General features: G+C 39.5%; 1 long non-coding RNA gene across 2 annotated transcripts; it reads right to left on the bottom strand.

Annotated features, from left to right (window-relative positions):
* Positions 1 to 29,596: 29,596 nt before the first annotated feature.
* On the bottom strand, positions 29,597 to 71,555 carry LOC120748620 (uncharacterized). 2 transcript variants are annotated; one of them, XR_005699400.1, is made up of 4 exons: positions 71,379 to 71,555; positions 38,374 to 38,440; positions 37,530 to 37,578; positions 29,597 to 30,325 (listed from the first exon to the last, which is right to left on the bottom strand). It is a non-coding gene; the product is annotated as an uncharacterized LOC120748620 (long non-coding RNA). The 2 variants fall into 2 exon arrangements; XR_005699401.1 differs by lacking the exon at positions 71,379 to 71,555 and adding an exon at positions 68,577 to 68,690.
* Between the last annotated feature and the right edge of the window lie 534 nt (positions 71,556 to 72,089).

Genomic DNA, 72,089 nt, shown 5'->3' with positions numbered 1-72,089 from the left:
CTTCCATCTCACAACTGCTCTGTCTCCCTGCAAGGTACCTGCACAGATCAAGAATTCTTGACTGACCAAATATAGACAGTGAAATTAAAAGTTCTGTAATGTTTTGAGTGATGACAAGTTTCCCACAGGAGAAAACGAAAACACATTGTAATTGACAAAGTTGGGAATTTTCCATAAAAGTATAATTTTAGTCATAAGTCATAAAGAAAAATCCAATGGATGATAAAAGGCCCTGAAGAGAAACCAACATTCCAAAATACTTCTGACAACCCTGACAACTCATTTTCCTTTGTTCAGCACATTATACCTGGGAGCTCATAAAACTTTGTGGATCTTAAAAAGTTTCAGTACCTTCACTGTCCAGTTTTCAGCTCTGAGTTCTGACACCAAAGTCAGAATCAAGAAATCCCAAGGTCATTGTGCAAACCAGTCAGTCCTCTTAGCCTACCTCCTGCACGGTTCAGAAATCCTGCAATGGCCACAGGCGCTTGGGTCGCTTTTCTAACAAAGAGCTGATACAGGGAGCAGCTTCTTGCCGTACATACTGGCACAACTGGCTTCTCACGCAGACCAATACCATCAGACAAGTGCTGATTTGCTGGGTTTTTTTCCAAACTAAAAGTTTTGAAACATCAATTTCTGATGTTTCAAAAAACATCAGAAAGCAATCAATTTGGATTGACTCAGAGCAAAAAGAAACCCCACAAGTTCTGAATTGTCAAAATTCCATTTCTTTAACAACACGCAGTAGCTTTGAAACTTGGCAGGAACAGGCTAGTTCATCATATCTCTACTTGATGGTGTTTGAAAAGAAACAACAAATTTACTGAGAGGGGTATTTCACTTGCATTTATGGCTGATCTCTCATTTTTGGGCATAGCTGGACATTTGCATATAAGTTTGTGACCATTTCCTTTGCACACTGTCAAGACAAGTTTATTTACACTGTACATAACATTCATTGCTTGATGATATCATCTCTAGGGAAAAATCTTTCTCCATTTCGTAATTTCACCAGCAGCTCCCATTTGGACATTCTCCATGATCAGATCAGATTCTCTTTCACAAGAAGGTGTAGTAAAAAGGCAAAATTATCAACACAAAATTCAATGAGTAATCCACTCACAGAAAACCTCAGAGGTTGTCAGGCAATCAACAAAAGCATGGTGGATGTCTTTAAGTAATGATATTTTGGTCTTGTATAATCATACAGAGCTGATAAAGTCAGTCCTGGGACTTTTTCACAACAGGGAGATTGAAAATCAAACTTTAATTTAATTTACTGCTGGAGGAGTTTTATATATCAAGGAAAATTCATCCCAGAGAGATTTTTAGGAGTTAAAAAAATAAAAATCTGTATATGTACAGACTTGAATTTTCAGGCAGGAACAACAGGACTTAGATCCGTGACTGTCAGACGCAGCAAAGCAATCCATAAAGCTCAACTGTATTGCTTCTCTCATCACAGGTAGGTGCACAGGATAGGGATTTGGTGCAAAACGTGAAGGAAAGGATTGTCTTACCCTATATGCACATCCCAAATAAGAGTCTGTTCAGAGTGGACACTAGCTTGGCTTCCTGTAAACTTGGGGAGAACTAAAGCCTTTAAATGTCTCAGTCAGTGATACAATATTGTTCTCTTTCTCCCGCCTGATTTTGGTTCTGATGTTTCCTGGCTCACAGTTAACATGTCCTCAACTAATCAAAACTTCATTAAGACGTCAAGGAGACAGGTACAGCCAGAAGTTTCAAGGGAGCACATTTTTGCCCGTAAATTATTTAAAATCCACTCATTATGAAGAAGTAAGCACTGGGCTGTCACAATGAATCCATCTCTCTTAAAACAGGACGATTATCCATTATATTTGCAAACAACTCAGTAGCACTGAAGAGAAGACCCAAGGGGGCTAAGATTGGAGCATGACCTAACGTTTTTTAATTGCTGAGGCAACAAAGGCTAAATAACTTTGCATTCCTACCAAGAAAAAAAAAAAAAAAAAACAACAAAAAACCCCCACAGTAAGCCAGCCAGAGAAGAACAAGTAAAACAAAAGATAACTGTAGAGAAATTGGAAAATCATAGGTACTTTTTTGCTACCAAAAATGGAGAAAACAAAACTCATTAAACTGAAAAATAAAATAAATATTGCGTTTTGCAAAAGTTACACATTAAAGTAATTTAAGAAATAAACTAGGACACCTGAAACTAGGATTGTCATTAATCACTAGTTCATTTTCCTGTAAATTTCCAAAGCTTAGTAACTAAGCTTTCAAAAGCAGATATCCACTTGAACAGTGTGCAAAGTGGGATTTGTGACCCTAGACTCACAAGTGCCCCGTCCTGTATGTCTGTGTGCACAAAATTCCAAGCACAAGTGGCATGTGGGTGTGCACGTGCATGTAACCACACAGTTATGTACCACACAGAACATTTGTTTATCTGCTTTGAGATGAGGGTCTGTAGACACTGGCGAAGACAGTTTTGAAGAGCAGATGTCTGCTGGAGGTGACAACAGGAAAAGCAGCAAAGTATGTTTGCCTATTTTTGGCTTTCGAAGTTGCATGCAGTCAGTGCTACTCAAAAGTGGCTAAAGTAGTTTTCTTTAAATCAAATGTTACATAAAAATAATATTTAGAAACAAACACTAGACAGTCCTCTGGTAAGTCTTAGGCCTGCACTAGTTTACCTGAGTTCCTTCAAGACAGAACCACTTTCTTAACCGTTTTTTTTTTCCTTTGGAATCACAGACTAATGAAATCAGAGTCCCTTTCAATAAGAAAACTTGTCAAATAAAAAGAAATGGCCTACAAATACATTTGATCACATTGCTGTTACAAAACACTATTTCAGAGGCAAACAAACTCAGACTAAGCTCAGCATGGCTCCTGAAGTTAACAACTTCCACATGCTGGTTTTGGCTGGGAGAGAGTTAATTTTTGTCAGAGTGGCTGGGATGGGGCTGTGTTTTGGATTTTTGCTGAACAGAGTGTTGATGACACAGAGAATATTTTGTTATTGCTGAGCACAGTTTGCTCAGAGCCAAAGCCTTTGCTGCTTTTCATACTGCCATGCCAGTGAGGGGACTGCAGGTTCTTGGAAGGTTGGGAGGAGACACAGGGCAGGTGACACCAAATGACTGAATAATCTGATATTCCAGACCATACAAAATCGTGTTCAGTATATACAGTGGGAAGAAGGGGACATTTGGAGTAATGGTGTTTGTCTTCCCAAATAACAAGCATGAGGGGGGGCCTGCTCTCCTGGAGGTGGCCTGCCTATGGGAAGCAGTGAATTAATTCCTTATTTCGCTTGGATTGTAGTGCACAGCTCTTTCTCTCTGTGTTAAACTGTCATTATCTCAACCCAGGAGTTCTTTTGCTTTTACTCTTCCAATTCTTTCCACAATCCTGCTGGTTGGGCAGTGAGTGAGCAGCTGTGTGGGGCTTGGCTGCTGCCTGGGGTGAAACCATGACAATCCCTCACATCAAAGAAGGGAAGCACTGAGGTTTGAAGCAAGGAGACACCCCACTGTGCTGCACTGGCACCAAGTTAAGGCTTGGAAGGTTCTTCCACTCTAACCCCTGATTTTTCATCACTTCTGTACTGCAGAAACAGCCTCCTGTGAAACAAAGAATTTGGAAAGAAAACTTGATGACTGAAGCTGGTTTAATCGCACTGGTATATTTTGAATAAGCATGAGCTGCTGCGGTCAGAGACACTGCTTTCCCCTTTTTTTTCTAAAACTTTATTGTATTCTCTTACTCCCTGCCATAGCTTTACTCAAGAGAATGGGATATACATGTATGCCAGCAAGTCCTAGACTTGTCCTTAAAGGACAGAATAACTAACGAGGAAAGACGAAGGAAGGGAGAAGTGAGATTTCAACTATTTTGTTGCCATAGGCAAAGAGGTCTCCATACACTTACTGAACCACTGCAGTAATGCCAATTCCTTTCTGATAAGGAATTTCAGAGCCGTGGAACAAAACACAGATGAATGAGCAAAAAGATCAGAGCCTGACCACTCCTGAAGAGCTGCAGTTGGGATTATTTTGAACCGATCAGGGAACTCATGCTCAGAAGCAGCCAGCCCAGCTGGTCTTGGGGAGCCACTGCAGCTCCCAGCTTTGAGTCTCAAGCCTATTTACAAAAACAACATTTTAGTACTCACTGCCTTCTTAAAATAGTACAAAATAGACACAACATGTCCCATGAAGTTCTCTCAAAGAAAATGTCAGCATTCACTGTAGCTTTCTGTAAAAGTCTGCCTAATCTCTACGTTAATTTAAGCATGATGTAGGTACGCTGATATCTATATAGGTACTTGTGATAAAATCTCAAGCAAACAAGTTCAAAAAAAGACCAAAATTATTTTTTATGACCTATAGGGCACCTGTAACATACCTTTTAAAAAAATACATAGCTTCTCAGTTATGATGTGCCATGGTGAATGAAGTCTGCTGTGCTAAGTCACCTCAGTTTGTATGCAAAGCGCAAGCCAAACCCCAATAAAATGCAAGAGTAAACCTCTTCAGAAGCAAGACAAACACCAGCTAAGAGTTTTTTCACACTGCTTATTTTAAAGTAACCAAAAAGCAATGGAAGAATAATCTACTTCATCTGCAACGTCAAACCCCGTAGCTGCACATAGCAAACTGACTAGGAATTCACTTCTTCACTATGCTCCCACAGACAACTGCATTTTAGAATTTAAACATTTTTGGCTGAACTTTATGAAGACTAAGTTGCCATGAAAAATATAGTCTGCTATTATCATTTTGCAGAGCTGCATTAAAAACAAAACAAACAAACCAACCAAGAAGAAACAAAACTTCATCCTTACCATCCTAATGTTTCCCAGTCTTAAGAGACTAGAAATGCTACAGAGGATTTAGAGGCAGCACAAAGGATGAAAATTATCCCCATGAGCTCCCCCAGGGCAGCCATTCTAACAACAGAAGTAAGGAAGAAGCACAAGCTGGGCTCCAGGGAGCAGACAGGAAAGCTCCCCAGGTGCAGAGTGGTGAAAGAGCTGAAGAGCATGACCTGAAGGATGAGACTAAGGGTGCTGAGAAGAGGCAGATAGCAAAACTGGAGAAGAAGAGCAATGTTTATATTCAGTGAGTGACACAGGGATGTGCCCAAGTTTCAAATATACTATTCCAAATTCCATTGCATTCCTTAATAATATATTTGTCCCAGGTGGTTCCAATTTCAGCCTTAGTCAGCAAACCCTTCATAACACAAAACACATGCTTATTTTGGATTAATACCAGAAACATACAATGGCAACATACTAATCCAACAGGTTGCTATTAAAATCAGTACTTCAAGCAGCAAAATCTATATTACTGATTTTTTCTCCTCCCTCAGGAATTAGTTTTCCATTGTTCTCTAAATCTCTGCAGCCATTTTTACAAAGTCACTTTATCTAAAAAAACTACAAATTCTAGAAAAAATGAAGGGTACTTCAATGAAGGGTCCAATTTTCTCCCTCAGTCTTCCCTCCATAGTTATGACTGCTCCTTGAATTATTGCCATCAGTTTTTAGTCTGAATCTAGCTCTAGAATGCATTCAGAGACAATATATCTCCCACTTCTTTTATTCATTCAGTAGATCCCCCTGCTAGCAATGGCACGCACTTCTGTCTGCAGTCCTGTGAATTGTGCATAAATCTCACATTAATACTTGCATATCTCACACAACTGCAAGACGAGCCTTTCCCATTCTGCTGTGTTCCTCCCCTAATGAAATGAAGCCTTCCTTGCATGGAAAACTACCTGGCTCAGAGTATTAACCTCCCTCACAACTACAATTTGGATTACATGCAGAACATAAAGAATTGACTCTAACACAGACATTGGAGGGCACATCTCTTCAGCCAGTTGCCCTTTCTGCTCTGTGAGAACTCACCCGGAGGAGGTACATGAAATATACCCCTTATTTTATCAGTAGTTTAACTTCTGCTAAAAGCGATTTGCATGTTGCAGTCATAAGCTGTGTCTGAGCTATCTGAAAGACTGCTCAAGCCTTTGAATACACTTCTTACCAAAATATCTTCTTAGTCAGTGCTACTAATTACTCTTAGCATTGTTTTGATTCATGATGCCTCTTTTTCTGCAACTTCTGCTTGAAACACAATTGGTCACACTTGTGATGTGTTTTCATTGTTTTAGCATGAAGTGCTTCTTCCATTTCTAACAGTGGTTGTTCCATTTGCATAACATTCCAAATTATGAATTCAGATCTCCTGGGGTTTTATTTCTGTAAGATTTAGTATTGAGCTAAAAGACATAATAAGCATACAGGATTTTCCTCTTTTTTTTAACTATTGACAAAAAGACTGTATATTTTTTCACAGACATAATTTTATAGCTCTAGGGAATACCTCAGGGTAACAATCACATGAAATTAAAAGTATCTATTTAAATCTGTCTCAATATCTGTCAAACATAAATGACCACTTTTTTTAAATATTAACTTTATCAGAATAGTAATAACCGGTAGTCTAACCAACTTTAATTAAGAGCTCATTATGATGGAAACATTTTCCTTATGGAGAGATACTGTGTGTATAAATATCCCTGTTTTTTTCCCATAATTAGTGTGGGTGAAAGACAGTTTGGGGAATCTATATTTGTGTGATACGTGAATTTCAATTTGATTTTATTTGCAGTCCATTTTCTTAAAACTTTCACTGTATTCTGTGTGCTACTTAACATATTTTGGAGAAAGGAAGAAGTGTATAGGAAGATCTGACTCAAAACATGCTGATTATTAAAGATTATCACTACCTGAACCAATGCTGCCTGGGGAGAACAAAGAGGAACAATATCCTTGATAAAGCTGTTTTCCCCTAACTTATCTGGCGGAAGCTAAGAGAATCATATTTTCACAGAAGCAGAACAAAGGCTCAGGTGTCAGGCTTGGGGACCACAAAACTTAAAAGAGTTGGGGTTGGAGGGAGGGGGTGTGGGGAGAGGCCAGTACTTGAACAAGCAATGGGAAGTTGAGCACAACAGTAAAAAATGGAGAGGTGACTGCACCATCAGGTGAGAAGAGAGCTGTCAGCAGACTTTCAAATGTGCTATTCACACTAGCCACACAAAAACAAATCTGAATCCTGTGAAATTTGTGCCTAATATCAATTATGCTTCCTCAGCAAAAGGGAGGCTGGGGCATTATTTTTTATTGCTTCATGCACAAGTGCACAGTTCTTGCAGTAGCTTGGGAAAGCTACATGGTTTGGAATTTACATAAAACTTCTTTTTGTCTCCTTTTCCGTGTTGTATTGAACCCTGGAGCTGTGGGATACAGTCCTGTCTGCACGGGGCTAGGGGGGCACCAAGGCAGTTGTATCTTTAATCGATGGGCACATATAGACAGTGAACAGAGAGCACTGTGCTTAAGCAGCAAGCCAGGAAACCTGGGAAAAGAGAATGGTAGGGTTTATCCAGGCCTGAAGCAGCAAACATCCTCATCTGGTGGGCTGACGCCCACTAGGGCTTGCCTGGCCCCTGCACCCCTGGGAATGTTCAGCTGGAACATTTTCCTCTGGGAAACGGCCGAACAGCAAAGCTATTCAGCAGGGACTAGGATATAACCCAAGTAAATGTATTTAATAGTAAAGAAAAAAATTCACCTCTAGTAATTCAATTTCTGAACTTGTAATTTCCTCAAAATGTCATTAAACTACTTTGTTATAAAGGCAGTATTTTAAGAGGCAAAAGTGAAGGAATAGAAAGCAGTTCAAAGATTTAATTTTCTTTTTTTACAAATATATATCAAGTAATTACCAGTGAGATCCAGGTGCTTAAACCTAGGCATGAATCTCAGAAATCAGCAGGGAACACACCTCAGCAAGAGCTGAACTTCAGCCCTATACCTGCAGCACAAATTGGTCAGGGCTATTCTTCCTGGACTCGCAGTGGTCTCACAGCACTGAAATACGAGGAGCACCAGGCTGAGCATACCCACCCGCAGGCTACGAATGACTGCCAACAGCTGTGGCACAAAGAACCTTCCTTGAGGATTTCACACAGTTCTGACAGGCAGTAGAAACACTTAATTACAGTGACTTTTCCAATAAGCATCTGGGCAATGTGGAGCATAGAGTGTATTCTCATGCTGGGAAGCAGTAAATGTTTCTCACTGTCACAAGTGAAACACTTAGAGGCAACCCATAACCTAAAACAGAGTGTAGCACAGCCACCAGGTAACGAGGATCAAGCCAATTGGTCTCTTCATTCACAACATTCAGGATGAGGTGTTCAGATCTCTGACCTTTAAGGTCCACAAATTTTAATTAAGTTTGTCCATTTCATCATATTTCCAAAACATAGGTTATCCTACATCCTGCTGTTGCCTCTTGTGAGGCTTCTAGAAAAATTGCAGGGGTCAAAAAGATATGTCCTAAAACTTCCCAAGCTGGGCAGGTGTCAGGTGGAATATCCACTGCTTAGGCACTGTCCCACAACCACTTCCTGTTGACTCCAGTGCCAGCTACGCAGGTCAGCCTGCACAAGGTTCCACAGCATAGGAACATCATCCCGTGTTCCAGCCATACAAATATTTAATTACTATTATAGAGAGGTAAGTGCAGTGACAGCAGTAAGACCAACCTCATCAAAACAACAAAACCAAAAAAAGTCCTCTACTTTTACACTGTGTCAAAACTCTGAGTCCTCCAAACTCACAAGAAAGTGCACTTAAATAAGCATTTCAAAGAAAAATTAGCAATAAGAGTTGGTGCCCAGTTAGGACAGGGATACAAAATCTCTATCTTTTCACAACCTAAGCAAAAACCACAGCATCAGTTTCACGGGTGCAAGTTGCAACCAGAAGGCTGGCTGTTTTCATATGGCTCAAGTTCTGCTAGAAAAACACAGCATCGTTCCAACAGTTCTGGTGCCATTCACAGCAAGATCAAATACAGTGGAAAGACCTATGGTGTAAACAAAACAAGTCACTTACCCCTCCCTCTCCAAAGACTTTTTATACCAAGAAACAAAGAATCTTTTGGAGGGACCTCTAACCCACTCCCGTAATAGACTGTTGGTGCAGCAATTTTGGTGGAAGAAAACTGTGTAGCTCTTCCAGAACATGAATTGTGGCAGGTGTTGCACAAGAATAGGCATCTGAAAAGCTAAGGAAAAGGGAACCAAATATCTTAAAAGTCCATCCCAAATTTCATTACAGCCAGGAAGAGGCATTCCAAAGCAGAACTAATTTTCTGGATTGTAGTGCATTTAAAGAAAATATAGCCCAGCTTCTTTAACCACAACAGATTTCTTTTCTTCACACTTTTATTCACTTGGTATTTTACTTCATTGAAGTGCTATAGGTCCTCCACATAAAAATGTGTCTCACAAATGCAATTCTCAACTGAAAAGCCTTCTGTGTGTTGCTTGCCTTTGAGTTTATCCCTGTGAGGGCACTGAAGAAGGTGCATTGAGGAGGGATTCATATTGAAAAAATTCTCTGAAGTAATTCAGTAATCACAGATCTTTTGGTATGCAGTTTCAGAGCTTCCTGCAGCTTGGCAGTCTGTCAGAATTTATTAAATACACACTAGAGTAAACATTTGTCTCCACTTTTCATAACATGTTCATCTATACCGTAACTGGCATACAACTACTTAAAAATCTCAAGTTGCAGACCACAAACAGAAATATTTGACACACAATGCTCATCTCTCTCCAGTCTGGTCTTCTGTCCCTCTGTGAGAACAGCAGGATGCCAGTCCTCAGGCTGCAACAACAAATTGGCCAAAGACCAACAGGCCTTCAGGATCTCTCTGGAAAACCCTTGCTCCTTTATAGCAGTCCCTGCCCTCATTCCTTTACTCTTTGGTGAACTTACACCAATATTTGGATTTTAAATTAAAAGTTGCTGGTGAAGTCACAGCCCTGGGATACACACAGACAGCTGCCTTGGCATTGTGTGGGCAGCAGGGATCATTCTGCGACTATTAAAAAAGCATTGTCAGAGCAGCATCTCAAATGGCACCTATTGGTACTTTGTGTGCCACAGAACAATACAAGTAAAACATGATGAATACACCATATAATTTGGGTTGCCTCCAAAGATTTTACTACAACATTTGTCAGGGAAATGCTAGTGCTGGATGAATGCTGCACTCAACAGAGAAATGCTGCAAGATGAAACCTTGTGCAAACAAGAGCAGTGCCATCAGCAGAACCGGAAATAAACTACTAATGTATCACTTAGAAGAGGACGGGCAGCAAGCCTGAGCTCCAAGTGTGTCTGCTGAAGTCACTGAAAACCATTCTGGGAAACCAATTCCCCTCTGTATCTTGCAAACCAAACATGCACTTCCCCATTTGGAATTACCATGTTCTGCTCTCCTGGTTTGCTCCAGAGTTCACCCAGGCACAGCAGAGCCACAGAGGATGAAATGAGCCAATGTTCCTCTTTTCCTTCAAATGGAGTAGGTATAACAATTTCTCTCATTGTTGTCATGTTTTACTGAAGATAAGTTAATCATACCTGACACCCCCCCCCCCCCCCCCCCCTTAGTTTCTCTAAAAGCCATTTCTTCTTTCCTAAAATTTCCTCTAAGCATTAAGAAAGCATGCCATGGAAAGGACTGGAGAGCAGCTGCTACAGAGTTGCAGCAAGGCATCCACCATAGAACTTCACCATGCAGAAACAAATCTGGGATTTTAATTTACAGGCTTCTTTAAAAATAAAATAAAAAGCTGGGTGGAATCTATTTAGCTCTCAGAACCTTAAGACACTGACATTTAAAATACTTACTCCCAAATTCCTTGGTATGCTGAACTTAAAAAGAACAATTTAAAAAAGTCTTTTAGCCAAGTTCTGTCAGCAGCATGAGGGGCCAATTTCAGACATCTAGGGGTTCCTCTTATTATTTGAGCAGTCATGGTTTGAGTCCCATGCAGACATCTGGAGAGACTTTTCTTTCATTAAGAGTCTTTACTCGCAATAGTCCTTCAATTACAAGGGAATAAAGCAAAACGTGTTTTGGGCAGAGAGGAAAGGACTCAGTGGGGAAACAAAATAAACTTGGGAAAGTAATAAATCAGCTATATCTTCTAGGTAAGGCATTCCCATCCCCAGGATTTCTTGGCAATGCATCTAAGTTCAGTCTTTTTCTCACAGCTGTGAGTGACTATTGAACCAATGTTTCAGAGCTGGCATGAGCCATATCTCTCATTCACCGCTGTCACAGAGGCAGTTTGCTGTTCAGGTTCAGCTCTGGGCATGAAGAGATGAATGGCACTGAAGGCACTACTTTAAGCTCTCTCAGCTGCAATGCACATGGTTTTATTTGCTGATAAGTAGAAAAGGAGTCCCTCACTGGAGGCCAGCTCTTAATTCAATCACAGCCTTCCAGGGCTTCAGCACAAGAAATGGATGTATTGCCTACCAACCTCCTCAAAGCCACAGAGGCTCAGTACTGAATCTCCAAGGTGTAAAAAACAGGTACATGGACACTTAAACAGCCCTTTCAAACAGTTATACAGACCCAGTGGGGGGAAAAAAAAGCAATATCTGCTATTTTTTCCTTCACTTAACCTGTCTTGCTATGGAAATGAGGCTGAGGTAATATCTGCCTATGTGTACCTTTTCTTCTAAGCTTCTTGCTGCTTTTCTTACTCTTTTCTCTACCACCACTGACTTTAGAACCTAAAACAATGATTTCAGCACTGTAGAGGTCTCTGAGGTTCCTTCATAAAAAAATCACCCTAATAGTGGAGAAATACCCTGTAAGCACCACAAGGAAACGAATCAGTGCAATGAAAACTTGTACTGTTTAAGATTGCAAAAAACCCACAGAGGAAGAAGCTCTTATCCATGCTGGCTAGAGTTTATAGTCACAAAACTGAAAACCAAAACCTCTTGGTTCTGGTGTTATGAGTGTGTTGCGTTCTGCTTTTCAGTGGCTTACTGTATGCACAAGACAGCACTGCTTCCTCAGCAAGGAGGAACACACACCTACAGCTTTGACAGCACGATCACGTTTGAACTGGGTGCACCAGTCTGACAGTTTCTGTCCCTTGCACACATTCAGAGCAGCCAGCCTGTACTAACTTTCCTCCATCTCTTTTGTCTCACTGGTGCCACAAAGTTCCTCTGAGTCCTTCCCCTCCCTGTTCAGCAACAAATGCAAGCTCACACCTGTTGAACTTCAGGCTACAAATTACATTCTGAAGAAAAATACATGAAAGAAAGTACCAAACCAACCAACCAACCAAGCTTCTACTTTTTAATTAGCTACTTCCCTGAACAAAAAAGGCCAAACGCTCCAAAGTAGAAAGGAATGTGCAAACTGAGGAAGTACACACTTAAAACACTTAAAAGAGAGTTTACAGTAAGGCAAGAATCAGACACTGACAAGGGAGCTGCTGGTTGAGCTCAGGAAACATCGGTGACTAATATTAATAAAATACGATGGTGCAGGCGATTGCCAGGGTTCTCCATTGCCCTGATGAGCTAAAATACATGACTCCTCCCCTTTTTCTGTATAAAGATGTCACAGGCAGACAGAATTAATCACTGTGAGAGTATGGACAATACAGGTTGAAGTTACTGGTCATGAACTGTAAGAGCCAGACTGTGGACAGGCATCTCAGCAGAACAGCAGAGAACTACTCATTAAGAAGAAATATGACATCTTCAGGTGATAGGTCACCACAGAATTTCTATTTTGGGCCCCACAGTCAGCTGTGTGATAGATCATGATTACCTCCTGATTTGTAACAGCATCTTGTGTGAGGGAATGTGGTTTGGCTAAATCTCAGGAAAGGGACATTGTGAGACACAGTGAACAGAGGTCTGAAACAGGTCTATGCTTCATCAAGAGCCTACAGACATAAAACAAGTCTGTTATGATTTGGGTTGGGTATATTTTTTCCCCTGGAACAGAGCCATTTGATATACTTTTGCAACACACCATAAGTCAGAGGAACTCCATCAGAATTCTTGTGGTGGAAACTTACTAAAAACATGCAAAAAAACCATTTAAAAAAAAAAAAAAAAAAAAAAAAAAAAAAAAAAAAAAAGACCCAAACTGAAGACACACAGCATTCTCAGACCTTGTTAAAAAAAAAAAAGTCTCTCTCAACATTTGCTTTGGCATTCTTACAATCTAGCATGCCAGGCCTGTACCTCCTAGCTCCTAGTAATCTGCTAATATATTTATGTGCTTGCAATATTTTAAATGAATTGGTATTCTGGATGTTTTGGGAAGGCAGAGAGACCAAGAGGAATAAAGGAACATGTTTCAGCCTGAAGCATGATGATACAATGAGGAGCTCTGGGCTAGCAGCAGACACCATGGCCTGCCAGAATCCTTGCATCAGAATAGCTAGACTTGTTCAGAGTACTTTAACTGAGATGAGCGGGAACTGTGTGTCCTAAAAGTTAACATTAAAGTGTTGTCTCCACTGTTTTGCTGTGGGTTCCACTGTGGTTTTACACCCTGCATCCTACTGCAATTTTCAATCTTTCCCCAAAAGCACCAAAGCTCAAACAATAAATCACCATTTCACAACCAGCGGTAACTCACTCTGGGATGGGTCACCACAAGTAACAGCTTCTCCAAGCAAAAGTGTTTTGCAGTCCTCATTATAAACTAAAAATAAACTTTACTGATCATCTGTGCCAGGGCAGCACAGCCTTGCCAGACTAGTAGAGATAACTTCACACCCACTGAGCTCTCCTTCAAACACTGATGCTGAAATTCTAGTAAGACGTGCCAATGTCTGTTTCCTATCTCTCCTGTGCAGGGAAAGGGGGTCTCTGGCTGGCTGACAGTTGAAAAGATCCTGATGCCTATTTTCCAGCCAGATGACAGATGTATAAGAAAGGCTGTCAACTCATTTCTCATAGAGCAAATTTTAAAAGTCTGGCATCTTTCAGCTCACGCCTAGTATGAACAACACACTGAACCCCCAAATCCTTTTTGAAAAAACTCTATAGTGATTTCACCAGTATGAAACTGCCAGGTCTAGACTAAATGTAGACTACCCAGCTATTTTGTGTGAGGTCAAATGTATGAACTGTTCTATTTAGTAAAATATCTTACCACAATATTTCACTGCATTAGTCAATTAAATCTTATGCCTCTGTATTTAGGAATGATAGCTACCTACACAAAGTAATTATCACTGCACCTTAACTACATTAAATGCTGCACAGAGGTGAGAACATTTCACTTGATTAAAAAAAAAAAAAAAAAACAACAGCAGCAAACAATAGACAAAAAAGAGGTTTAAGTTGTCCTACAAGAACAATAATACATTTGTACTTCCCTTGGTCAAAGCATAAGGTCACTATTGCACCTTGTTTGATAGCAATCTGTTAATACCTGTACAAAGGTCCTTGAGGAATCAGAGGGAAAACAACTGGAGAAAAGAGCAACATAAAGCAAACTTCAGGACATCTGATGAATACCCAAGCAGTGGAAGAAGTGAAAATGATTAATAGTATAGTATCAGCACACAACAGCACAGTGGAAGTAAGATATCTGTGGTTTGGAAAGCAGGGCCATTAACACACAAGGTGAAATGACCATGCAAACACTGGCGGCTGAAGGACAAGGTAGCAGAAAAACAAAGTTACTGTTGCCTGTAATGCCAGGTACTAAAAAGTCAGGGCAGCAGGCCAACATACTGATGAGAAAGAGCAAATCATGGTAATTATTCCTCCCCTCTCATGAAAAAGCAGCAGGCCTAATTTTATCCTGGAACAAAAACCATATGCCATTGAAGGAGCATTATAGGATCAGCTCAATATCCTAACCTAGCTAATAAGAACTTTTTTTTCCCCCTAAGCACTCGGCAGTGGAGAAAAACATCTCATGACATCTTGCGAATTGTTGCTCTTTCTCAATTTTACCAAAGGAAAAGGTTTTAAAATATGACCCTACCAAATTTTTTTTTTCCCTTTTAAAAATTCTAGAATAGATGAATTGCCAGAAACTTAGGGAAAGTCTGAACTTGGGCTCATATTCTGAGCAAAATTCTGATCACTAATACGAAATGTGAATACTGCATTTTTTGTATCATTTAAAGAGCGCATGTTGCGAGTTTTCCACAAAGTTCAAACAGCTACTCTTCTTTTGCATAGTTAGAAAACAAAATCTGATACAACTAAAATTATATAGCATCCTTCTAGCTCTCATTTAGCAGAAAAATCTTCTAGATGCAAAACAAGTGAAAGGGATGTAGCTACACGTTGCTATGCTGGCAGTCAGATCCAATATGAACCCCAATGGACTTCAACTTCTTTTAGGTAGTGGAAACAGCTAATTGAGATTCAGAGAAGCATACGGGAAATGGCACTTCTTATCAGTGCAAAGAGTAGAGAAACTGCTCTTTTACACATTAGCTTTATCTCTGTACAGGTACAATCCTCCATTTAATGTTTTATCTGATGATGCTACATTTTCCAGACTGCTTCTGAGCTCCTGTGGGATGTTACAGATACCATGGTCACTGCACTCAAGGTAAGTTTCCTACAGAATATGCAGGACTTTGAGAGGTGACGTAAAACCAGGCTAAACTACCTCCTCTGGCACTTTTTAAATCATACCTTCTTGCTAGAGGCATACAAACAGCAATCTACCATAAGGCTCATTTTCAACAAAATGTTCTGTCTCTGACTATTTTCTATACTGCCTTAAAAAAAAAAAAAAGTAATACAGATTCTTTAAAAATGTTGATTACTGACACTCAAGAGCATCTAAACAATTTTGGAACTGCCATAGTGCATTGGTATATCTAAAGGTTTTTAAATACTCTTATGGTAGAGGCATAATAGAATGAGTTGCTTTTGAAGTGGATCCCAGTAGCTTATATTTTCATTTCATGTTATTCTGTTTGGCCAGAAGGCTCAGCAGGCCTCTCTGCCATTGCTGCCAGTGCAGTGCACAGCAGCATTCCTGCTCAGTGGCTGGAACAGCCAGTGACTGATTACATTGTCTGCTCTTATGCTCTCCTACAACCTTGTTTGATCCTTTAATGGTGAAGGGTTTGACTCTCCTTATGACCTCCTCCTCCCTGACCTTCATTCCGCCATTGCCAACTGAGACCATGGTACACAAGATCCACTGTTAAAGGAAAGGGTCTTCAAAGCTTTTGTTGAGACCTACAGTGAAGTTGTTTTCCATTTAGATATCTGTCTCAAACTATTCAAAATATTTTTCCCTCTACTGCATGTTCATTTTACGTGAATTCACAAAACAAAGTAACATTGCAAATGTAAGTCCTTTACTTCTCCACTAGATCTATTTTAATACCAATGAACTACGCAAAAAAAAAAAAAAAAAGCATTATTGAAGGCTTTTAACCTTATATTAACTAGCCTCAGACAGTCTTGCCTTAAAAACATGAACTGAAGAGCTCTTCATGATTCAGATCCTGAGTTCTCAGCCTTTCACAGAGAACATGAAAGAGATGGAAGCCGAAAAGCAAGGTCCAGAGCAGTTAGTTTGGTAAGCATCTCATTTTACTTTGCTTCCTACTCCTTGTAGTCCAAATGCTAAGTATCCATCTCAAAGTAAAGATGCTCCATTTTGCAGGACCTGACAGTTGCTACTATTTTTAAAAGACAATTTTTAGCTTGGGCAAGAGATCTCAACACAGCACCTCTCCAGAGAAGAGCATGATCTGTATCTGAGCTGGTAAGGACTCCTGGGGATCGTGAGGCTGTGGAGAGATCCAGCAAGTTGTGGGTGAGAGTCAACCAGCAGAGCCCTCCAGCAGGATGCCCAAGGACAGGCACCCTGCATTTTGGCAACCTGCCCTCAGGCCTGCTGTGGAGCAAAGGTACTAAAATACCCCCAATTCCCAGGTTTTCTGGCAACTGTCTTGTTGATCCAATGATATCACTTACCATTAACAGACCGAGTCTCTCACATAGGGAATGCCTACACTAATTCAGGTCTGTTTATATAACCACTCAATCAGTAAAGTTCTTTCTTGTTTATATTTTATATGCTTTAATAATAAACAGATGTTTCTTCAAAACTGGCAGATTCTTCAGTCAGAGACTGCAGAAGTTACAGATTACTGCGACTACTCCTTGTCAAGGGGGATGTTTTTCACTTGGGTCCAATTCAACCAAAATACTACCTAAACCTTGTGTTGCTTCATAATTTTTATACCTGTAACTTATCTACATTAGATATTTTGTATCACAAAGTTATGATTATAGTAAAGTTAATTGTATTTATGTTAATGATAGAAATTATATGCAATTTCCTTGCTTGTTTATCTTCTTAAACGCTGAGCTTTGAAGGAGAGTTTTTTCAAAGGCACAACAACCAGAGAAGTCTCTCCTGCATAAGGAGTTACTTGAAATCTGGCATGACACTTTAAATTTGGCCTGTACCATAATTCTACCAGCCTTTGAAGGGACTTGGGCTTGTGATTAACAGGTTTGCTTTTAAAAAGCGTTCGGGTACCACTTTTGGAAGTTACTCATCTGAGAGCTAAGGTAAATAGTTCAATGGGCAGTGTTTGTCAATCCAACAAGTGGGAGTCAGTACTTTCTTCCTCTTCCCTATTTTCAGCCTATTCCTTTGGCCCTTCCTGTGAGGGTGACATTTTTGAAACAGTGCTGCTAGGGGTGTGAGCTGCCAGAGAGCCTTCCCAGTTACCTCAACGAGCATTCAAACATGAAAACAATCATACAAGAGCTTATGGTTGTAGTACAGCTTACATCCGCTCTGGAATGAAGAATGGATTTAAGTCTGTTGACACAAAGCTGTGTTAACACGATTCTATAAACAAACAACAAAAAAATTAAAACTAAAAAAGAAAAAAATTAAAACCCTAAAATATAAAAGAAATTTTAAAATAAAATAAATAAGTTTTTTTTAAAAGCAATAAAATTAAAAAGAAAAAATAAAACCCGTAAAAAATAAAAATTAAAAATAACCCCCGCCAAATTTTGAAAAAAAAAAATTAAGAATCAAAGTGAAAACATAGAATAAAAATATTTAAAATATAAAAATAGAAAATAAAAATAAATAAAAGAAAAAATAAAATAAAAAATCAAAATAAAATATAAAATAAATAATAAAATTTGAAAAAAGGGAAAAGAAAAAATATAAAATAAAAAATTTTAAAACCCTATAAAACAAAAAATTAAAATAATAACAATAAAAAAAATCTTGTATAGAGGAGTCCTTAGCCTGGCACTATTTCAGTTCCCATCTGCAAAATAATGCTTTCTTTGCCCAATAACAAGAATTGCAATATTGCATTACAAAGATTCTCACAAAAATCCTGTCTTCAGGTATTGTCAGAATCACTCCCTCAATCTACCTCTCTAGATAAGATAGCTATGTTTGGATGACGTTTGCGTAGTTTTGTTGTGAGCTGATGATCTGGCTTTAAAACATCTCTGTACTTTTGACAGATTACCTTTGAGGGTCACCAGTTTCCAGAGCAGGCTCACAAATACTTTGTTTAGAGTATGGCCACGTTAAGATAGAAGGGTAAGATTATTTGCTGTGAAGGAATGCAATATTTATGCCAGTCTGCCTTCCAAAAAAACATATTGTGGAAGTACAATCCCAAGAGCTCCAGAAATGAAGGCTATACCAAGAAATCTGTTGAGATACATCATATTGAGAAAATTGAACTGCTGCAATGTTATACCTTTATTCCAACTGCAAGGTAAGACATTCTAAAATTAGATACTTGAGAGAGAATATCCTCAATTTCCTCTCCCATCCTGCTTTTCTACCCAGTGTTACCCATTACACCATTCCAAATTCACCTCTTGGCAGATGTTATGGACAGCCTGCAATTGCCCTGTCCTTTTATGCAAAACTAGTTACAGGTTTTGCAAAAGTTTTCAATTACAAGCCTTCCAGCCATCTCACTTGCCTCATGGAGGTGATCTACTGTCCTGCAACAGTCCTCTGCTCAATGGGCACATTGCATCAGCAGTAGCACAAAACCCACACTCAGTTCTGGGACTTCCTGATATGGCCACATTCTGTTGTTTTGGTTTAAACCTCCCCTTCCCAAGCAAACTCAGTCTGGTTATCTTTAAGTATTAGAGTCTCAAAAGAGATGTGGAGAGGCTGAAGAGAGTCCCAAAAAGAGCCACAGAGCTGATCAGAGGGGTGGGAAGACTATCATATGAGGAAAGTCTTAGGGAATTGGGCTTGTTCAAACTTGAGAAAAGATTTATGGGACACTTCCTCAAAGAATGTCAGCAAAGAAGATGGAGGCTCCCTTTTTACAAGGCATTATATGGGAAAAACGAGGGGTAATGGATACAAGTTATTCATGAGATTCCACTTGGATGCAAGAGGAAAATTTATCATAACAAGAACAATTTCTGTTGGAATAATCTCCCCAGAGAAGTGGTGAATTCCCCAGCATTTGACACTTAAGATTAAGATGGACATGGTAAGGGGACACCTTTTCTAGACTATGCTTTTGCCAGAAAGCGTCTCAAAAGCTGCTTGAGTTCCCTACCAGCATGATATGCTACAATTCTATGATTATGATGATTTTTTTTTTAATGATGCTAAACCTCACGTTCAGAAAAGTATTTTATATAGCTCTTTGGTAGCTCCCAACAGGAGCTATTCCAGAACAACAGCAGAATTGCAAAACCCAGACCTGTTACTCAGATATTAGGAGCCCTTAGAGTTGAAACCGGGGCAATCTCGACAATCGTCTTAGACTTAGACTCGTCATTGTTTACAGTATGTACAATTTTCTTCATTTGTATGAAAACCCTTCATGCAGGAAAGCATTTTGTCGCTTCCCTTTTAACTGTTGCACACTCCCATTGCCAAGATAATTTGAGGTTTAGACATGTATCAAAACACTCGGTCTCTTCTGCATGAACCCATTTGCCCACATAAAGACTTTTTTATTTTAATGGAGAGAGACAGCCCTGCATGAGGGAAGGAAATGTTTTTTATGAATAAAAGAACATAAAATCCTCATTCTCCACTTTGCATCATGCAAGAGAACTATAACAAAGAATCTGTTCTGGCACCCATTTTCACCTGTGCTCTTTCCAAAGTCTAGGAAAGAAAACCTACAGTGTGGTAACCTCTGCCTCACCCTTACAGAACATTTAAAACCACATACATTCTTTATTTTCACAAGCCTGTCATAATGAAAAAATATTTTGCTTGTTTTCTGAGAGACAATATTATTTGCTGAACACAGCAGAAGGTAAAGAGGTAAAGTTCCCACTTGTGAATAGAGTTTGCCAAATAGAATAATCAAACTAAAATTTTAGATGTGAAGCAATTAGAAGTCAAGAGAGTCATACCAAAAGAAATGCCAAACAAGGAAAACAAAAATACACTGATTCTCCAAGTGCTTTCACAGCTGCACGCAAGATTGTTCAGACAACACTGCTCTTCATTAAAAGCATCAAATCACTGAAAAATCAATTAAGGGTGAAATCAGTTAATTCATTAGTGTAAATATCTCTAATGAGAAAGCAAGCTGAAACTGCAACATGAACCCCTACAGAAGAATCCTTCCCACTGGATATCAGAATGAAAGAGAAAATATTAAAAGTCACCACTTCAGACTTACATCAGATCACCTTAACCCTAAGGAACCATTTGTATACTTCAATAGATTCAGAGCATTGCTGTTTACACTCCGCTTAAATCTCTTCACAAATAGGGACACTATACTTCCCTGCTTAATTCTTCAGAGAATGGTCCTCTTTTATACAAAATTTGAGTTGTCTTATCACCAGTCTAATTCTGTATCTGTGAAAAGACATTCCACAATTCCTCCCACATTATTCTCTGGTAGCTGTCTTTGCACTGACTCATCTTCATTAGCAGATATTCCAAAAGACATCTTACCTCAAGAAGTCCCCTTCCTAATGTTAGTCTTGCTACCTGCCAGCTTTGCCTCTAGTGTAAAGCTTTTCCTAAAAACAGCCGCTCCAATCCTTTGCCTTCCTGTTTTGATGCTTCCCTACTGCAGTCATTTTTGCCATGCCAAAGGAGAGTTTCAAATTCACTCTGGTAGTTAGACACTATGTTGAATGGAGTGTCAGACACAGAGATTAGAAATAAAAACCTGATCCCAGCTTTCCTTAAAAGTTCAGTTTTCAAATGACTTGCAAGTGTCCAGGTTTTTGTACTGTTCATTTTAAACCCAGTCATATTTTCAAAACTATTTATAAAAATAATATTCCTGAGCAGATTTTCCCTATGATAGATGACAGTGATTCTGCTTGCTTTGCAAGAGATGGCTTATGAGTGAAGGCCTGTCTGTGAAAAAAACCATTATGATGATCCATAGATACAAAAAGTACATGCCCAGAAAATCTGATTTCCACTGCCAGCAATACTATGCTGCCTCAGAAACTGACATCTACGTCACTGTGTCTAGGAACGTGTACCACCTTAGATGTAGGAAGGATGAACTAAAACTGCAGAAAGCAGGTTTGCATAAACAACCCATAAAACATTTCAGGAGGGGTTTTACTGTGCTAGAAAATTCGGAAGACACATGCCTCTCACAGCTTCCAACATGAAGTCGCTGCAATTTCACTGCAGTTAAGACATGTCCTTTCCATGTGCTGGTGTCAGAGTAAGCCTGTTTCTGACCTAGGCTCACCACTGCAGGGGATAAAAGTCTATTACACTGCCTAAATAAGAAGAGACTGTAGCAGGAATTGTCCCTTCTTTCTTGGGTAAGAAAATAACTCCAGTGCTTCCCAACCACTGTGCAGACACTGACAAGAGGGAAAATATAACTACTAAATGAAGCCATTTTTGCAAATACAGAACTAAACCAAATGATAGTAATGCAAAATCCATATATGAATAAACTGTGCTCAAAAAATCTCAGCTGCTAAACAAGAGCACAATCTGATTTGCCTTGCAATAGGAGACAGAAGTGTGACATGTCTCCCTCAAGTGACAGGAAAGCACCTCACAGTAGAAAATACACACCCATAAAACCTCAAATCAAATAAACTACTGCTCACAGAATAACTATATTTAAATTCATAGCCTTGAGACTGGTAATGTTATATACATAGCGAAAAAGAATCTGGAGCAATTTAGGCAAAGCTCTTTGTCACTGGTGGGAATCTTCAAAATCATCTAGAAAATTTGTTGATAAAGAGCATCAGAGAAAGGAAAAAAAGTACCAGTAGGTACACATCCCAAACAATGTTATGTAATATGACATTACTTATTAAATATGCAGTCACAGCTAAGCAAAAATCTGTCTCCATCAAGAAAAAAACCTGTGTAGACCTGGGAGAACAGAATGAAATCGTGTCAGGAGAGATTTAGGCGGGATACTAGAAAAACATTGTTCAGCCAGAGAGAGTGCTTGGGCACTGGCACAGGCTCCTCAGGGAAGTGGTCACAGCACCAAGCCTGACAGAGCTCAAGATGTGTTCGAACAATGCTCTTGGGCACATGGTGTGACTCTCGGGGATGGTGCTCTGCAAAACTGAGTTGGGCTCAAGGACCCTGTAGGTCCCTTCCAGCTCAAAGTCGGTGATTCTGTGATATGGAAACAGGCATGTTCAGACCCGAGAGTTAGAGTGATAGGAGCTTATTGGGAGAATCTTGCTATTAACTCAAATATTTTACACAGTTTCTAATTTATATGAATTCAAGAGGCTCACTTGAATTTGATTGTGTTCACCAATGTTTTCTCAGGAATGCTCACAATTCTCCAGGCCCAAGATACACAGAAGGACTTTGATAAAAGTTCTTTACAATGAAACTTCAAGTCTCCTTTAGAGTTCCTAAAATTTTCCAGGCTTCTTTGCACTAACAATGGTTTTTTGTTTGTCCTTCCTTCCTTAAAAACAATTTTTATGCTAGTGATACATAATCCACCATTACCTGTTATTTCACAGGCACAGACAGAATCCCTGGCATTAAAAAAGAACAAAACAGTATCCTTCTAAGAACCTTTTCTTTCTGCCTACCTCACTACTTCATGTATCTACACAGACATTGTTTAATGACTATATTTTAAATGTAATGTCTCATTAGTTCTGCTCAAAAACTGCACCAGCTATAGTCATACTTAAAATTTAACATTTGCTCAAACTGTATTTCTCCGCTCATTGATTTATTTTTAAAATTATAATATTGATGATGCCCTTGGTATTCTAGCTGCTGCAACAGAGTCAGCTGTCGATATATGTGGCCCCACAACTTGTCCTTCACTTTCTCAGCATGTTCTCTAGGCTCACATTCCTGTACACATAATTTCAGGTCATATTAGTGAAATATTTATTTGCATATTTCATTGATTTTTCATACCTGAGGAACAAGTGCCATGGTCACTCATTGATTTTCCCTTTGGCTGTAGTTATAAGAAAACTGATCTTATTATCATCTCTGAATACCTAGACAACTTCAATTATTCAGCAAAAATTTGTCAGTACTTATGTATCTCCAGACTAAAATGGAGCCGTAAGTAACAGTTACAGTGAAACCAAATACCATTGCTAAAAAGAAAAACAACTTTTTAATTACTATTTTAAAAGAAAGTCAAATACACTACTCAAAAAGAAAGTTGATATTATAGAAAGCCTCTGCAAATACACAAATTCTGGAAAATACAGGAATGCTCTTTTAGGATTTGGCACAGCTTTTTATTTTTACAATTTATCTTAACCTGTCTTCCAGCAAAGACTGCAAAGAGGCATGATCAGTAAATGATATGCATTTTCATGACAAAATGCATTTTCTGGGTGTTTCAATTGACAAGCATGGTCTCAAGCTTCCTCTGGTCTAGAAAAGTCACAAACCTAGACATGCAGACAGGGTAGGACTTACAGGCAAAGAATCTGACAGATGAATGTAAACAAAGCAGAACTTCAAAGGGAAGCCTATAAGGAAGAAAAGAGGAAATGGGACAACACAATATTTCAACTGAAGCAGGCAAGCCAACATACCTAAATTCTTTGTCTGCAGCCACAAATTCAGTACACTTCTCAGAGCTGTTGAGGCAAACAGCAAGTCTCCCCTGTGCTTCAGTATTGCTCAGATTGCAAGAAACCCAATTATTTTAGAAAGATCTGTGCTCTTGCCCCTGAAGAATACACTATTTCTTGCAAATTTATAGTCTGGGGGCATTATCTCACCTCTGAGGCAGGATGTGGATGTGCACACTCACTATCTCCAACCCCTGCTTCTTCCAGGGAAGTAAAATTTCAAGTTTCAAGAGCCCCTTGTATATTAGTTTGATCCCACTTATCACTCGGATGCTGCCCAATCTCTCTCGCAGCCTCTCAAGTGTTGCATCTCCCCAAAACAGTCAGTGGCACCAGGGACTTCACTGTAACCTCCTACAGAGTGCAGGAACCACTTCTAATTTCTTTCCTTCCGGCTAGGCCAGAGCTCCTTAACACAGCCAGAGTAAGCTCTGTTCCAGAGCTTACTCTGATAAACTCAGTATGTGATAAACTCGACACATTTCTCTCCATTCCTCATTACCAAATACTAATTGAGCTATGATTCTTTTCTGGGAAAGTTCAAGGAATGAGATCACACATGACAGCAAAGAGAGTAAAGAGAAACACTTCTATTAGAATTTAATGGCAAATGAGGATGACAGAGGACAAACACTAGAAAAGTCACTAGCCATTGCAAGCATTATGACTATAACAACCCTCTTACTGTTTATGATGAACACCCTCCCCCCTTGTGACTGAAGCTTCCTCATGAAGCACCTTAGGATTCCAACATCTATCCAATCAAAGATACAATTAAGCCCAGGTATCAGAAAATTTCAAATATTCAGGCCTTTTGGTATTGACAAGCTTTTTATCTGAAAGATACAACAGCTTCTCATATTTTCAACAAACCTACTACTATTTTTGCACATTCTAATCAAACCAAAAAAAAAAAAAAAATAAAACCACCCCATCAGATTACTTTGTTCACTCCCCCTTTCTACATTCACTAAGATTTGTGACATCTGAACTCTAACCACAATGTGGGCATTTTTATGGTCAACATCATATCTTTCACACTGCCATTCGTTTCACAAAATCACTTCCATTGCCATGGACTTGAGATTTATAGCTGAAGCTGACAGAACCATTTCTGAGCACAATATATCAAGGGGAGAAAAGGAAAAATACTTCATAAAGAGAAGCTGACTACTGCTTTAATTATTGAGAGGCTGCTACATCACAAAAACAATGAGGAGATTTCAGAAATTGACAAAGTCACAGAACTTGTAATTTCAGAAGCACCATCCATTTTAAAACTTACCAAAAGTTGCATTTGGCAGTGGGAATTGGAGGTCTTTATAAGCACTAACACTTTTACTCTGCATTTCTCAGTCAGGCTGATCATTCCAGCATTTTCCTTTATTGCTCACCTCCAGCTGATGTCAGGCCACCAGCCAGTTGTCTTCAGTTCTTTAGCTTTTGACACTTAGGATGCCAATGTTTATGCCTCCTCTGCCTTTTCTGGTGGATGAAGAAGGACATGTATTTGAGTTTTTTACCTTGCTGTGTTACCTAGTTCATTATCCAATCAGGTAACAAATCAAAGTACACTTCAAAATCATGACTAAGTAGTCCACATATTCAATACTCTACTGCCATCAGGCATGAATTTCACACACTTATCACTTAATTTATTCATTGGTGTCAACAGTCTGTGCTATCAGTCAGCCTGGTTATATGGTGAGAAAAACATTCAAAGATTTTTATTTTCTGCTTCACACAACGCATTGACATAACCCCACCCATATCACACACCCCAGCTAAAGAAAGGTTTGAAAGCATACACACAAATGCAATGCTTATTGATATGCGCAATATAAAAATGGTTTCTGTATCTTGTTGGTCTCACAAAATAGTTCTCTAAATAGCTTTGATATATTTAATGGCAGGGCTCTTTATTGCAATAAATTGCAAAGCATAGAATTTAAAAATATAAAACAAATAAATCAAACTCTAGGTGTGAATGCGTTGTTGCAAAACAGCTTCAACACAGCAATATGCTCAATGCTGCACACACACAGACAGAACCAAGTCTAAATTTGTGATTACTGAGCCTCAGCATCAACAAACCTGCCATCATTCCTCTATGCAAAGTGGGGATGAACACAGGATTTGCAAGCACTGTAAATATTCTTGCTAGGCTTATACTTGGCTCTAACAGGAGCACGTGGTGTTGTGTTTGGTAGGACAAATGAAGCCAGTTGAACATGAAAGACAGCACCTAAGTAATTACAGTTCTCCTTTTCAACACAGGGCAATGAGGAGATCAGAATCTGACTGGTGGGGTCAGCTTTCTAGGCTGGTCACCTGTCACAGGGCAGGTGACAATAAACCTCCGTTTATACAGCTATTACAGTACCTTTGATGAGATGCTGGCAAGAACAGGCTAAGCTCTGGTCCTGCATGGAAAGCTCTGTACTATTTCTTGAGAAATCAGATTCAGGCACAGAGCCAGCCATACATACACCTTTTCTAGGTGGGCTTTACCTCCTATCTTTGTAAAGGACAGCCTCTACATTGTACCTCTGCTATTAAATTGAGCAAACATTGCAAGAGTCATATTTTCATAACAACATATTAGTCACAAAATTAAAAGTATTATTAGATGGAGCAAATGTACTTTATTTGGCAGACAGAGCAGCTCTCCTTTGAATGTTATGCTGTATTATATGACAGTATATTCTCTCCCCCTGACCTATTTGTTTCAGTTTCAAAATGAGGAACACATTTATAACAGGTAAATGCAAATAAGGTGAAGAAAGGATTGTTCCAGGAAATTCACTTTCACTCATGAGGATGAGTTCATCCTCATCCGCTGCTAACTCTACACTTGTAACATGTAAAGATTCCCAACAAAATACAGTCAGCCCCATCTTGGTTTTGTTTTTTTTTTTTTTTTTTTTTAAATAATATTGAAGTCAGGTGCAGCAAAATAAAAATATACTAAGTTTTAGTAATGTCTTGAATAGGACCAGAAGCTAGCTAAAAGTTAGAAAATTATTGCAAAATGGTAATTTGCAAAGATAAAAAAATAATATGGACTCTCAAGAAAAAGCAAAGAATTTCAAGGACTGCACTATTCCCAAGGGGCCCATATTTTTACAATAAATTGAAAAAACTTGTAGATTCAATAAGATTATTTGGACACTGGCATCTAAGTTCAGCCACTGCGAATGACTTTTTGTGTTCTGGCGGTGAGTGCTATAACAGCAGACTACTTCAAAAAGGTAAGAAAAGGAACAAGGAGATCAAGAGAACTAATTGGAGCTATGCCAAGGATCCTTACAGAGAGTTCAAAAGGATGGATAGATCCCTGGAAAAAAACAAACCCAAAAAACCTAACTCGGGTTTTTCATATCCTGGCAAGTGCTGCAATAGTTAGTCAGCAAGACATTGCTACCCCTTTCGAACACGTATTACTGTCAACACAAACTCCCTTAGGCTAGTCAAGGTCAACAAAGGATGTAAATGGAATTCACCATAATTAGAGCCTCTCAAAATGTTTAGGTACACAGGATGCACTCTGTGGAAATTTAGCGTACATAGAATGGTGCAGAGCCCCTAGTTTCCTTCTGTGGTGTTTTTTACACATAGACAAACGATTTGCTGTTCTGCAAACTGAGCAGTGTACTGCTGCAGTTACTCTGCCAGTAGCAGCAGCTGTAAGAGCCATTTCAAAGCCAACTTTCTGTTTTGGTGGGCATGAAGCAGTTTTGAAAATACTACTGCCTGCTAAATACCAATGGAAAGAGCAGGATCTTCTTCCGTGGCATATAGGGATGCTCAGTATCCCTCAGGAAGCTTGAAGCATTTTTGACCTTCCAATAAAATGTTGTCTGCTTAATCTGAAAGCTTCATGGCCCTGCTACATTTTTCTTTCATAAACATAACTTTTAGGTAAGTTTGTTCACAGGACACAAGTACCGATGCTTTGTAATTCTGATGGTAGTGACTGCCCTGTTGCAGGACAAAGCTTTCTGTTCTAAGACGGGGCAAAGCTAAGTCCAGGTATGAACAGTGCAGGAAAAAAACAAAACAAAACAAACAAACGTTGGCAGGAATTTTAAGGGTTTGCATCATCTTACCAGAAAAATAGATCTCCAGACAAAACCCTTTATGTGCCACTATTCTTTACACAAATGTATGGGCAATTGAGAGCACTGAGCTCTAAAGCAACCACTTTAAGCAAGCAAAAATGTTATTATGCAATTACTGTAAATAAAGCTGACTTAAAACTTTGGGAAAGCCCGCATTCTGCCAGCTGCCTGCCAAGCTGGAAACCAGATTCCTGCAGTGCCCATAACCTTGAACACCCTGATGGCCTAGGGAATGGCCTTAAACAAGAGAATCATTCTTTCTTTCTGTTGACTGGTTCACTGGGTTTCTCCTCACAAATATTTAAACTACATTAAAAATACTATTTTTTTAAAGTATTTGGTACCAAAATAATTCCTTGTTCCAAACTCTCCCAACCCCACAAGCAAGGAAGACTATTTTCCTCCCTATGAAAATTGCATAGGAGAGAAATTCCTTTTTCTAGCCAACACCATCTGGATATAAAGATTAAAATGTCAAGAGGGCATGAAGAGAGCTGTAGCAGGCCAGCTTCCTGCACAGGGAAGGCTAATATTAATTTACATACCCATTAAAATTCAGCATGCTTCAAAAAGAAGAAAATTGAAGGGGATAATATATAAATGCAGTAAAAAGTAACAAAAAGCAGAGGTAGCCTAAAAGAAGGAGGGAGAAAAATTCTGCAGACATTGAACAATCTAAGGCAGACATTGAACAATCTAAGAAAGGAAACTGAGAACCTAATACTAAACTTTAGAGGGACAAAAAAAATCACTTTATAGGAAAAACCAGTAAATATACCTAGACCAGCAGATCTCAAGCTTGTTTGAGCTCAAGTTTCATCTAACAGCAGGACTTAGTTCCAGAACCCAACCCCATGTCAATTACTTAGAAGAAGAAACATGCTGAATGTGCAAGATTCTCGGTGGACCATCACTGCTCCCAGTGCTCTGGAAGATCTATCCCAGTTTGATTTTATCTATTGAGACAACAAAGCATGGCAAGTGCAGAAGAAGCATTTTTAGAAGAAAGGTGCCCTGAAGCTACTCTAACTGGTCCAAGCAAGATTTCATCAGTTCAGAGGACAGCATGTGGCAGTCACATCCATTTTCATTATTACCACAGAGAGATACAAGGCCCAGGGTGTCCTAGACCCCACACAAACCTACAGGCAGCCTTATAACATGACAGTCCCAGGTTCACAAAGGTAATTTATGTAGGTTTCTCAACATCTTTCTGCAGTGTTTACACTGACTTCCTTCATGAGGCTCCAGAAACACGGGAAACAGTTCTGTGGTTGTTCTCCAAACCACTGCATTGCTCTGAGTTACAGAAAGAAAAGGAGTTACTGACATGCATCATGGGATGTCAGAACCATAATAAAGCCTCTAGAGCTCATTAGCATAATTTTTATTCTTCTGTCATCACTGGCATCAATACAGAACATGAAATTTACATCGTACAAAAATGGTACAATATCCAACAAGAAAGGGTAAATTAATTAAATCTTTAAAAATTTACATAAACTTTGCAGATCTAGATAAGTAATTACCAGAACTCTGAAAAAGAATACATAACATAGTTGTAAGCATTCTAGGTATATATGCATTCCACCATCAGCGTCCAAAATCCAAGGACACCCTAGTATAAAAGCCACCTTTTACAAATGTAGAAATCCTAATTGCAGGGGGACAAAGAGAAAAAAAAAAATAGCAGAATGTGATAATACTGATATTTCATGCACCAAACCACAGGATACAGCAGCAATACTCCACCTGCTCTTCTGACCAATATCAATAACAAATTCATTCTAAATAAGGTTTTGCTGCATCTTGAAGATATTAAGATGCAGCATAGTATAATTGAGTGTGGTTTTTTACCAGCTTCACAATAGGTAGCTTGCTCAATGCCACCTTGCAACCCAAGATTCTTTTATTGGACATCTATTGTAAATTCAATAATTTTTTTCTACTCTGAAAGTATCATACATGGCAAAGCCTCCAGAAATATGCTCTGATAAAGTGAAATTAAAAGAAACTGCTGAGCATATGGTAGGAATATCCTCTGGTAGTCATATTGGAAAAGCAGCTGGCAAAAGAAGGCGGCTGATTGGATGTTTAGCAATCATTTGTTCATCAAGATACACACCATCAGCATCTTCCCTATAAACTTTGACGTCATAGCATTCCCAAAAGCAGCCATAATGATATAGCTTCTCAGATGCTTCTTCTCATGAAAGGGTCATGCTCAACAAGCCTGAAAACATGAGTATGAAGAAATGTGGTATGTTTGAGAACAGTTAAAGCTTTAGCATTTCATTACCCTGACCTTCTCTTTGCCATTTTCTTTCTCAAATCTTCCTTCTTCACCCTTGTTCCCCTTCTTAGCTTGCCTGATTTCCCTTTGCTAGATGCAAAGTTAATATTTCACACTTCTGTTATTAGCCTTAAATTAATATTTTATTCTTATAATCAATATTAATGCTATCCAGCATAAGAGAGTTACCATTGATCTGTGTACCACACAGCTTGTGAAAATAGCAGGCCCAGAATCACTGAGGTTTTGTTCTGTGCTGTGACCTTTGCTATGAAAATTTTTAAAAAAATAAAATAAACTGATTCCATGAAATTTCTTCTCCTAGCAAAGATTTGTCACACAGTGGTTTTCATTCAGTGCTCTGACCAAGCATCTTACAAAAAAATGGGAGCAACAGGCTCCAAGCAGATAGAAAAAGCACAAATACATAGTCACTGACAATACAGGGCCGGATCAGCCCAAGGAAGTGCCTGCATTTCACAGCAAGATGCCCAGTGCCAGCTGGGAACACGGGGCCAGCAAAAGTGAGAGCTGTTGCAGAGATTACAGATGTCATCCCTTTTCAACTCTACACATTAGAGAATTTTTCAGGTAAAATTAATTCCAAATTCAACCCAGCAAAATAAATCCTTTAAAGCAAAGATTCATCCTGACGATTATCAGGGAAATTTAAGAACAGCAGATTCATTTGCTCATTACAGCTTTCAGAGTAACTCTTTTTCAGAGTAAAGTACCATCTTTATTTAACAAAGAGCTTAAGCAGAAAGGGGTACAACTTAAAGCACCAGCATTTAAGGGTGAAGCCACAGTGAGAACTTAGAACACGTCAGCTCTCAACTCTCTATTTAGACACCAAATCAGCAAGATTCAGACCAAGTCTTTACAAGCTACTTCTTAATTTGGCACCTTGTATGACTTCAGTCTCATGCTCCTAAGAAAGTAATATCCTCTTGTCCTCATTCTGTCACTCTAGATTTCAATGGTACACAGTTTTGTCAGCTGGATTCCTGACACACACTCAAAACAGGCAAATGGGTTAAAAAAGGCAAAAAATATACATCTGTCTCTTCTTCTCCCCCCTCTATTATTAAACAAGAGCCCAACAAGCAAACTCCTAGGGATTTTATTTTTTCATCTTCCTAGGAGTCATGATCTCTTCAGAATCAATTACAACAGCAGAAAGAAGATGCTCTGTTTCACAGAAACACGCACTTAAAGACCGTGAAGCCGCATTGATTCAGTTCTTATCTGGGAAGATGTTGCTGCAATTAAGATCAGCAATAAAAACAGCTCTCAGAGTCCTTCACTCCCAAACATTACAGTCAGTAGTTTTAATGTGTGGGGTGACCTGTAATCCAGCAAAGTCTGATACATGACAAAGTCTGTAGTGTCTTAGGGGTAGAGACAACATTGTCCTCGTAGCACCCTAAACCAGCTGTAAGAACTGACTCACTCAACTTCCAGAGCATAAATCAGTAGTCTCAAAAGCATGTAGCAATTTACAAAAACAGACAGGCAACCAACCTTACCGCACTTTTTTGTATATACAAATTGAACCTGGAGATGTTAAAAAAAAAAAAAAAATAAGTTTCCATTTATTTTTCTATGTCAATAGAAAGATTTTAGCCAACTAGTTGTGTTATTATAATCTTCCACAAAGAACACTTCCTAAAACAACATTCAATAATTTTCCAAAAGTGTGTTTTAAAAGATTTAGTCCTTGAATTAAGGAAAACTAGTGAATTCCAGGGTATTCAACACTAGCTCTACAAAACAAATAGACTTCTTTCTCCAGTAGTTGAAATGCAAGAGTGTGGTGCACAGAAATCAGTTTCAGGAGGACCTAAAATAAGTATTTTTCGCTTTCAACTGACCTAAAATATTGAAAATATTTTAGTTTGGGTTGAAATATGATATTTTATTTCCTTTCAGTTTTTTTTTTTCCTGTTATTTAAATTATGTTTACTAGAGTGTCCTTTAAAAATATCCCTTAGAAAAAAACACACAATCACAGAGTGGTTTGTGTTGGGAGGCCATCGTTTAGGAAGTGTTGGGACAACACTCTCAGGCACATGGTATAATTCTTGGGGATAGTGCTGTGCAAGGGCACTGGCTGAGCTCAATGATCCTTATGAGTCCTTTCCAATTCAGGATATTTTGTGGTTCTGTGAACCTCTAGAGATCATCTTGGCCAACCCCCCCCGAATATCTCAGGAGACAGAGGCTTCATTTCTTGTACACTGTTCTTGTAATTTTTACTGAAAGTGAGATTGTTTCCAAGTCCCACCAAAATCTTCAGGTGGTTTTGCTGACTTACAACTGCATCTTTTGGCAACAAAGCTGCACACTAATTTTTTTGTTTGACTTTGCTGGTCAGCTCGTGCTAAGAAGTCGTAAATGCCCAGTGACAACCTGCCAACCAAACTCAGTGCAAGCAACATACACACAGGTAACATCAGCAGCATGCTAGTTTATATCAGCTATGGACCTGATCTGATGAGATATAAACCAGTACAAGGAAGGCAGCTGGATTTTCTTCTCTTTCCCACAGACTGAATTCAAATTGCTCAGTGCAACAAGAATGAAAGTGAACAGCAGTAATGGGAGTGCCCCAATATTATTTTAGCCAGAGACGATGTAAATCTGAATTTGATACTTTATTTTGTCAAGGAGATAAGGATAAGAAGGAGAATGCATAAGGCACATAGTCTCAAGACTGACTGTGCAGTTCAGGAATAGCTAGAGCATGTTATTCACTGCCTTGCACTTCCTCTGAAAAGACTTCTTTCCCCTTCTCATTAAACACGTAGTAAGTGAAAAGAAATACAAACACCAACAATCTTCTGCCCCAGCAGAAAACAGATAATGGCAGAACTAAGATCTCACACTACAGAGAGCAAGATTTCTTTCCCTGTCTTGTCATGGTTTTGTAGTCCACGTGGGAATGGTTGGATAAGTAATTTAAAAGAGGTGAGAAGCCCTGATACACAAAGGGAAAAAGAAAATCTGGAAACATTAGGACAGATGATGGCAATTTACCTGCAGTGTAAAACACTGGTGAGACAAATAAGTAACCGTGAGAAGCCGCAGGAGGTAGAAAATAGACAACAGAAGACCTCTGCAAGGAGGAGAAAGAACACAAAGAAATAAATTGCAAAGAAGGAGAAACTGCATGGATAAAGACCCTGAATGCTAGAAGAGCCTGCTGAACATAAGATAGTTCAGTGGGACAGGATTGCACTGTAGAGTGTGAAGCTCTTGATCTAACTAAGATCAGAGTCAGTGCCCTTCAGGACCCAAAAGCAACCGAGTCACTAACAACAGGAATGTCCACACCTTTCAAAATGCTGCACAGTCCCTTCTGAATTTTTACCAAAATATCACAAGCTAGGGAGGGTCTGTCTCAGATGCCTTTGAAAAAACAAGGTGACCCAGCTGGTGAACTGATGATCCCATACAGGCTATTACATTGTCTATCAGTCACTACCAAACTTCCTTCAGGTCTGGATGCTGAGGGAGCCATCACTCACAATGAAGAACAAATGATACATGTCTTATCTGAGTTTAAGAAGTCCACGTTTTACAGTACCAGTCCTTTCATATTGTTTCAAATTTCCTTGGCAAATTTTCACTTTTGATCCAAGTTCTCACCGCTCTTTCAACCACCTGCTTTTGAATCCTTGTAACAGTTGATACAAATATAACTAGCGACAGGGTTTCCATGATTTCTTCTAGAATTTACTGTGGCTCACAGCTCTTTCTCAATCCTCAGAGAGCTCTGTACAATTATATGGGGTGTATGTGGATAAAGATGAAATCTGTTTGTCACATCTCTTTCTCTGGAATATTCATTGCTTCCAGGAATTAACTCATACACCCCATTTACAAGATGAAACACCTCTCATTTTTTTCAACAAATATAATGAAAATATATTAGATTGCTGGGATTTATACAGAGATATTTGGCAGAATTTTCAGGTCTATCAAAGGTAAATTGAATATGTGATTCTTCTACACAGAGAGAATTATCTGATTAAATAATGTATTAGGAGAATTTCTCTTCCTACCTATGTGCGATTCATTCTCAGATGAGCATGTATATATTTGCACTGGCATCAGTCAGGTTGCAGAATATATAAACAGAAGCAAATATATTCCTAGTCTGTTTCTTTGATATTCAGGGTAGAAAACTGACCAGTAACACTGATATAGTAAAACAAACAAAAAACTCACCTCTTCAGATATAGGAAAGGGAGTCATTTATTTTCTTTGTTTCAGTTTTCATTATGTTTGGTTTAGTTTTACCTTGTAAAGTTTTAACACAGGAAACACATAAAGCCTTTATCAGTTGCATCTCACACAGCACTGCAAAGCACTTTCCAATAGATCGTAACTATGGAAAGCCAGCACTAGAAGCATCAGCTTCAGAAGAGCCATTGCCTTACCAGTAGTTTTGGAAATACACCTGTCCACCAGGCCACTTGTCTGCACACATGGACACTGTCCCAACACTCACAAACCTGTTTAGACAGACAGCTGATGGGTGCATAGAATCAGGCTCGACATACACTTGTGTCCATAAGATGAAACAGAGGTGGTCATCTGTGTAACTCTGAAGGAGAACTTCATGATACTCTATCAATTTTCCCATTTGCTGGCACAAGGAAATACAGCCTTTTGCTACCGGTATTGCAGGGAGGTGTTCAGCCTCACAAGGAAGACATATTGTCTATTACACTGGATCTACTGTAAAGTCAATGACGACTGCTCATAATTTGAGAGGAAAAAAAAAAGTTGCTGTTGAAAAGACTGCTCCAGAAGAGCAGGGAGCAAAAGTAACTTAATTGTAGTGCAGATTAAAATGGTGGGAGACGCCTTGCTTCTTCAAAAACCATCTCAAACCTTTGAAAGGTATACATGGTTTCCCATATACATTCAGTGACATAAGCATGCAACACTCAACTTACAGTGAAGTGTTCTTGTCTTCTTCATCTGAAAGATATGTCGTGCTATTAATGTAGTAACTCACTTTTTTCCAGTGAAAGACATCTCTCTTGAGCCTTTATTTTATTTTTTCAATTGCAAGAGACATAAGATATTTATGAATTGGATCTCTAAGAAAGACAAGTGTGGAAGTGAGAATGGTTGTAAAGACAATCACCTACTACTCAGGAGCAAAAGGCAATTTTTTTGCTGGATGACCTAGTAATACTTTTTATGTTCATCAGTGATTGCTTCAAAGAGCAAAGGAATCCTCTGCTCCCCATATCCACTTGGTTAGATTATGAATAACTGGATTAAATTGCAAATTTAGATTTGACGACGTAATGAGTAAAGATAGCAAAGTATTAGATCTTTAGACTGTGAGACTACCTTCAGATTTCCTTAACAGAAATGTGTATGTTTTCACAGAACATGCTGAGTTGGAAGTGACCCACAAAGATTGATGAGTCCAATTCCTGGCCCTTCAAGGGACTGACCCCAAGAATCACACCATGTGCCTGAGAGTATTGTCCAAGAACTTCTTGAACTCTGTCAGGCTGGTGCTTTGTCCACTTCCCTGGGAAGCCTATTCCAGTGCCCAGCCAGCCTCTGGGTGAAGAACATTTTTCTGATATCCAGCCTGACACAACTTCAGGCCATTCCCTCGGGTCCAGCCACTGGTCACCACAGCAAAAGAGGAGGCAACAACAGCTTGCAATCATGCAGGTGCTGTGGCCAGGTTTCATCTGCATCAGTGAAATATCCACAGTCCACAACACCTGAGCAAAACATGTTAGTAGAGAAATTGAGAGGTAGCTGGAAAAACCTGGACAGAGACTAGCACACATCTCAGTATTTCAGAAGCCAAGAGAGCTTTCAGCAAGTAACTCACCAGCCAAGACTCATCTGTCTCATCCTTACAGGTGACTGAGAAAAACAGATCTGAACAGGAAATTAGATCTCCAACTCTAGATCTGCTCATCAAGCACTAAGACAAAGCCCAAATGTTTGCCTGTACCTTCCATACAACAATCACAAATGCTTACAACTGAGGAAAAAAAAAAAAAAAAAAAAGCTGGAGCTCCAAAATTTATTTGAATTTTGGTTGCTTTTTACAGCTTTTTACAGAAAACTTATCCAGGTATTCACTGATTGACTTTCTATTCCTTTTGCAATTATATGAAGTGTATTCCATCTGCTTGCTGCAGCACTGGCTCACAATACCAGTGGCAGTCAAACGCAGGTCACTGCATGTTGTAGTGCATTATTTGGGTTTATATTGTATTTCATTTTTATATTGGGTTTTGTAATGGTTTCTTCTGTACTACCTGTTCCCAAGGAAAATGTATTATCACAAGATCTGTCCCTGTTCCTTTTCCCCGCCCATTCTCCCACATTGGAATGTAATCCAACCCTGTTCCACTCCCACCTTATCTCTGATTGGGAAGTGGCTTGTCCCTGCCTCTAGCCCCTTCCCCCTGGATAAAACCAATGGGACCACGTGGGAATCATTCTCCAGCTCTTGGGACCAGGGCAGGGATGGGGACTGGAGTGAGCTCTGTACCCTGCAGTGGCAGGACCCCAGAATAAAGCCGTGATTTCCCCTGGACCAAGGGCAGACTCCTCCCTTTTGCCATCGACAAGGACCTGCTCTCTCTAAAGGAAAAGGTTTGCAGCCTCTGGGATCTTTTGGGACCCTGAAGGGAAAAAATCCTTCTGGCTGTGGTTTCTCTCTCAAGCTAGCTAAGGCAAAGACTGAGACGAGGCTCCGAGAGAGAGAGAGATTGATCAACTACAGGTGACAGAACCCTAGATGGAATGAACTTCGGTCCTTATTGCACATGCCAAAGATAAAACAGATTTGTTACAGGTACCTTATACTGAACATGCGGAGAAATCATTCAGATGTCAAATAGCTGATTTTCTCATATTCTGTAACTTCTTGTACTGTAAAAGGTTTTGTTGTATCTCAAAAAAGTAGGACTGTTCTCAATTAAAGCAGAGATAAACAGCAGCATCTTGCAGAGGCTGTTCAGCAAGAAACAGCCTAAATACACCCCAAAAATGGAAAACAGACAACTAGAAGCAAAGCAAACAACACAACAACCCCTCCACACTCCAAAATACCCAACAAAAACCCCAAGAGACATGGGTTCTCTACCTGAAAGTCTTTGAGCAAATCTTTGATGTTCAGCTTTCTCTTCCCACATCTGTGAAATAACATGAATTATCTGACTATATCAAAGGAATGACCATGAGATTTAGCCATAGACTGAAAAACACACTACATGTGTTGTAGGTCACATTTAGAAAACTAGAATTATTAAATTGACAAAACAACAAAGCATTTAACATCACAATAATTTGGCTTCAGAGTAAAAAAATAATAATAATAAAAAAATCACACTGCAGAATATTCTCTTTCAAAACAATTCCCATCACAAGTTCCCTTGGAAATTTCAAAGCAAGACCTCTACCTTTCCTACGTTCAGTACAGACTCAGAGAAAGATGTACAGAAGAGAAAGAATCAGTATTTCCTTTTCTCCTGTGGGAGCTCAAGTTGCAGGATTTTAAAATACAGCTGGAGGAGCCACCAGATGATTTCTGGTGCAAGTTTCCCAGAATAGTACTTTAAACGAGACCGTGGGCAACACCTCTTCTTTCAAGGGAAACAATAGAATTTCTCAGATGCCTACACAAGTGCTCCATTACCTCAAGGAAAACTGTACTTTTGTTCAGAAATGTCTTTTAGTTTTTATATTTAGGAAAAAAGTAAAACAACAGTACCAACGGGAGAATACAAGAAAGTGCTGCCATCTTCAGTAAAATGTCCCAGCAGCAGCAGCTTCAGGCACAGAAGTTTTGAAGCTCAGCCAACAGGGTGGACTTGTAGACTGAGAAACCCATCCACTCCACCTACCCACTTTTAGTCATCACAAACCTGCAGCTAAATAACTGCCAGCATAAGAGTGGACCAGATAGAGATTTTGAGCCGGAAACTCACATGATGCAATGGTTTGCCAATGAGAAAACCTGGAGAACTCCCATATTCTGGCATTACTGCTGCATTCCTATCAGAAGAGGGAGAAAAATTACCATTATAATAAAGGGGTCACCAATAGGAACCTAGGGATAAATTTCAATGGGCCAGCACTGATTGGGATTTTTCTCTCACATACAGTTATAAGATTTTAGTATAAACTACCATGAGAAAATTATGAGAACTTGCAGATTTGTTAAGAAATTTCAGTCTTGCTTAGAGCTTTGTTTTGTCCATACAGAACAATAATCATTATCTCTATTTACTGATCATGAGGAAATGCAGTGCCTGAAGAGCAGCTGTCTCTCAATTTGCAGTTCTCATGCTCTTTCTGTGAAGGATCCTATTGTTCAAACACATTTACATGTGAAAACACACAACATATGGTGAGGATGACATTTAACAGAACTCTTGCTTTCCTTGTGACCACATAAGCCAGGCTGGCTGTCATCATTCCTGCACCACCAACCTACCTTCAGCCCAATAAACCATGAAACCACAGGCCAGTTTTCAAGACAGCATGAAAGGAAGTTGAACCTGTGGCAGTGAGAGAAGACCTAGGGCAGTAAGTGTTGGGAAGGATGAAACTAAAAAGCCTTATAAATATGACTGCTTAGATTTTAAGAATATGAAACCTATAATTGAAATAGAATTGAAAGCAAGTTTCGATGTCTGAGATGTCCTAGTTGCTGAATGTCTAGAAAACAATGGTATGGCCAGCTGAAGGTAATCCTCCCTTGATTTAACAATGCCCTTCTCTTTACTGAAAGTCCAAGGGTCAGAACAGACCCTGCTAGCTTGGCAAGAAGGGTGCAAAGAGCAACTCTTAAAGTGTAACACATAGGGTAATGTAATGACTCTTATAGGCTGTATGTAAATGCTATAGGATTCGTATCTTGTACTAGATTGGTTAGTATTAATTAGAATATTCAGTATGGAAAAGGATTTAATGTATTGTAACGGGAACTTCGCTCTCTTCACTTGGCTCCTCCCTTCTTCGCTCTGCCTCTTCACTCATCTCTTCCTCTCTGCTCTCTACTACGCTATTAGCTCTTCTTCTTCACTCTCTGACTTCACCCCCTTTGTTCTCTCCTAGCTCTCTTTCCCTCTCTCATGGGCCTGCTCTGAGCTGTGGCTGGCAGCTCTCAGCAGGGCCCCTTCACTCACTACCTATGTAATAAACCACATGCTCTAAGACCAGCCTTGACTCTAGAGATCTCTCATCACCACCTGTCCCATCCAGCCACACACCTCATGAGACTCCTACAGTAAGGCTATAAGCCTGTCCTTTGCTGACAGAGCGAGTCTTTCAGAGTGGCAGAGTGTGAGCAATAGAGATGGAAACAGCAAATGTCTGGACGCCACAGGAGCCTGAGTTGGGATTGGGTGTTCACTGCCTAACCCCAGAAGGGAGGGGACCTGCAGTCATTGCAGGAGGGGCCCAAAAGAGACCTCCAGGAACACCTTAAGTGGCATCAGGTGAGGCCCCCAATCCAGTCAGGACTGAGAACCTCATATCTGGACCCCCCATGCTGGCATACTGGAGTAATTTCTGGGACTGGTTCTCCCTCCCACAGGACACACAACTCATGCCCATCACGTCTCTCACTAAAATCACTTACAGAATAACTGGTTCCAAGAAAACGGAATGAGTCTGCCTGTGATATAAATGACACTCCCACTATAGCTGAATCTGTCAACAGCAGGTCTTAGCTCTCCAGACTGATGTAGACTGAACAGCTTTTTCAAACTCTGAACAGCTATCTAAACTGAATTTCCATGTTGCTTTTTTTCTTCCAAGACAAAACAGGAAAATATGATTCTCGCAAAAGTAAATTAGACCAGCCACTGGGGAAGCAAAACTTGTACACTGAGTGATTGCTTTGGCTCCAAGCAAATTTAATCTTTTCCCATCTCTTCCTTTTTTTTTTTTTCCTGGCATTAAGCAAAAGCTTCATATCTGACCACGCTATTTTGATGGGCTTTGATCTAAGTTATGTTTTGACAATATCGGATTAAAATACCTGTTATGTAAAGGAGCATAGTCCATGCATATTCATGCCTGCAAACTATCTAGAGAAATAATTCAATTAAATTCCCACCAGTTTTGACATAAGAATGAGTACTACCATTAAATATCTATCAAGAAAGGATAAATCAATACAAAACTCTGCAAAAGAATCTAAGTGACCAAGATTTACTCTCTTCCAGTAATGTAATGCTTTGTTTTCCCTCTTTAAGTGACAGATGCCAGACAATTTAGGTTTTTCATTGAGACTAAGGGCCCTAATTTTATTTTATGTTTAAATGGTCATTAATTCCAGATTTTTCCATTCACATGAGAGAAGTTATCACAGTAAAAGAGACCCCAAAAAAACTGAACAGAAAACATAGATATACAGACACATATTTAAAGATGACTAGTGCTGCTTTTTTCCCCACTGGTTTTCTTCTGAAGGTCTTTCTTTGCTCTGTTTGCCTTCCTACATAAGTCATTGATTTTTATCTGGTTTTATATTACCACATCCTAAAATATACTGTGAAATCTCTGAATGCCTGGTTCTTCCTAAAGCCATTCAGGTTTTCAAGCAACACAGAGAGGATACTCAAAGAAGGATATATTACCAGCAATTCATGTTACTTAAATACTGTTGGCAAGTTGGTGATATCTTCTTACTCACTAACACTTAACAGGCAAAGTGAGAAGACATACATTAAACCTTCAAGCTTGTTGATTTTTAATTATTCAGCCATGTGCCTCTACTCCACTGCAGCTGGTACATACTGCAACTCCTAAATAAAAACGCTGTGAACTTCTATCTCCTTCTGGAAACACTCTCCAGAGCTTACTCTTCTCCTGCTGTGAGAATGATAAACTCTTCCAAGGGCCCAAGGTTTCCTGTTTGGCAGATCACATTGTTCTGTTCCCATCACAAAAACCACAATAAACACACTATTTGTCTATACCTTTGCAGTGGGACAGACTTTTTTCCTGAAGTGCCTTTTAGGAGCTGCAAATTATACTTTTGGTAAAACTGTACCTTTGAAAACACTGGGAGCCAGGAATAAACCATGAAGACAGTCCTGACAGAGGATGAATAGCCCAAGAGCAATTGGCTGACCCTAACTACTGCAAGGCCATTCTTTGCCAAGTGACATCCATGTCATTTTGCAGGTGTGTAACTACTGGCTAGTGCTTTCTTCTTGCACTCCACTATCATTATAATAATTTTAAAATACTGTTGCTTCTATACTTTAAGACTGAGGAAATTAGTATTGCTAAGAGGCTTGGGCATGATTCTCTCTACTGCTTGGAAGGAAAATGTGCCTCAGAGACAGAAAGACAACCTGATAGTTGTCTATAATTAAACTTTTCTAACCCTAAGTTGTGACAGGCAACAGATACACATACAATACTTATGCTTGGCTCATTTCCTTGAGACTGACTTTCACCAAATGTGAGAAACCTGACAGCAGGATTTGCAATAATCATGATTGTATTTGTCCCTGGTGAGGAAAGGGGGCAAGGTGTGAGAAAAATAGCACCCATTTTTCAAAGCTCTTTCTAGGGGCTTTCAACCCCAATGCACTATTCAACAAGTACAAGAGAATTTTCTCTTCATTCCAGGAGGTGCAGGTAGGGGAATCTTGGGGGATTACTGCAGATAGGGGAATCTGTCAGGGGAAAAAGCAAGTATTAAAAAAATAGTGTTTGAGTAACAAACATAGAAGTAGTTTCTGAGGTAGTCTGTCTATGGATATGTCTATTTAAAAAAAAAAAAAAAATCAAGATTATATTCTCATTCCGTACATTCCCCACCTGCTGTAAATACAGGATAATGGGATTTGGGAAGCAATTTTATTCCATTGTTTCAGAATAAGACATTTTAAGGCCAGTACCCACTCCTTTATCTGCCTCCATACACATCCTGCAATCTGATTCTATCTGTGCTCTTTCAATTGAGTCATAAGTAGTATTTCCACATCCTCAACAATGCTTTTGTTTCTAAAGCAGTTCCAAGCATTTGATAAAAAAAGAAATCAAACCCTTGCTATTTTTCCATTCATGCACACCAATGTCTATAAAATGCATTCTGCAAGCTACCACACCGACACCCAGACTATCCTGGAACCTTAAGTCGTTGACCGCATTGCTGGAGGGCCAACAGCTACCTGCACATCTGCTTGCAGGGCAAAAAAGCACAGTGTAACTGGACATTTCCAGGTGAAAGGTCTGCCCCCTCCCCTCTAACCACCCTCCACACCAACTGTGCAGGTTAGTGAAGCAGAGGATCTGCAAGGAAAAGACTCATCTTGTGGGGCAACACATTTACAGAGAAGGGCTCCACTTTTTTGTGAAGCAGCTTTGTCACTGTTTCCAAGCTCTTCTTCAGGAGCAACACAATGCTTAACAGTTACGTATCAACAGCCCTGAGGATTTGTCCCATCCACTATTTCCGGAGAAACATGCCTTCCTCATGCTGTAGGGAACAAACATAAGGACCTAAAATGTTTCGTACTAAACAGACATTCCATCTTATGGCAGAGCAGACACATTCAAACGAGCAAAGAGAGTTCCAAGCATTGGCTTACCATAATTTTTCCTTCATTTGGCTAGAACACAGTAGTTCTGCTAATTGATACTCCTACCGTAGTGTCAAACAAACAAATTGGATGAAACACAGTTTGCCAGTATTTTGTCACATTCTGGGTTTCCTGGCAATAGTTACAGTCTCTATATCCTGGGGCACCAACAGATGTAAGGTCTGATAAAAGCTGCTTCCCCAGTTTCACATCCAACAAAAATGCAGGCTTTATTCTGAAATGTATGCACACACAGTAGATTAAAAAAAGACCACAATTAACACTCTGCCTCTGGCCTGCGCTGAATTTCAAGTTCTGAATAGGTTTTTAAGTTTCTTCAGCCCACCACCTCTCTCCCACAAGATACATGATCCCAGAAGATGGGCTGAAAGTATAATTCTTTTTCTGGAAAAGAGGCCAGAAGAATCTCATTAGCTCCTCAAGAAAATAACATGGAAAGAAATTTAGGTGGACTCAGATGGCTGATGCTTAATCAATCAGTACTCAAAGTTGCTGTCACTGAGCACTGCTCCAAAGTAAGCCACACTCAGCACACACAGAGACACTTCAAACACTGACTAATATCTGAATGGGCTACAACAAACAGCACCAGACAAGGTTTCTTTAAAAACTGTTTGTTGAAACTGATGAGGTTTATAAAATCCTACCAAATAGCAACAGTGGCCCACAAAACTTGGACAAGTTTTCTGGTCACCACACAAAGTCAGGACCAATCCCAGATCCAAACTACTCTTTAGTTTGTTGCTTGATTTCCTCAAGAACACCTAGAGATAGTGAGCATTCAAGATAAGCATCCAACAGAGTTTATTTCTCCTACCAAGGTCACGTCCTGATATATCTTGTGAAGGAAGGAGTCAGGCTACTTGCACCAGTTTAATTTTTTCTCCAGAAAGACTGATCTGTTCTGCCTCTGGAGTGTCAATGTTTATTTTTTAGTCTCAACACTTCTGTTTAAAATAGCATTCTCTTATTTATATGCACTGAGTGGTAGACATGTAAGTTTTTAAGTAACACAACACAGAGGAAAAACTAAATTGGAAGGTAAAACAACTGAAGGCTAAATTGATGCCTCTACTTGGTCAACAGCTATTCTGGTTAAAAACCAGCTTTGATTCCGTCACAGCTCTCCTCTCACACAGATCTTGATCCAAGTAATTTACATTTCTTTTTACCATAGAATATCAGGGGTGTCAACTTAGCTTCATACATTCTCAGTTGCGACACTGAGGAAGTCAGGGTTCAGAACTGCAGATAAAATCTAGAAGGCTCCATGAAAAAGTCAGGATTTGGACACTTAATGATTCTTCATACGTGCTGACCCTAAGTTTTATTGCAGGGCCATTACTGTTGACCTATCGAAGTGCAAAAGACTCCAGTTTTACCAGGTGGTGTTTTTAGGCCACTTGGGCCCATGAAACTAAAGATGGTGAGAGACAGGTGTGAGGTATCAACTTGATGTCCAGGACTTACACATAATTAATCTGAAATGCTTTTCAACCCTCTGTTCTCAGATTTTCTCTGCTTCTCAGCTCCCAGGGATTCATCTCTTATTGTATGCTGTGAACATAACTGCAGTGAGCCATTTCATTATAACAAGCTCATTTTGTAACCAGCCACAACAGTAACAGCTGTTCATCCCAGAGCCAGCACAGACATGCTGCACCCAAGCGGCACATTGAGCACTGGCACTTCAGCTATGCAAATCAAAGGCAATAATAACAAAAGTATGTTTTGGGGAGATGCCAAAAAGGGTCTCACCTGATTCTGAGTGGTCCAGGATTGCAACAAACCTTACTGTCCACAACTGTAACATTAAACAAGAGATTTTTGTAGGGCAAAATTTCAAATCAAGGTACAATGTAAAAAAATACAAAGTCTGTCCAAACTAGAACAGAAGAATCCATTAAATACCACAGAAAACAGAGGGACTGAAAAATAATTTGGACTGCCTTCCATATATGTTACCCTGGTTTTTCTGAGTTTTTTATTAGCCTTTTGATTTTCATAAATGGAGTCAGATCTTTTAGTTACTGTAGAATATTAGAGCAGTTTTTCTACCTTTCCCACAGAAGTAATATAAACAAACCCTTTGTTTTTCATTCTTTGTCCTTTGTTTGCATATTTCTAACCTGAAAACAATTGTAACTGACAATTCATCTGGCCACTGAGGCTGAGGGGTGGAAACCCCAAAAAGCCAATCTTCTGCTAGACCCACAAATGTATAAAAGTAAAAGAATAAACAAAGGGAGCTCTTCTCTCCGCTCTTTCACCTGGGAGCTGGATCAGAGGAACCTCTGCAAAAATCTCTTGTCTGCGTGTGATTGCTTTGTGTTTCACAGTGACACATATACTCAATACTAGCCACTACAATATATCTCAGCTACCCTAGAAGTCCAGCAAGGAAGCTGAAAGAACTTCTGGATGACTGTGTTACAAAACAGGCCCTCAGGAAGGATGAGACCACAGCCAAGAGGCTCAGGGCGCTATTTTGGTCAGTTGCTGCTACAGAAGGTATTGAAGAGATCCCACACCCCATGAATTTATCACAGCAGATAGCTTGCAGAAACTGTATCAATTTAAAGCAAGGACACAGGCAGTATTAGACCAAACAGACAAATTGGAGGTCATTGAATCACCAGGAGTGGATAGCATTCACCTGAGACCTCGGAGGAAATTCAAGTGTGAAACTGCAGAACTTCTGGCTAAGGTTTGTAGATGATAAACACAAAAAGCTTTTTTGCTACAGGACTGTCAAAGTAGTCCAAAAAGGGCTCTAAAGAGCATCATGGGAACAACTGAAGAGTAATTTCCAGAAAGAGTATGACTGGATAATAAAGCCCTTTCATAATTGATTCCATGAGCTTTTGAGTGTGGCGGTGCAGAATTTGTTTTGTTAAAGTTCAATGTAATTTTGCATTGAGCTTTGTAATGGTTTGTCCTATGTACCTCCCGTTTCCCCCAATGGTTCATCCCTCTCATGTCTGTTATATAATTTTTGGTTAGTTGTCAGTCACCCTTACCCCTCACCTGTTATTGTCAATCCTCTCTCGCCCCTCAGGCGCCCTATCTGTCACTTTGGGGCCCTTCCCTGGATTCTGGAAAGCTCCAGGGAGGGCATCAAGTGATAGGCTGGTGCCCAGGAAATCTCCTTTTTCCAATTTGTGGTTGGTTCTCCTGTTAAGAGTTAACTCTCCCAGTTATGCCCTACGAGATCCTGATTGGTTAATCTGTTTTTACCACCCCTTTGTCCTCCCCGGTTCAAAAGCTGCTGCACAACCATTGTTTGGGGCTCTCTTGAGCAGCTGCGGACTGGTGTAGAGCTTCCATCTGGTTCCCACTTAATAAACTTTCTGTTACCTGGCTCGAAGAGTCACTCTTCTGTTGCCGCCATAGTAGTGTTTATCATCTGGTCCATTGCCAGCGTGGGGAACCAAGGCCCCACAGGGAGGATGTCGCCTGTTTGACACGTGACCCCGACCCCAAGTGCATGAGTCGCGGTGAGGAAAATCTGAGCTAGCCAATGGCCAGCGCCTCTCAGGCATTCTGAGACACCGCAACATTTGAGCCTAACAATCACATTTCAGGATGAAGGGTAAAAAGTGGAGTCTTTGGGGAATCATAGCTGAGACCTTTTCTACTCCATATCCTCCCCAGTGACCTGGAGAGGGGAATGAACAAGTAAGCCTCAGTTTGGGAATGCCACTAAACACTTGCAAACAGTTGAATGCTATGCTAAAGGAAAGGAACTCCAAAAGGAGTTCAGGGAACCAACTGAGCAGACAAAAAAATCTGACAGGAGAGAAAACTGCAGTGAAAAGAAGGCATAAGAAGTTATTCTTCCACAGCGTAACATTCCTCACTTCTTGTGTACTGCATGCAGTTCTTATTTCAGGGGTGCAGTTGAGTCAGAAACAGAATCACAGATGGAACACTGGAAGGAACCTCTATGTCATAGAGCACTACTCTGCTGATCAAGCAGACTCAGCTAGAGAAGGCTGTTCAGGACCATGTCTGGCTGGGTTTTAATGTCTCCACAAATGGAGACACCACAGATTCTCTGGGCAACCTGCTCCAATTTCTACCGCCCTCACAGCAAAAAATTGTTTTCTTGCATGAGATGGAATCTCGTCTGTATTAATTTATGCCTGTTGCCTCAGTCACTACAGGCTGAGAGAGTAGAAAGTGAATGGGAAGTAGCTTCCCTGAGGTTTAGTGTCATGAACATGATGAGTGGTCTTAATGAAAAACTGCTGTTATCATTTCTGACTAGACCAAAGACCAAACCACCATCTAAGGATATGCTTCTATAGCGCTAGTGTCAATTCACATATTACCTATGAACCATCGAATAATGACAACTCAAGGTGACAGCAAATTTTGTTTCCCACTTGTCAAAGAAAACATCACTCCAACTGCCTGCTCTCTCCACTGCTTCCATACTGAATAAATAAGTATGGAATACTTATTTACATAAATGTTTTGTGTCTTTGACTGTAACCCACTGGAGTAACTCCTGGCATGTGTTTCAGGTGACTGACACCACAAACCATCCTACTCACACACAAAGTTTCTCCTATAGAAGCAGGGACAGGCTACCTAAACTAGTTCTGGTCTGAACTATCATTCTCTTCAAAAAACAATGAAGAGCTAAGTTAACAGAAACTTTTTTTTAAAAAAAAAAATCTTCCACCAGCAGGGGAAAGAAAAAAAATCACTATTACATTATATATCAATGATTTTTATTTAAAGAAAAACTTGTTAGCACTAGCATTGTGAATCTTGTAAATTTTTCACTCCTTCATTTTCAGTGCTGAAGAAAGATGCTGAACTATGTTTGTTAAATTCTCTGGATTAACATTAACTTTTCAACTTACTTAATCAGGTGCATAACCAAAGGTGTAAATACCTCTAGAACTGGGACACTTCAGTCATTCCTGTAAATCTTACTACTGCTTATTAAGGCCAGCCTGATACTGATATTGATAACACTGCAGTATTAAAGCTATACAAGTCTACAAAGTAATACACTCCAGCTGGGTCACTCCCAAAGTCAGTGCTACCAGCCTTTGCATGCTGTAACAAAACTCAGGATGTGCTTCCTCCTTACATTCAGCCACACCAGTATCGTACCATTTTGGCAGCAATGGGCTAGCAGATGGTAATTCAGCAAAGCTTTTCCATGGAGGTCATTAATAACATCAAGTTCATTTGATACTTCAGTCACATCTAGCCCTTTGGAAGGGCTGCAGCAGTCTATGTTTTTCCCACATACAAGAAAAATTGAGGGACTACAAGCCAGTTCTGTGCTCTTCTAAACCTTGGGTCTTTTGAAACTGAGAATTTTCCTGATAAGTGAATTCTTGGACTTGCCTCCACATATTATTACTTAATAAAAGAACCCAAGAACTGTCATCAGAGCAAGAAGAAAATGGCAGAATACTTAGTTTGGACCCATATAGTCTTTCTAATTGCACATTTTTTTTCTAATAAAATGTAAGAGTGCTAGAGATTAAAATGAAACATATTAGAGCTTCTACAACACAAATTTTGTAGGAGTTTGTTCTTAGTCACCAACTTCATCCTCTCTTTTCTGCTCCTGGAATTTCTTACCAATTGCTAACTCTAGCTACAAATAAGCATTAGTTCGCCTTTCATATTAGGAAAACAAGCATAGATTAGTCCTGTGTATTTCCTTTAAGTGTTCATGAATTTGTCTCCTAAGTACTTCACATATGACACCCAGGGTCAATCACCCAGTTTTAAAGGACTGAAGAGTATAGGTCTATTGCTCTTCAAAAATTTAGCAAAAATAAAACTGCTCATATTTTACAGACAGTTCTGAGCAAGAAGGCACTTGTGATCTGTCCAAGGCCCACAAAGAAAGTCAGTTGCAGAATTGGAAATACAACCCATCTTTCAGATTCCTGTTTATATATTATAACTGAAGATTTTTTCTTTCTGAAAAAATCTTTCCTCTTTCACAGAAATCTTTTTCTTGACAAGATATTACCCTTATGAATGAAGAAAATTTCCTGACAAAGCTCCTTTGCAAAAACCTCTTAACTGCTGACAGTAATCTTAAATGCTCTTGCATTTTCCAAACCAATCTGCTTCCAGCATAAAACAGCTCCACTGTCAAATATGCTCTGCTGCCAATTTATGACAATACTTATCAAATAACCATTTATCTGAAAAAATTCAAGAGCTTCAGCTCAGTTAAGTAAAGAGATATCTTGAACACAGAAAAAGCAAAATTACTTGAATGAGCTTGAAAACGTACAGTTGGCTTGGAGAACTTGTATTTTACTCCCTTCCTTTTGACAGGCACATAGTTTTTCATGAAGGCTTTCTCCCAAAAGCCTTGACCCTGCAAGACAAGTGCTGCCCCCTCCAATCTTGCAGTTGTTATGCTCTGACTATTATCTAGGTACAGTGCACAGCAATTCAAGCCTGGAGTTATGTTTTAAGTATTTACTCAAGCTAACTACTCATTAATTCCATAACTAAGGCTGCTGTTTAGTTAACATGAGAAATAGAGCTCAAGAAGAAAGAAAATCCACTCCTTTTGTGTTCTCTTCTCTCATTTTTTGGGCCACTTGGAACTAAACTTCATCTTGTGTCAACTCCTTTCTGATGGTAGCCCAGGATTCTCTGAGCAGATTACATTTTTTTTCTCCAGAAGGCTTCCCACCTCGCTCATGTTCAGACCCACCAGGTCAGAGGGTAGAGTGAAGCAGCCATGCTGCTCTGTCAACTTGCTTGTCTCTTCCTGTTGGCCTGCCCTGTACTTTCCAGGCAAGGTCAACCTTTTTATTCTCTCTCAGTTATTTTTGTACGCTTATCACCTCTATCCTTTTGTTCTCCTTGAGAAATGTGCATTTCCTCCTACATTCCTCTCACTGAAAAACAGAGGGCAAAACAGAATTGCCCCAGTTCTATTCACCTTTTTTTTTTTCTCAAAGATAGTTGCAAAAGTTCACTGCTCCCCACTATCTCCGGTCTGTCATCTCTGCGTGAATCAATTCATCAGCCAAGCAGCATAACAGAGGTATTTCAGATTACCAGCTTCACACCCATCTACCCCATTTTATGTTGTGCACATCCAGAGTCCCCAGGGTGTCACAATATTTTCTGACAATATTCCTTGACTTTCACCCACACTCAAGCATAACTCTGACTTTGCACGAGAGCTCAGTCAAGCAAGTGCCTAGGAGAGCCAACATACAGTAATGGGTGACAGTACAAAACTTCTCTTTCATCATGATCCAAAAACAGCTACACAATTACAATCTCCATACTCAGATCTAAAGTATTTCAGCACCCTTAAAAAACTATTTCACAGCATGAAGCTAGATCCATTAAAATCCAATCCTGAGCTCAAAATTCAAGATAAGCAGTAACAATAGCCTAGGCCCCTCACTGGCTGCTATGTAAATGTCTGTATGAGAACACTATGTTGGAAACAATGTCACCTTTAAGCCAATACAGCAGAAATATTGTGTTAACAGTCTTCAAGATCAGTGTTATTACAACAAGTAAGTAACAGTAATTTTCATTTGGTTCTTTGTTTACAGAGACTAAGAACCAAATATGAAGAGAAAAAAAGGCTATTTTTCTTCTTTGAGAAGACCTCTGTAGACCAGGATTGCACAGAAGTGCAGCAGTGAGGGTGGGAGAGAGATAAAGATCAGCCTGTAAATACATGAAGGTACTAAAAATACTATAATGAGAAGAATGAAGAGGAAGAGGGTAAGTCTTCCTATTACCCCTAGTGCAGAGCAGCTAAGCAGCAGCACAGTGAATGCTGGCAGTCATTGGGCTTCCCAGACAAGAGAACAAACTGTCCAAGCACTACCCAGTCCTAATGGCAAAAGTGTGTCACTCCCCCATCCTCTTTGAAGGTTAAAAAAAAGCAACAGCAGCTTAAGAGATACCGAGGTCATGAAAGATCCTGAGACATGACTTTACAGCAGCCGGAACATTCCATCTGAGCCAGACACAGTGATTGTTGCAGCTGCTTCCTGCAACACAGCACTTCCTCTTCCCTCTGGTCCCATAGTGTTTTGGGTTTGGGATTTTTTTCTAGCCAATTCACCCAAAGGCAAAGAATACACTGGCATGTTTGTAAGAGTTTAAGATCTGCCTCTTCTGACAGGTCTTTCTGGAGACAGAAACAAGGGAAAAACAGATGAGTTTCAGCTTAGTCTCATCAACTGTTAATCAGTGCTTACATTAATGTTAAAGGGAAAATATTTTAGGAACTAGTTTCTCAACACAGTTTCAAACATCTTCAAAATATATTTCTCTTACTGGTAGCTACTACAATAAACATTTCATTTTATTCTCAGTTAAGCAGATCTTAAGGGCATGAATACACCTAGTTCGGCTTTCTGGTATTCATAGAGTTTGCTTTGCCAACGCAAAGACAAACATTATCTAGAAAAAATTCAAAATATTCCTCCTCCAGACTGCCTCATAACACAGGACTATGAGGTACTCTTCCCTGCAACTGGGGATATCATCAGGACAAATAAGGACAAATACAATACTTTGCAGAGCTCTGTAGCTCTCCCCACAGAAGCTGTCAGGAATCAGACTATCATTCCTGCTTGACTGCTATAGAGAAGCAAGGAAAACAGAATGCAATTTACAACCTATTCAAATTGCATCCATTTATTTCAAAAGGTAATTCAACCCCAGGGAACCAAGGAAAGCCAGAAGTGCCTCAGAAAGAAGGATAATGGGTCAACCTAAAAGGCAGAGTTTGCCCCAGCTCCTGCACATATACATGAGGTATGACTGATTCCAAGCTCTCCTTTCTCAGAAATACACATGATATAAAGAGAACACAAGGGAAAATATCAAACACCTAAGTATCCTTCTGAAATGTTAGAACATTCCAGCAGTTTGGGGTTTTGTTTGTTTGTTGGCGGGGGGGATGTTGTGGGTTCCCCCCCTTTTTTTTTTTTTTTGTTTGTTTTTGTTTCTGGTTTTTTTGTGGGGTTTTATGTTTGGTTTTGGTTCTTTTTCATGCATCCAATTCAAATCCATTCAAAGAACTCTTGGCTAAAAAGGTCATTTAATTCTAAAACCTACAGCTCTCCCAGCTTAGTCTGTTTCTTCCTTCCTTCCCTGCATATCAGAGACACCACTCTTGTCATCATGACCGAGCTGCATATTGTTTAAATGCATATTTAAAGCAAGAAACAGCTTCTCTCTTGGCTGGCACAGTGAACTATGAAACAATTACTGGGAAGTGGTGAAGTGTTATTTATATAATAATCTATTGGTGCTACAGTTATATATGAAAAGGTTTGGTGGCTGGAAAAGACAATCTCCCAACTGCACATAAAGTCAAATAGCCACAGGGAAAATGAAAGGACTCTTGGGATTTGTATCCCATAATGCCTTATCAAATGTGGTCTGTGACACAAGCACCAGGAACTGAGGTCACAATATCAACTGCACTTTTTGGGGCTACAGGCGACCCAATCCAAAGGCCACCTCCTCAGTAACAGTACAGGACTCTCAGTGGCTGAAAAGTAAGGTCTTCTAAAACTGTGGTGCTGCTCATAGACTTGACCTCCAGTGTCCTCAGCTTTACAATCAAACATCCTTTATTATATTCCAAAGCATACCCAGAGTCTAATAACCTTAGATGTTCTGGAGGGTGCTGACAATTTAAAAAAGTTACAGAGCTGGTAAAATATCCAGAATGGAGTCAACATAATGTTTCAGTCTCTCAGTGATCTTACAATCACAGAAGTGCTCCAAAACATCTGGCACAGCTGTGGCCTGAGGCATAACATCAGAACAAGCCTGAGAAAGAGCTCCATAGGCAGTGAAGGTGACTAATTATACTTTCTGGCTTTAGGTTAGCTTTTCTATGCCAGGTTAGCTATACCTAGCAATATATCCATGTTAATCTATGTTAGGTCAGCAATTACCAACCACACAGGGAGCACAAGGGATGCCAACAGAACTGGAAGTATTTTAGGTCCTTTTTCCAAAAGCTGTTACAAATGCTTTCTACATTCTCTGAAACACACTTCTCACAGCAATAAGAAAACTATCATAAAACCATAGGATAAAATACCTTAGCCTTGTGGGCTGAATTACATTTTGAACAGGTTGGGATTTTGGTTCTATTTTCAGAAAGAAACAGAGCATTGAGTCAAACTAAAGTTATACTGCAGTGTCTATAATGAGATTTCCTTTGCTATCAGAAGCAAAGGTCATCATGTTGATATTCCACAAAAGTCTGTAGCTTTCAAGGCATTTTGAATAATGTAAGAATATGTCTGCATTTGCAGAAATCTCCTCAAAATACCTAATGACATTGCCAGCACGAGGAGGTTAGTCAACATTTCTAACATCTACGCAAAGGTCAAAGCAAATAAAATAGCTTGGAGTGCTGAGCCCAAGGGCACTCTCTAAAATATGGTTTGAACACAATCCATCAATATGTACTTTTTCTTTTCTATTACCCACATAATCATCGGCCCTGTTTCACCATAAATCCGTTGTTCAGAAGTGTTCAAAAATGTCACAGTATTGGTCATCTATGTCAATTGCCCAAGAGTGATTTATTAAAATGTTTGGCTAAACAGGTCACCGTCCCAATGGCACACAATAAATCAGGAAGCACTTGACAATATTGCTGTTACAATAGGTGTGACTGACAGTGCTGCCAACTATTAAAATTACCAGGTATTTTCATGAGAATTCCCTGTTTTCAGTTACTTGCAGCTTTGACACAATGTTCAAGCTGAAGTTTTCCATGCAAGAGTTCAGCATTTTTATTTTGTTTAATGGAAACTTTAGCCAAAACAGCTCACTTCTTGTGAATGCAGTCCAGGGCACAGTATGTTTTATTTCTGTTAAGAAATAAGAATATAGTTTGCTAGAAGATCCAGCACTCTGATGGTTTCAAGAAGCCATCTTGACATTCAACAAGGATGGTCTGCATTTATGGCTGTGATTCCAGATACCAAAACATCACCTTAGATAAGGTCACATTGACAGGTGGAGAAAAAATGTTTCCACTACAGATTGTTAGGAGGTGCAAACACCATAAACCATCTGCGTCCCATGTGTGCCTGCTGATGGAGAAGTTCTGTTGCCTTACAGGTGTAGTTCCCATCTGCTTTGGGCCAGCCTGAGCCAGGGGACTGATTAAAGACTGAGCCCAGAAGGGGGAAGCTTCTTCTGTCAGATTTTAAAGAAACAGAGCTACTAAAAGGGAGAAAGCAAGAAGGTAGGTCTGAAATGTTGCCAGCAAAAACGCCCATCAGAGGGATCTGTGGGCTAGAAAGGCACTGACCCAGGACTATTGCAGGTGACCTTGCAAGGAGGTTCAGAAGCCATTGAGGACTTTAAGGAACCATTTTTTGCTGGCACTTCTGAAGTAAACTCATCAGGACTGCAGATGCATGATTTAGAGATTAAGTTTTTGTTATAAATTCAACCAGAAATTTGATTCACTGGTCCCTCAGCACAGGGATCAACATCATCTGCTCCCTGTACCTCACATCCAGAACGGCAAATTATTCACAAGCAGCACCTTTATTGAATATGTAGTTATTGATTAAAATAAAATCATATGGAATCCTTCAGAAAGCTGACATATCAAATCAGAAACTGAGGATGCAAATTTCCACTTAATAATCAAAAATTGAAACAAATAATAAAATAATTAAAACAAAAAGTGCATTTAGACTGACCACATTAGCAATCCTAGACATATCAATCCCAAAGCACTGGGACAAACTAACAATCAGCTACAGTCCAAGAAGGGCAACATACTAATTCACTAGTTCAGCCCTCAGAAAACAACCTCTGAAAAATAAAATCTATACTCAACCAGATCTACTATTGCAGAGGACAAAACATCTCCCAAAACTTGTTCATAAAGTGACCCAGTCTCTGCTTGTGGAAGCAGTAAAAGCCCATTAGTGACAAGGCTCAAATACGCATAGGCAGCCCCAAACTGCACTGACATGACAGCTGCCTTCCCACAACCAACCACCCAGCTACGAGGGGTGATGAAGCCCCCAGCCATTTTTTAAAAATCCTTAGAGGAACAACTGCATTCTCCAAAAAAACCTATTACCTCTAGGTTTAAAAATATTAATTATAACTGTCCTAACCCACATGCTGAACAGCCTTAAAGAACTTGCATATGGACTCCTCTCAAGGATCCAGTGGATCTTTGGCAGATCTGAATGGCTCACGCCTGAGGATGGACCTCTCCAATGCTACAGTGCAACTGTAGTTCTCTCATGCTTCTAGAGCTGGTTGCAAAAGCCTTCATTGCCCACAAGCAAAACATTTCACAACTGTGGAAACACATACTTCAAATAGGTAGGAAGAAAATTTTCTATTACACTTAATGGACATATAGAACTAACTTACAACAAACCAGTTTAAACAACCTGTCAAATATTATGAGGCTTAGGAGCAGATAAAATTTAGAAAGTAATTTTGAAAGTACATTTAATACCAACAGAAATGCACAGATCCCAAAAGTCAAAGTAAAGAAAAATGTCTTCAGAGTGTCTCTGATGATACCAGCTCTCAAACTTGTCTTTAAATTAGAATTTTGAACAAAACCCCCTCCCCATTACAGGAAGGAGTGAACCCATGTTTTGCGCATTCTAGGCACTGATATGCAATTTCATGGAATGAGAATTTCATCTGCACTGAAAATGAAAAGAGTAACTTATGTTGTACCTGCACTGGTGTATTTCTAAGTGTCAAACAACAAGCTATTGATAGTCAAGGATCACAAAGAGATGCACAGTTAAGCAAACAAACATCTCAAGTCTCAGGTACTTAGAAAACCACATTTCAACACCCTAAGAACCTGTGGATTTACCTTTTTTTTTCCTCTCCCTAGCGTAACCACTTTAATCACAAAATCAAGCCAGCACTTCAGTTGCCAATTTCTTGGCAATCAATCCAATCCTGATACCACACCCTTCTGTGGAATCCAGTTAATTTATTCAGCACAGGATACGTTATTGGGTTTCTCTGAATCAAAACACCAAGGCACTTCAGTTCTCTTATTGACTAGGGTTTACTTACCTTAAACTACAAACTATCAAAATTCATTTTATGCTTGCTACACTCTATTCAAAACAGCCTCTCTTTGCATATGTGTCCAGGAATCTGTCATTAAAACACCCTGGTTGTTACAAGTCAGACACAACATGTTAATGAAAAACTGTGTGAAAAGATAACACTGTGAACAAGCCCCACTTCACTCGACACTAGAAGGAGCACATTAATCAAGTTGCAGATGAGATTCAAATGAAAAAGTAATTGCAGGCAGTTATCAGCATTGCTCCCACCCTTCCTCTTTCTCCTCTCCTCTTCTGTTGGATTAGAAGTTGCAGAGAACACATCATGGCAGAACATAGAAAACAGGACAAGAACTTCAGCCTAATTGCACCCTTTTGGCCACCACCACTGGCCCAAACAGAGCACATTCAGAGCTGGCCATGCACCTCTTGTTCACTGAAACAGGAAGGTAATGAGCTTCCATTCTTAGCCTTTCCTAACCTACACTGGCCTTTAGAAGGAACATTGCTAGCTGCCAGAGTCTTCCTTTCCGGCATGAGTTGCCTGCACAAGTAAAAAATTCACATGGATCAAAAGGGATCTGTTTAGAGGACAATAAGACCTCCTTTTAGGGACCTTCTCTAACATCCTCAAGTGAATAACTCTCTTCTGAAAAATAAGTGATACACTGAAGCTGACATTAAATTACATTTTCTGATATCACACATTTGCATGCACAAAGCACTAACAATATTAAAGGCAAGAGCATGAAACACTTTTACAGTCTCTCATTTAAGCAGAGTGACCCTGCTGCAATGACATATACACAAGAACTTATTCATTTTCCCTTTCTTTTCCTCAGGCTCTGAGGCTGCCATCTTGACAGGGTCCTATCAATGTACAAGCTCAGCTGCTAAAATGCTACACCTCTTTTCCAAAGGGTATAAACCACCCCTTGTTCTTGTTCTTGGATAAATGTGGGCTCTTTCCTTCTCTGAAGACTCATTCTGTATCCTTTACACATGTTGCAAAGCCATTCTATGTTGTTTCACACAGATAACCAACACCCACCTTTCTGAAGGCATCAGCGGCCATTCATGGTACACAAGTTTTTCCTAGGTAGCCACAGAAGTAGGCTTATTTCTTACTGAATGGAAAAATAGTTCAGTTTCAGAAGAAAGGCTAGTTCTTGCTAAAGATCCTCTTTGTATTTCCTTCCTTGTGTCTGTCAGGAGCTGACTACCAGTATACTGCACAGACTTGCAAAAATATTTTATTTTACTTTTCTTAAAATTCATGTCAAGTCATGCACTAGTATACAAATGAAAAATACCCTTATTTGTGCTACTGATGCAAAGGATTTCTCAGGGATTTGGAGAGAGGAAAACTGCATTAGTACCTAACATATTTTCTTTAGAGCCACATAAATTTTATAATCATCATCAGTAAGTTAAAATAGTAATTAGAAATGATTGGTGCTTTTGTTTTCTGATGGACACATCAAAACAGATGAGTTTGTTAAACGTTATTTAGGATTAATAATGCTATCAGAACTGCTTAATATTCAAAGCATATATTCAAAAATATTCACACTTGATTTCAAACATTCTTGTCGATGTTCAAATGAAAAACTGTTTAGAAAATGATGCATCACTTGCAATAAAAAAAGCCAAATCTTTAAGGTTGCATTTCATATTTGAACAGCTACCTGGAGGCATCAACTTATTTGCCAGAGGCTGTTGGGTTACTCACACAGAACCCAGAAACTGAGTTAGTGTTCTGCGAATCACCCTTTACAGTTTAATGTGTATATGAAATATGCAATAGTAAAGGATTATCTAATTTTGCCGCTTTTTTTTTGGTGGCATCAAGCCTCCACCTTTATTTGAATTTCAGAGATTAAGAAAGAACCCACCATGCTACATGCTGCTATGTGTTGTGTAGCAGCCCCATTCTCACACAGACACACAGAGCGAAGACCACCTTACAGCAGAATCCAGAATTCATGTCAGTAAGTTACCAGCATCATCTCAATTATAACACAAACATCAAAAATTACATTTTTTGACATGGATTACCTCTTATTACTGAGTGTGTAGGAAAAGATGGCTTTGCTGTACCAAGCTGCCCATGAAATTTCACTGCAGACCCCACTCTCTCTACATACAAGGCTTGGAAGATCCATCCAGTTCTCATCACAAGCTGCCTTGCACAAGCAAGCACTAGATCCTATTAGCTTTTAATTCTGAGAATATTTATTCTTAGATGGCATGGATGATCATGGGACACACAATAACTACTTGGTTTATTTTTCTTCCTCCTTCCCATCCACTGTCTCCAGTGCTGTTTCAATTAGTTTCACTGAGGAATCCATGGGGAGTGATAATCCTCTGCCCTAACACATCTCTTCAGCCTCCAAATAAACTGTACTTTTACTTCTTCTGATTGCCAAAAGAATTGCTCTTGTTCTTCCCTGTTGCACACTCCGAGGAAGTTGTGATGCTACAAGATTCACACAAAATAATTGCTCCACTGATCTGCTACTTCAGTGACTTGGATTCCACGATTCCCGTTTTTACCCCTCAGTTTTAGGAAAGCAACAGAGAACAGCTATCTGAAAAGTACCATCCCTGTTTCACAGTTTTTCAGTTATTTAATGCCAGGCTCCCTCTGCACTCTGCCAGAAACATGTTGCTAGGTTAGCTCCAGAACACATAGGGAATTATTTCCAACTGGAGAGATAAACAAAGAGTGATACTATTCAGCAGGACCTTTCTCCCATGTGCAGTTACAGTGTTTGGAGACTATTCAAATGTCTAGGAGGATACTGGACTGTTCCAGATAGTGATAGACACTTATCTATAGTTCCAGCCAAGCTCTACTTGGGGACCTTTTTTAATTTGTTTTTAAGAACTGAAGACATGAATATTAATTAGCCCTAAGAAACCACCAGCCTCATGTATCAGGGGAAAACAGCATAATATGGTTTTCTCAAGTATCTGGAGGGATCAAATTATTTTCCTTATTTACTGTGTTTCTTATGGCAAAGATTTTTTGAGCTGCTATAAAAGATGCAAAGTTTTTACAGAATGCTCCATGCAGCAGGGATATAAATCAACTCTTTTTATATGTCTCTATCATGAAACAATAAAGAATGTGAGGCTTCCAAAAAAAACCCAACCAAACAAAAAAAACCAAGACAGCATCTCCCCTTAATTAACATCTCTTGCTCGGGGCTATCTTTTACCATAACTATTTTTTCCGAATTCATCCAGAAAAAGGAAAGCTCTGTCCTGCTAGGATGACAAGAGTATCACAAAAAACATCTTTATTAAACTCCAGGGCAGAGGTAGAGTACCTCCCTGTAAAAATGAAACACTGATTAAGCAAACTGTCAACAACCTGATTACATAACAGAACAGATTACCCACACAAGAGCAGAAAATCTTGCATTCCTGTTCTTTTTCTCTAGCTTTCCCACACAGCTGTCTGCAGAACACATTTATTACAAACCCACTGAAAAATAGCAAAATTATATTAACTGAACATGAAGCCAGAACTGCAAAATTCAGAAGGTGCAAAATCAAGGCTGAAAACTTAACCCTGCTTCTTTGGATGTGCACATCACAAGGCAGAATGACCATGAGAGTGCATTAAAACATGGTCAGAGCAGCAAGCCAGTTCACACATCTCCTTTCTTGGTTCTATAGAATTACTGAACAGCTCCCACTCAGATCTATGGTCCAATTCATCCTACGTGCATCCAGCAGTAAGGAACCACAGATGTCCAGAAAATCCTGTCATTCTGCCATGCCTCAGTAACAATGGACAAAGGAGCTCATCTCTTCTAGCTTTCTGGCTTCTCACACAGGTGTACAGACAATGGCAGTCATTTTCTTTTAGATTCTAGTCTGACACACTCATTTTACCTTTGTGCTCTGACATTTTAACTCCAGGATCTCCATCTGTTCCTCCTCTTCCTTAGGAGGCTAAAAAGCATCTCTGCTTTATTAATGTATCTGTCTGACCTAAATTCTACCCAACACCTGTCTGCCTTTCTCAGCTCCAAATTTAAAGTACTCCCAATCAGTGTTTTCTCTGCCAAAAGTTGCACTCTGGCTAAATGAGAAGTCACCCAAATTTGACAGGCAACAGAAAGAAGCAAAATCTTACAGATCTGTCATTTAAAACAAATGCAATTCTACTTCTTCAAAATTAGAAGTATGTTTAATGAACACATTTTTATCTCTTCCAGTGTTCACCTCCTCAACCCCAAACAGCATTTTAAAATATCTGCTTAAGGAAAAACTGTACAAGTCAGCAGAAAATAAGCAGGGTGACTTTACAGACAAGTTCGTAACACAAATAATTGCCATTTAAAACTAAATAGTTTGGAAAAACATCAGTCCAACAGTAAATACTTTGACATCAATTTAAGTAAAAGGTAATGTCTATGTTGGCATTAGGTAATCTCTTCCTTGATCAGCTTTCTACTATTGGAAGAGTCATGTGAGCAACCCCACCCCTCCAGTTCCTTCATCTGCAGATGCTGTATTCTTTTTCTTCCCTCCCTATTCGGTAGCAGCACAGACTAGAACTTCAAGCTGTCAAAGGCTCTGGTTACAGACAGTTACCCTAAGTAACACAGCCATCACTGGCTTGTTTTCTGAAACATAAAAAAAAGTAGTCTCAAATTTTCTTTGATGGAGAATCTGCTAAAACAAAGAACAGAAATTCCAGCCAGACATACTGCATATAATCACAGCACAAAGAGCCAGATTCTGTAAGCACAAAACACTTCCCAACACACCACTAAATATAACATCAAAGCAATAAAAAATTGCATTGAAGTGCTAAGCACCGAGGCAGCAAATACCTCCCTCATAATCAATACTCTAGCTCTGTATCATTTGACAAAGTCTCAAAACTCAGCACATGTTAGTGGGTCATAAATACCCAGCTGCTCAGGGACAGCTACTTTGCCTTGTGTGCAAGCTGTTTCTACAAATGTCCACAAAAAATGTATGAAGGTCCACTGAAATGTCTGGGAAATAGCAGTGCACAAAGCCTCTTGCCATCTACTCGGAGGATAGAAGGAGGTCAAATTTGAGCCATCACCAGAGAAGCAGCGGAGAAGTGCCTGACAGTATTTTGAGGGAGAAGGGAAAAGCTCAGCCTACTCCTGCAAAGATAAACAAGCAGCATGGAAAAATGCAGAGGTGAGGTTAAAGATCCTGCTGATCTGCTAAGTGACTAGCAGCAAGGCGGGGAGGAAAGAAAATGAAAACTTATCTGGGACTTTTCTGGTTCTTGCCACAATTAGAATCACAGCTCTGCACACAGAGCTCCAGAGGTTATTGGTTACTCTCTCTCCTCACAATGCTAGCTTCAGTAGTATTCTGGGGTCTTAAATGCTTTTCTTTGAAAGATATCACCCAAAGATACGCAAAGAAATGACAATTTTGATATTCTTAAAGCATTCAGAACACAAAAATAGGACATAACTGGGACTGAAATTTAATTTTTAAGCATACTCTCTGTATGCAGTCCTCCAGTTTGGTTTAAGAATATTTGAGTCAGTGTTAGAGGTGCTCATAGGTTTTTTGTCACATAATTGATAGTGACTTGTTTTAAATAAATGTAAAAATGAACTGCAAAGAGACTTCCTACTCTTCTTGCTTTTATAAAACAATCATTACCACAAACAGAGGCTGCTATAAGTCATACCTTTAATAGGAAAGACATAAATACTAATACATACAGCTTTTTAAAAAGCCACTGTTTCCTCAAGTGTTAGAGAAGAAAAAAAAAAAACAAGCAAACACCAAACAAAACAACAACAACAAAAAAATCCATGAAGATTCATGAACATTTCATTCTTGTGAAACTACAAATGTCAGAGTAAGGAAATTAATTTTACCCTACTATCTACGTAACAATCATTTGAATGTCACAGCAAATAGTGAATATAACTCTTCCACTGTTAATATCTTTCTGCATCCTCTATAATGGATCATGGGGACATATCAGCTTCAAGGGGGGGAGAAAAAAAAAAAAAAAAAAAAAATCAAGAAACATCCTTTTTTTCCTCCTGCAAGCCTGTTTACTAAAACCTTGTACTTAAACTCCATATAGAACTAGCCAGGAGATCAGAAAATGAGTTGACAAATGTCTTAAGTTTAAGCAACAAATACTTGTAATTAAAAGTAGAAAAGTAAGCCATATAAATAATTCCTGAAAATTGGGGTATTTTCCTTAAAAAAAAAAAACCACACACACACAAAAACACAAAACCACAAAAATAAAATCCAACACAACATCTGAGTTTTTTTGCTTAAGCATCTTCCTCTCAGAGTGACTTTCCTAGAATTTAAAAATCTCATTCCAAAACATCAATTATGTCTCTCATACCCATGCCTTCTGCAACTTTAGCACTACCATACCTCAGGTTACAGTAAAATGGGATGCAACCAAGACCAACCTTTAACAAAGACAATTGTGTTTGATCAGTCTAAAATAACTCTAAGTTCATCAATAAAATAGTGAATAATGGAGAACTAGATAACATTTGGTGATGCAAAATGAATTGAGTTTATCCTTGGCCATTGCAGTTGGCAAAACAAAATAAAAAATACAAACAGTAGGCTATTTGGGTGTAGGAGATGGCATGACATGAATATGGTTATCACTACCACAGTTTGATTGTTGGTATGAGGTATGATAGTCAATTTAGATAGCTGGACAGCTTAAAATGTTACCCATTGACAAAGTCTGGGAGTTTACTCTTTGCTGAATCAAAGAATTGTGAAATTTACTTGACAACTTATTTGTGTGACTGATGAATGAGTTGAAAAAGGGGGCTCTATTCCCTCATCCCATAGAAAACACAGGGACAAATAAAAATCAAAAGATTCCTTAGTCATTCTCAACATGAAGTAGCCACAGAAATGACAAACACTGAAGGCAGCAAGTCAGACATTTCATACAGATGACAATGACTACAATCACATCCTCAGAGAGAAAGGCAAGACATATAAGGAACTGACAGGAGAGCACCCCACACAACCTGCAGTAGGTACAGGAGCCTCAGAGCTCTTCTAAGTGTAACTATGAACTAGGCACCACTAAAGATCTTTAGGTGTCAGAGCAGATACGACAGTGCAAGATGAGACAGCAACAAATACTCCTAGTGCATCCATCTAAAAAGACCCGGCAAAACAAAACATTGTCATTTTCCTGTTGTTGCATGACAACAAGTAGCACATGACCATTGCTTGTAAAAGTGCAAACCGTTTTTATGGTGAACCCTACCACTAAAGGTAGATTACCTACAATTACTAAACAAATCAGTGACTCCATAATAATTCTGTCCTCCAAAGGGCTCCCCCACATTTAAACAGATCTACAGATAGAGATAAATATCCTTTCGCCTGTAAAGCACCTCTGTATATTCAGGAGGTTCAGTCTGACATTTCGCATCCTGCATTTTGGAGCAAGAAAACAGGGCTTATTCAAGAATGCTGGTAGGTGTGAAAAAAATACACTTCCTTGACATGCAAGCCAAAGCTTTTCATTCCGGCACTCAAGTGACTTTATTCAGCTGAGAATCTGGGAATGTTAAATAGTGTGGCCCTCATAGATGTTATTCCTGTATTAACTGTGCTACACTAGAAGTACAGATACTGGAATTAACAGGGACTAGGCTTGCTCAGGCACCAGAGACCATGAAATCTTATCAGTTTGCTGCTTTATCTGAGTCAATTAGCTTTGTTGAGAAGCAGAGTTTATTAGCTCAAAGTAATGCTGTGCTTACAATGCCAAATTGCTTCTAAGACTTCACATGTTACATCTGCAGAGAACTGATGAGCTGCATGAATATAAAATCTACTCGGGAAGCACAATGCTATGAGATTTAGGCTGACCTCAGAGGATACTCACAATCATAACTATCTTCAAAGTAACCACACACCAAGAATGCAAAGAGGCTGACAACAAGACAAAGCAGAGTTGGCTTTAGACTAACAAAATGGCAAGGAGCTACCCACAGACAGTCTCCACAGAAAAAAAATCCCTCTTTGCTTCCAGTTCTATTTCTCTGGCAGCAAAAGTCATTATGTGCATATACTCACATACAACCCAACAGGTACAGATTAAAACAGCTAAAAATTCAAACCTGATATATAGCTAATGCTTGCACCTTCTTAAAGAGTCTGCAGGCTTTTCTATCCTCTGAAAGTTAAGAAAAATGCATGAGATTTTCCTTTTCTACTCCATGATTTCTACCAAGCCCTGGCATTTAAAGGTGACCTAAAGAGACTTGATGTATTTCTTGTAACAGTGAATGCTAGACTGTATTAATGACAAAGCCTTTCATTGATTTACTGTAGCTCACTAAATAACACAGAATGAATGTATTGCATATGAGGCTTTGCTCACAACAGCAGCAAACAGGATTCAAAATGTCTGCAAGAGCAGATTTTAAGGGAAAGAAAAAAATGAAAAGGAGTCAAGAGTCCTCATTCCCTTCTCTTGTCAGTTAGTTGCCAATCCTTACTTAAAATAAATATATTTTCCTTACAAAGGAACAACACGTAACAGATTATATATTTTTGGGGTTTTTTTTACTATTATTAAATAAGAATTGTAACTAAAGAACATTTCCTTCATGCTTCATACTGAATTCTACAGAAAGAAGTGTGAGACACCACTACCTATGAGGTCAGCAGAGAAGAGTTACAAGCATTTCTTGAGCTTTAGTAAGCCTTACACGATTTAATGCCATATGTTTCTCACAAAACAGTTTTTGAATTACTGCAATGAGTACCTTTTTATAGCCCAGATTTAGATGAGAAAAGTGTTAGGTGGCTCAGAGTGTTAAATAAATAAATCCTGTTTACTGTTTCTATACGTATGTGACCACCTTGTCACACAACTCTTGCTTCTTTTCCTTGACTTTCAGCTGCTCTGTGACATTCTCCTGAGCTTCAAGCATCCTCCTACTTCTGAAGGCGGAACATGTAACCTTGGAAATAAAACATAACAACAAAGAAGCCCTACGTCCTAGTGAATTTCTCCAGCTTTCTTTAAAATATATGTAAAGCAGGAAGGAAAACCAGCCACTTCTATGTTTTGAAAAGCATCACACCTGACCCAAAGCATCAAGCAGGAATCATTTTCCCTCTGATATAAGTCAAGGCTCTTTAAAGTCAAGAAAATAAAAATGGAACAATTCTTCCATGCAAGAGCCCTGAAAGCATTTTTTGTTACCACTCCAATTTTTGCCCAGTTTTAAAAAATGCTGCTATTGGCCACTCCATATTGAAATTGTAGTTCATAGGCTCATGCCTCCTAAAATATTTGTTACACATGTGTACTAGTTCAAAAATATCAGATCTGGAAACAAGGTATGCAATATGTGATTTGTGCTACATCAGACATAGGACAGCTGCCACAATTCCAGTCTGTTGTAGAGGGTTTTGCCTGCATTTATATTGCATTATTATCTTCTGTCATGAGAATCTGGTTGAATATCTTATCCGGGCTCTAACACATCTTCAGTTGCTCCCCAAAGAACAGCATTAACAACCCATTCTACAACATCTGTCAGTCTCATAGACTGGAATGACCACGTTTTCAACACTTTTCAACAGTCTTGCAATCACATCTGCTGGAAACAGCTGTCTGAACTGAGAGCCACTGCTTGTTTTCTGAAGAGCACATTAAGACTTTTCAAATCTTCTCAAGAGAGCAGGAGACTACTGATGATGAACATCCATCCTCCTGCCTATTACAAAGTTTTCCTCCCATTGCCAGTATCCTAGTGGACAAACTAATGTGAGATTTCTTAAACAGGCTGTCAGCATAATCTCTGCAGATTAAACATACACATGTATGTATGGAGCATGTAACAAACAAGAGTTTATATACACAGAAATCTTGAATGCAAAATCACATTCCTGTAATACCAGACCAAAAAACCTATCTCTCTCCTACCTAGGGAACACCTAAGTACACTAGTCTCCTGTACTAGTTTTTTTTGCTGCTCTTTGAATGCAAGTTGTACTACATAAAGACTTCAGGAGTAGACACAGAGCATGTTCCCACATCCACCCATGCTGCGAGTTAAGCTAATAAGGGAAAAAATAAAAGCAAGCTACAGGACTGTGGTACACCATGGGATACATAGCCCCACCAGGAAGCCCAGTCAATGACTAATACAAGCATAAGCAAAGCTGGCTAATAAGAAAACATCACAATAGCGGTTCCAGCAGAAAAAAAAAAATCTTTTGGCTTAGCTGCTTTCATTTTCACGCCATTCTCTTCAAAATACGTGACTGGTTTAGATATTTTTCCTGAGTCAAAGCCAGTTCAAAGTTTACTGAAAATCTCCAGGAAAAATTTCAAGAGTGTTGTTATTTTTCACTGAGCCTCACTGTTATAGCAATAGATATATGAATTACCAATTTACCGAACCTCACATTCTGGATAGGATGCTCCAAATTCCAAAATAGTATAAAAGTAAAGTAACCTTAACAATTGATTCTAAAAAAACCCCAATGTTGTACATGTTCCAAAGGCTCATATGTCAAGGGATAAGGTGGAAGGAAATAAAACCTGCAATTCACTCTATAAAGCAAACTTTCTTAAATTTAATAGAGCAGGAAAAGGGATTTTTCTAAACAGTCAATAGAACTAAAAACTGGGTGAATATTCCTGACGATATTCAGAGAATACCCAAATCCTAAAAGTGAGGCACTTGCTTTCAGCAGTGAACTATAAATATATTGACAAATTTCATCTCCTTTTGTGGGGGGTGAAGGAGAAATATACTTTTTTTTTTTTAAGAACCATTTGTTTTAATCCTTTTGAGAGCTGATCACACAATGAAGGGGTCACATTATCTGAGAGCTAAGCCAACACATTCTTTGACTTCCAACAGAACATAAGATCTGCTAAGACTAACAGACCAGCCTCCTGATGCTAATAGTACAAGACTTGAACCATTCTCTTGGAAAATCAATGAAGATACAAAATATAACAGCTATTCCTGGAAATGGCATGACAGCTATGGATGGTCTACCCTCCCTCCAGGCTTTGAGAAACATTTACCAACCTGGCAAGCAGTCAGGGGTACGGCAAGATACTTTGCTACTAAAATGAGGTTATAGATACTGAGCCAACCAGCACGATGAGGATATAACTGCTGAGTCCACTGGCATGAAGAACTCCAAACCCAGTCTCACCCACTGGGAGCTGCATTTCTCTTGCTATAGGATGAACTTCACAGTACGTCTATTTCTGCTCAGCTCCAAGAACCAAGGGGTAAGGCAAATCCCTCATTATCAGTTAAAATACTATAGAGTTGGCACTACCCACATTCCTAGGAGAGCAACTTCCCAACTTTTTGAGCCTCACACTCATTCCACACAAGCTTAGGAAAGCTTGAAAGAATTTATAATGCTGCCTTAGACACTTGAGAGAGCAGACAACTAAACGAGGAGGACAGAAACATGCATGCTCTCACCTACTAAAGTTTTAGGCCATTCTTTAATAAACAAACATGTAATAGCATTTCTTGATCTTAATTAGGTCTAGACAGCACACAAGAAGGGGAAAAGCCAGATCCATATTGCTCTTGGGAATTTGCAGGAACTGGCATTATCTGCACATGCAACAGCATTCAGCCTGCTCCTCTCAAGCACCTTGCAAGGCATGTGTGACACCAACCAGCAACTTCTCAGTGACACTAGGTTTAATTTGCTCAAAGTTACAACCTCAAGATTCACACATTAACAAGAAGTTCTTATTTCTTTTTGTTTCAAATAATTATATAAACAGCACCAAACTTTATACTGATAAATAAGTGTTCAAAGCCACAACAGATACGTTTAATAATTCAAAAGAGGCAACAAAAGGGCAAATAAGAAAAACATGATGCTATTAAAATCTTGTATTTGCAGCCCAGTCTACTCAAGGTTTTCAAATACTTACAGCCACCAACACTATGTTGACAGAAGTTGTCTCTGTAATTGTCATTAAGTTCTTATTATTTTCAAAGACAAAACCTTACAATAAACTTTGAACATGAAAAGACTCCCAGAACTGGCTAAAACTCATCTTCCCATAGTAACCACCAGAGTACTAAAACCCATGTCTACCTAAAAAAAACCTGATAAAAAAAACCCTGACAACTTGTGTTGCAGCAGCCCTCTCATTAAGAGAGTAGAAATGAGCCAAGACACAGACTTGTTTATCACAGCATGAAAAGGGCCCTGGTTTATTCTTCCTTACAGCTTAGCCATCCTGACTCCAACTATTCACTGACTCTGGCTGCAGCAAGCTCCTACTGTAGGTTTCCCTTGCAGCCTCTGACTGCTGGTTATTTCCTGCTTAACGCTGACTGCACGTATCAGTTTGCAGACTCTGACTGCAGGCTTTTACCTAGCTAGACTATGACTGAAGGTTCTAACAACAGCCTCTAACTGCAGACCCAGACTGACCTCACAGCAGCAATTCTCTCTGGTGTTTTCATTCTTCTTTGTGTTTCTCTGGCTCATTCCTTCAGTATCACCTTCCTTGGGATCATTCCTCTTCCTCCAGGTCTTCCCTCAAGCTCCTCCCAGTATCTCCTTCCTCCAGGTCCTCCCCCTGACCAGCTAACCCACCCCTTTTATCAATCTTGTCTTTCTTAGTCACAGCTGTGACCCATTAAGGGCAAGGCTGTTCCTCTTCTTTGACAATTAGTACAACTGTGACTTATTGGGGCAAAGTTGCCTGTAATACTTTTGCTACACCTACAACCTTGCTTCACGGATGCACTTGTTTTAAGATACACTGACCATCGTACCAGGCCAGTAGTACTGCATCGGACAAAGCTTGAGATGAGCCATTAGCCTAAACCTCAAAACAATCCTCCAAGACCATCTCAGAAGGGAAGGAGGGAGGGACTAGGGAGGCACACCTATGCTGCAGTTTATGCACAACTGATTCAGCTATTAAAGTACTCGAGTTAGCTACATCAGGGGCATCCATCTTCCACTGCCTTCCCATAATTAGGCACATTCCAGGAATGACCAGGACCTTAGTCATGTTAGGGCACCAAGGACTGCTTACATTAGGCAAAAAACCTGATGAATTATGTCTTCACACATCCATCTATATTGTGTTACTCTGCTCTCGTGTACAATCTCTTTGTACCAAAGCCTCACTTCACAGAATTGGGAACATTTTCTCCCTTACCACAGACTTGTCAAAGAGCATTTGGAGGAGGTCTCCTAGTGCACTTGGAGTTTCTTAAACACAGCTTAATCCACCCTCACACACAACAAGACACCTTCACCCATTAAACTTTGCCATGCATTTCTGCACATGAACAAGCTTTAAATAAGCAGCTTCTCAGGTTGATCATTACCTTCCCTACCAGTTCTCCTCTTCCTCATCAAGTAATAAGAAATTCTGAGAGATTATTTTTCTTTCAGATAGGTTCAATATCAAGCAGAATAGAGCAGTGAAAAAAGCATGCATATTATGAAACTTTACAAAGTCTGAAATATTTCAGTTTGTGGAGGAATTTAACAGAATGTCATCTGAGTAACATAAATTACAGAGGCTTTCACTAGCAAAATCTCTGGAATTAGTTGGTGGTTTATTTGGTTGGGGATTTTTTAATCTTTCAATATATTCCTGAGAGGGAACTATACCAACTGGGGACATGAGATACAGAGTTAGTAAATATTGTAACAATTAACTTTGCATTTATTTGATTACTTGTGGTGTCTTTTTTCCTGTGGGGAAAAAAAAAACAGAGGATAAAGGATGGCTCATTTGCTTTTTCTCATTGCCCTTCATATCCTCCTCTCTCTCTGTTGAAGGCTGCTGAGCCACTGCCAGAGATGCAACAGCAGTGTGGTTCAATAGATCGCATAAACATGAAGGGTGTGCACTCAGTGTTCTGCAGCAGCAACATCAGAGCTCCCTGCTTCCATCTCTCCCCACACGCTAGGAATACATCAATCCTCTAACCTACATTGCACTCACCGGTCTGGGAGCTTGTCCACTGCCTTGCTTCCTGTTGGCATTGGAACAACACAGGAATTCTTGAGTATTCAGAGAACCACAAAAAAAAAAAAAAAGGTTGTGGGAGCTTACACAAGCCTTACCCCCTGCCTCAGGGAAGACCACTAGACATAAATCATTCAGGACAGTTTTGCCTCACCTCTTCTTATCATCTTCCAATGGGGCAGTCACACCTTTCCTAGGCAACCTGAGCTCTCTTTGTGGTTACTTTTCTCACCTGAGCCTAGAAAAATCTCTTGTAATAATGCGGTCCCATTATTTCTTGCAGTGTCCAGCACAGATATAGAGAACAAACAGTTCTTTCCTCTTATTATCATTTTCATATTTCATTTTTCTCCTGATTAAGTGTGGTCTTGAAAGCAAAATCCTGCAGGTTTCCCTTGCTGATTATGCTCTGGATTCTCCATGTTTTTCTTTGGGCTCAGAGTCCCAAACAGGACATCATACTAAACAGAAAATGTAACAAATCTAACTGTTATGGTTATATATGCCTCACATATATCTCTCCTGTCTCTGATTCTTCTTGCCAGTGAGAACATCATGGTTTGGCAGCAGTCATGAATACATACTCTTTTTTTAAAAAAGCCTGTTCTTGCCCATGGGAAATCGGAGGGAAGAAAAGGCATGCTAGAGGATAAGTTCTGTGTTACACCACCAAAGTTCAGAGACTGCAGAAGCAGAGCTTAAACTTACCGAAAGTTATTACCACTATCCTCTTGTTCTTCGACAGCTGCAAACAGACTCAGCAGACTGGATGCCTTAACTTTACATTTCAGCCTCTTCCCTTGCTATACCAATGAAGAACATTGCTTTTGCTTCTCTTGCTACTTCTGAAAACAAAGCAGCCTAGCTGTGAAAGCCCAGCGCCAAGTCCCACAGCATGACCATCCTTCTCAAGCATGGTCAAAATCAGTGAAGCGCTTTGATATAAACTGCTCCCAGTTTCTTAGCTTCTCCCACCTTGCTGACAATTGTTGGCAGCAGTGAAGTAACAAGTGGAATAAGCATCTTAAGTTACAACAGAGGGAAACCAGTTTATCACTTCTGGAAGACAGATCATCAAGATTATGTGCTAGGGCAAACAGAGAGTCTACTGAATGTTTTGCCTGTTCTGTACCTCCTGGTCCACAGCACTGTACACCAGTAGTGCCCAAAGCTGTGTCATCTAAAACTAATGCCTCACAGATAATGAGAAATAATATCTTATGGATAATAAGGAATAATACCTGAATGGTTTTACAGAGCTGTAACACCTCCACTTGCAGTGCCTTCCCTCAGCCAGGCAGAAGGGCCTCCACCACACCTTTCCTTTCAGTTATGCTTTCAACCTTCATAAAGTAGAATTATAAAATATCCTGGGTTGGAAGGGACCCATCAGGATCACCATTCCAAGCAGTATCCTATCTCTGTGCCAGGCAGGCAGGGACACCAAGCCCCTTTCACCTTTTCTCAAGCCTGCTGACAACAAGCACCTGCTTCCTCCAGCTGAGCCCTTGATGGTTCCAGAGACAAGAGATGGGCCTCAGGCAAAGCACTGGCCAGCCCTCTCAGCTACAATTTGAGAGTTAAAGTTCTCAGGCACTGACTTACTGACCACTCTCCTCCAGGTTTCTACAAATTCCAAAAATGACCGCAAGACCAAGTGGATCTAGGGCTAGTTTGGGAGTGTTTGTCCAGACTCTAGATGAGCCTGCACTAGGACTTAGATTAATTTTTATGCTATATATTGCACTCTAGAGCTAATGTTTATTCCATTATATGTGAGCCCCAAACCACCTCTCCTCTCTGTCTTGAAGAATAGCAGAACAAATATTTAAGTGTAGAAATACTGCACTTCCACAGAGCCATTAAGCAAAAGCGAAAGTAAATGAATAATTTAATAAGAGACTCAAAGGAAAAAAATTACATTTGGAAGGCTTTTCTGTAACCTTAAATAT

This window comes from Hirundo rustica, chromosome 1 (genome assembly GCF_015227805.2).
Source record: "Hirundo rustica isolate bHirRus1 chromosome 1, bHirRus1.pri.v3, whole genome shotgun sequence".
Classification (NCBI taxonomy): Eukaryota; Metazoa; Chordata; class Aves; order Passeriformes; family Hirundinidae; genus Hirundo; species Hirundo rustica.
Note: the sequence above shows the minus strand (reverse complement) of the source record. Positions and strands in the feature narration are given on the sequence as shown.